We start from the raw sequence: 72,089 nt of genomic DNA, 5'->3' as shown, positions 1-72,089 counted from the left end.
ATCCCACTTCACCTCAAAATCAACTAAATATTCTTTTCTGGGCTCCATTGATTTTGACATTATTTTATATTACTTGTCCCTTTTGTCTCCTAGAATGCCCTAGATAGAATTTTTTAGGGGCCAGAGGAGAATATTTTAAATATTTTTCCTTCTAATTGGTTGGGGAAATATCTATAATTACTAAGTTTATGTATGCGGTATATAGAGTACTCACAACATAAGGCTGACCCCCTCAGAAATCTCAGATGAAAGATTCAAAGATAATTTACTATTCTGAGCAGGGCAAGATAGACAGTTATAAAAAATTACAGTAATATTACTAATTAGGAGAAATGTGGTCTTGGATCCATACCAGAACAAACACTCTAACCATTATAGATTGCTTACTATTAATCTCCCTGGTTTCCGTCTATGTGTGGCTAGCCTATTAGAGTACCTGTATTCAGCAAATGTACTCGTGCATAAAGTAACTGGATATGGGACCTACCACTTCCCCACATCCTGTCACTTAATCTAACTGACATATGTACAATTCCTTTTGATCTATGTTAACCATCTTTATCTCAATGCACATCTCAGCTTCCTATCTGTTATTTTACAAAATGCTTTAATCAGAGGGTAGCAACAAGTTGGGTTGAATTACAAGGTTTGGGTTTAGGATTTTTTTTTCCATTCTGTTAAAAACAAAGCAACATCAAACTTGGGCTCCTTCTTCCCAACCACGTAGTCATTGCTATTGTGATGAGCTATTTTGAGTTTATTTCTTGAAAAAAGAACAGAAAGAAAGAAGAGAAAAAGGACCTAAGGGACTAAGTGGTATACGGGTAGATGAAGAATAATTCTAATATTAATTGAATTGCCAAAGCTAGACATATCCAAATGTTTTCTTCCTTTTTCTCCTTTTTCTTTTATTTTTAATTTGTGGTCCAGTGGTAAACAGAAGTTCATGTGCATTTGTCTACTACTTAAGTAAAGGATGCATTTAATCGTCTAGGATTTGGGACTCTGAGCTGCCTAGATGTGTGCGTTCCAGAAAAACTACCAGAAAGAGCAGTACAGAGCACTGAGTGGAATGCATTTTGCCCTCGGGAAGAAGTCGTTTTAGTATTATGCATTTTGACTAAGGACAGGTCATAGGATCTAAATTGTATGTGGCTAGGTTTTTCAATCCACAAAATGGTGATGGCAATGTTTAAAGCTTACTTTATAATAAACTGTATACATGAATATTAACTTTGTGGGCTACCTATTGTTCTGTTGCAGAAAAAACAAAACACCTATGTTCTTTAGAGAATTTTAGCTAGACCTTGAAAGAAAATCAAATGAGACAAATGGGGTGTTTGTTCTCTTTTCTAAATACAGAATACTTTTTCTCTAAACAAATGTTACTGTACCTATTTTTATAATATATCCTGGTCAATTGTCCAGTTAATTTTCTTTCTTTTCAAGATTATATATATTTTTTTATGATAGACTTCCAAGTGAAAAGAAAGCAGCTTTTTAGAAAGTATATTGAAATGAAGCATGATATTCTATTGATGGGGCTAGTTAATCCAGCCATTGACTCAACAGGTTTGGGTTTATAACCGGTGAAGATATTTTTAGTTCTTAGGTAGAAATGAAATGATCAGGTCTTTCAAGCAACCACTTGCAGGACTTAGACACTAAAGCTTGAAGAGATGGGAACTCTGAAGAACCACTGAGAAAAACAGAACATATTCCTGAGGGTCCCTTGGAGACAAGTTGCAAGAGTGGTACCAAGATGGATTTATCATCTTGTTTTGTGAATATCAGAGAAGGAAAGAGGACATTTGCAAAGCATTTCCATGCTTCTCACCACACACGGTGAAAGAACGGTGGGTTCTTTGTGTAGTTATCAAGCTTTAAGGACTAATGACTTTGAGACAGGGAAGTAGAAGTACTGTGGAGTCATTGCTTCTAATTATGCTTCTTAAACATCTTATTTTTGCTGTTTCAAACATCTATTTTATGTTTTGCTTTTAGTACTGACACTTCAACATTGTCCCCTTCTAGAGGGGTGGAGAATATAGGGCAAAGTCAAGAAGTCTTTTCTACTGTGAATGTCCCCTCCTGTTCCTTGAAGAAGGGTGAGGAATCCGGAACAGAGTGTGATGCCAGGGTTAAGACAGAGCAACAATTACACATGACAGGTAAGGAAAAGTTTCAAGTCCAAATACTTATTAAGTAGTGAACACAATTATTTAAGATCACAAGAACTTCACACTATTTTTTTCTCCTTAAAAATGACATTTTGATTTGATTATGTAGCTATTAATTTTAAAAAGGAGCCGATACTGGAAACATTAACCTGGAACTATATTTTTCTGTTGCTTTATATTAAAAAAAAAAAGACTATAGTGAATCTCTGTGTGAACTTCAGCCATGAGATCTGAACCAATGATGCTCTAGAGAGCAAAGAAAAGTGGGAAAATGTTCACATAAATGTTGACTGAAATAGTAGAGATGGGATCCTTTGTGAAGAAATAAGACACTCTAGCATTTCTTCAAGTGTGTTTGTTTGGTCCGAATCAGTTATAAGGGTGGTTGTGGAGGTGCTTTAAAAATGACCCTGCTCCTCAGTGGTCTTGAGAAGAATCAAGGCCACAGACTGCAGTGAAAGATTTTCCAGGTAACATTGGAACATGTTTGGAAATACAGCTTTAGAATTCCTTCAGCCTCAGAGGACTGGCTCAGGGCAAAATCTCCAAACAAAACAAATTACTAAACATCCACAATGGAATAAGAAATGCTCCCTTAAGGTGTGTTTAATTGAGCCATTAATGCACAGTGAGGAGCGGCCCAAAGCACTTGCATTTCAACCTCCTGGCTCACTCACTTGGGCATACTAGGCATGTCAGCACAGCCTCGTAAAACACAACCAATTGTCTCTTATTCCGTAATTAACATCTTGTAAAGTTGACAATATGATTATGATTGAATTGAGCCAGAAATGAATTGGTACTTTTATCTGCATATAACATAGCTTCCTCTTGGGAACTAAAGGGATAGTGTGGATAGGAAGGGAGCTGCCCACTGTGTGAAGAAAAGCAAAAATAGTGTTATCAGAAGCTCTGTAAAACCTTTAAAGAATAACAAAGTAAGTGGATCTTTTTTTTTTTTAATTTTTTTTTTTCAACGTTTATTTATTTTTGGGACAGAGAGAGAGCATGAACGGGGGAGGGGCAGAGAGAGAGGGAGACACAGAATCAGAAGCAGGCTCCAGGCTCTGAGCCATCAGCCCAGAGCCTGACGCGGGGCTCGAACTCACGGACCGTGAGATCGTGACCTGGCTGAAGTCGGACGCTTAACCGACTGCGCCACCCAGGCGCCCCACGGACGCTTAACCGACTGCGCCACCCAGGCGCCCCACAAGGTAAGTGGATCTTAAAGGCTCTATAATACTTAATCAGCTTCCTCCTCTTTAGCATAAGACTGGCTGTGTATATAGCACTAAGGCAGAGTAGGAAGAACCAAGTGCCAGGTGCAATTTTACCTTCTTTTTATAGATTATCTCATCTAATCCTGCAAACCAATTATGAGGATGTTACAATTATCATCTCCTTTTACAGGTGAGGGAACTAAAGCACAGAGAGGAAAAGTAACTTGTAGAAGTTCACACAGCCAGAAGTTCTGTGCTAAGGTTACCACCTGGAATTCTAACTTTATAGTTGTGCTTTGTACCGTTATACCACACTGAGTTTTGTCTACTTTTTTTTTTTTTTAACTAAGCTTTATGCCCAATATGGGGCTTGAACTCATGACCCTGAGATCAAGAGTTGCATGCTCTACGGACTAAGCCCCCCTACCCCCCCACCCCCCCACCCCCCCCTCCCCCCCTCCCCCACTAAACTCGTAAAGCAATGTGTCTCAAGTTGGGGTCCAAAGACAAATTTTCCTGGACTCAAATTCTGTGAGAATTAGCATTTTTAATGGTCTAATCTTTTGTGACAATCTGAAAAAAATTAACATAAGCATGTTTGGGGAACCACGTTATAATTGGGTATGGGCCTGTGTTGTGACTTCTTTTTGCCTATGTAAATTCCTGCCTCCTGTGAAGCCACAGACTGTGGGAGAGAGGGATTTAGTCATTAAGGTCACATGCTTCTGACAGTCATGACATCATGCTCCATGGAAGAAAATCTCTAAATACAGTTTGTATTCCTTGTTTATTTCTCTGTTGGGAACTTTTCCTTTTTTCATTGTTTGCCAATTCTCATTGGCTATTTTGTTTCCTTAATTTTTTAATGTACTTACAGTGTAGGAAAAGTGGAGATACAGGGTTCCCTGCCTTCCCAACATTAATTATCTGTGTTCTTACAGTTATGAGGCTGAATATTTTATTTAAAATAAATAAACAAACAAACTTGTAAAATTAGTCTTCCCTCAAACATCTCTCACTCCCCACTTACTCTAGAGTCTATCACCTTCCAAATGCCCAGTGTGGGAAAAGCAGGTTGACTGCAAAGTGCAATCACAAATATTGCAAAGGATGCTATATTTTAGTTGAGCAAAGTGATGGAAAAAATGGAAAGTCATGGACAAATGAGGACTGGCAGAGTTAGACTAGTTATCATTAAAGAGGAGAGAATCTACAAGGATTATGATAGGATAGGTGCTTTAAAAGAGAAAGATTTGTCTCAAGGGACTAAGAGAGGCCCTTGGGAAAATTGGTACAGTCTTCACATATTTCTGCACAAATGAATCTCTTTGTGGTTATGTCATGCCATCCAACAATTTTGAAGTACATTTTTAATTTTGGAATATGTTAGATTTATAGAACAATTGCAACTATAATACAGAGGTCTTGTCTCTACCTCTTACCAGTTTCCCCTAATGTCAGTTCTTAACTTACCAAGATACATTCGTCAAAACTAAGAAATTGACACTTACACATTACTTTTAACTAAACTCCAGCTTTTCAGATTTCACCAATTTTTCCAATTTTTTTTCTGTTCCAGGATCCAATTCAGGATACCACATTGTATTTAGCATCTCATAATTTTGTTGGAAATATTTTAAACAAAAATCCCAACCAATATTTGAATCTGTCCTTCTTCATTCTAAGAATTAGTGTGTTGCAGTTATAAGCAGAATTTTACTAATATATAATAAAGTAAGTTTTTAATAATATTTTTTCTTCCAATTTTCAAACTGTAGTACAAATCAAGACATTTCTTACACAATTTACCACCAAATTTTATTTTAACTATGTTACTTTAACTGATTTTATCATCCTACTATGTTTAGATGACTACCATAGTTGGCTACAGGGGCTTCTTTAAAGTATGCAAAATAGGTTATTAGGATCTGTGGAATAAGGAATAAGTAAGTTTGCTGTCTGTATAATCAGTAGAACTGTGTACAATGCACATATTCATTATTTGAGATAAAAATTAATTAATAAATTAATGAAACAAAAATAGTTTTGATGCATTACAGAATGCTCACATGAATACCTGGACAGTAATGCATTGTCAGATGGTAATTACTCTCTGCCTTCCTCATGACACACAGATGTATACCTTCAAACAGACACGCAGCATTATGATAAAAAAATAAAGTTTTCATCTATTTCAGCAGTATTATATTTCACCACTATTACTTTTATAATATTATGAAATAAGTCCCACTGAATATGTAGTTTATATATTGGGGGTAAGTTACCTTTACAGTTTTTTTTTTTTCACCTTTACATTTTTTGGTTTAATAAATAACTCTTAATGTCTAGGAGAATTAACACTTTCCAAGAAGCCAAACTTACTCCTCTTCCGTTTCACATATTTTTAAGAACTGTGGCCATTAGCTAGTGCCAAAATTGTGTGATTGGGGCATACAACTCTATATATTTATTTCTCTGGTGTTTGAATTCAGCTAAATTGGCCTACTTCTGATCCTGACTGGGCTCACTTGTGTGTCTGGGCATGAGCTGTAAGACAGCTAGTTTGGCTGGGCTTAATGAGATGACTGGGTTTTGCTCCATGTGACGCTCACCTTCCTCCTACGACAATGGGCTAGCTGGACCTATCTTTCTCATTGTGATGGCAGAAGCATAACAAAGCAAGCCCAGATTTTCAAGCTTCCTCTTGCATCATATCCATTAGTATTCCATTGGCCCAAAAAAGCAAATGGCCAAACTCATAATCATGGGGTGGGAAAATAAACTCTAAATCCTGATGGGAGGAATAGCAAAGTCATCTGGAAAACGGCACAGACACAGAGGGCTGAAAATGCATTGACCTGTTTCTTTCAACAGTTTGCCTTCTCATAACAGAGACCCATCTTACAATGTTGAAAATGAGGTAGGGCCTGGCCTTGTAAGGAATACATATAGAAACATTTTCAAAGCCTTAAATTGCAAACTATAGCACCTAATTTCTGTCATAAAATTTAGGAAAGGCAATTAGTAGTTTGGAAATTATGATTTTGCAGATTTTATAGACTAGGTACAGAGTGCTTAACTGAATCACACATGTCCACACCATTGATGAGGACTGATTTCTGAGTCATGGATCATCTAAAAATGCCCTTTCCCTTTACATCCTTGATTGTCATTCCTTGATCACTATTCTTCATGTGGGAATGGCAGGAGCCACAAAGCTACATGCAATTCATAGAATTGATTCATTCTGAGTAATAAATATATTTATTTTCATTATGCCTATAAACATTGATTATTTTTTTTTGGGAGGACGTTATTATGTGGCAAGGTTTCAGGGTATTTTTAAGGAGTATGACAGGAATCAATTTTTTAAATAAGCACTGAATTAGCAGTTATTTGTTCAATTGGCTAATTCTAGGAAGGTTTTAAAATCCTGTATTTATTCCATTTTTTAAAGAAGTTTTTAATGTTTATTTATTTTTTGAGAGAGAGAGAGAGAGCATGAGCAGGACAGGGGCAGAGAGAGAGGGAGACACAGAATCTGAAGTAGGCTCCAGGTTCCGAGTTGTCAGCACAGAGCCTGATGTGGGGCTCAAACTCACAAACTGTGAGATTATGACCTGAGCCAAAGTTGGATACTTAACCGACTGAGCCACCCAGGTGCCCCTATTCCATTTTTTGATGTAAATAACTTAGGAAAATAAAGCACTGTGAAGTGAAGATGAGTGTTATGGTCTGAATGCTTGTGTCTGCCCCAAAATCATATGCTGAAATCCTAATGCCCAAGGTGATGATACTAGAAGCTGGGCCCTTGGTGGGGTGATTAGGTCATGAAGGAGGAGTCCTTATGATGGGATTAATGCCCTTTTTAACAAGGTCTGAAAGAACTCCCTTCTGCCTTCCCTAAGTGAGGACACAAGAAGTTGACAGCCTAACACTGGAAGACAGCCTTCACCCAACCTTACTGGCACCCTGATCTCAGACTTTCAGACTCCGTAATTGTGGGAAGTAGCTTTCTATTGTTTATAAGGCACCCAGTCTGTGGCATTTTGTTATAGCAGTGTGAAGGGACTAGGACAATAAGGGAAGAAGTGTAACTTTTTTGTGTATTTAGAATGACTTATGAGCTGACAACCTAGCTTAAATTTTCCCATTCCACCAGATGTTTCAAATGAATCAAATATTCTTTGACACCCAGAAAACAAAACCAAACAACAACAACAACAAAAAAAAAAAAAAAAAAAAGGAAAGGAAGGAAAAAGCACAAACAGAAAGAAGAGGAAGTGGTTTATTTATTTAGGTTATTTAGATAAACAGTAGAGATGGCGATAGCATCAATTGCTTATTCCCTAGAATCTCTTACCCTTGGCTTCAAGATAGAATATTCTTAACATCTGGGTATTCTTCCAGGGTGTCATGAAATACTAATGACCTCCCCTGTGCTAAGCCTAATTTGCTCCTAAATTCTTATTGTCTGGAATATTTCTGTTTCTTTTTTTTTTTTTAATTTTTTTTTTCAACGTTTATTTATTTTTTGGGGACAGAGAGAGACAGAGCATGAACAGGGGAGGGGCAGAGAGAGAGGGAGACACAGAATCAGAAACAGGCTCCAGGCTCTGAGCCATCAGCCCAGAGCCTGACGCGGGGCTCGAACTCACGGACCGCGAGATCGTGACCTGGCTGAAGTCGGACGCTTAACCGACTGCGCCACCCAGGCGCCCCGGAATATTTCTGTTTCTTATAGCAGGAGTCAAATCAGGTGGAGTTAGATTGCAGATTGTCTTCTGAGCTAGCAAGTCAGGGCCCCAAGTGGAGCCGGGCATACATGCAGGGATTTCCATCCTTTAGTACCTACCTGTCTGAGCAAAGCTTACTCTCCATCAGTCCCTCTCCTGCAAGGCTGGAAGATGAGTGGAGTGTGGGGAGGCTCAGTGGCAGAGCAGCCTCACCTGCTTATTTATTCTCACTATCTAGCCTGAGAAGAAGGGAGAGAGTGATTTGGCTACTTTTGGCTCAATGATTAAAAAATGAGATTAATGAATGAGAATATGCTTCCAAATGCTGGTGTGGACAAGTTCAGTTATTTTTTAATTCATGATATATGAAACAAAGATAGAAACAAAGCTTACTACTGTAATTGTTAAAAATTGAGGGAGGGCATTGGGGTGGCAACAGGCAATATTCTGCAAAGTAATATTTCGCAGAACATAGACCATAACCTGTGGTAATTTTTTCATCCCAGGTCCTTAAAACTCACAAACAAGATGGGAATTTTGTAAACAACCCACCCACAGAGCAAAACTGCTACATTTCAGAGAAGGCTCTTCCTCTCTGGTCTCCCATCCATCTTCCTTCCTCCTGTCCTTCCTCCCTCCCTTTCTTTTCCTCTTTCTTTTCTTTTCTTTTCTTTCTTTCTTTCTTTCTTTCTTTCTTTCTTTCTTTCTTTCTTTCTTTCTTTTCTTCCTTTCTTTGTATTTTACATTTAGCAACTTGTAAGAATAATACAATACACTCTCTCATACCATTCACCTAGATTCACCAATTATAAACCACTTTGCACATTTGATATCGCTCTTCAATATAATTACTATTATTGTTACTATTAGTATTTTTCAAAATCATTTGAGAGTAAATTGAAGACAACATGGCCCTTTACCCCTAATCTAAATATTTTAGCATGCATCTCTTGGGAGCAAGAACATTTTTCTAACATAATCATAGTGCAATTTTCAAACACAAAACATTTAACATATATTTAATTTTATATTCAATATAAAATCTATATTCAATTTCACCAATGGCCCCAATGATATTCTTTATAGAGTTTTTCTTCTTCACTGATTTGGGATTCAATCCAGGATCATGCATTGCCTTCTGCTGCTGTGTCTCTCTAGTTTCTCAATCTAGGACAGTTTCTCTTTTTTTCCTTTCATGACATTAACACTTCTGAAATAGAATTTTTTTAAAGAATGTCCCTCACTTTGGGTGTGTTTAATATTTTCTGAGGATCAGATTCAAATAATGCCCTTTTGGCAGGAATAATACATTAAATGATGGTGCAGTATTTCTTAGTGCATCATGAAAGGAGGCATGTGATGTCAGTTTGTCTCATTAGTGGTACTAAAATAGAACAACTGGTTCTATATCTAACAGATTTTGCTATTGTAAGATTACCATTTTTACTTTCGTAATTCAAAAATAGTCTGTGATGAAGTGTTTTAAGGTGGTGTAAATGTCCACCTCTAAATCAAACTTTCACCTAATAGTTTTAGCATCTACTGATGAATCTCACCTGAGATTATTATTATGCTGGCTGTAACAGTGATCTTCGTATGTTATCATTCAGAAGTTAGAAAAAAATTATAATATTTTACTCTGATATTAATTGGGAGCCTGATTTTGTGATACATAGCTTGAATACTAAGATCTAAGAAACTCCCTAAATTCAACATCAGAATTTTCTTTTTTGATCAACACTGGAATTTTCTCACTTCCTTCTTTTTTAGAGATAATATTGTATAGTGATAATTACTGTTACTAATAATTAATGTTTATTAAATGCTTACTCTGTGCTGAGCACTGTGGAAAGCACTTTTGGTGTCTCATTTGACACATAGTTATTATTAGACTCTATTTTCCCCCGATGAGAATATTAAGGATCAGAGGCTAGTAACTTGCCTAGGGTCACATAGCTAGTTTGTCCCAGCTACTTTTGCATACCCTGCCATTATTTCTACTGTGAAGTAATAAAATGGGAATTGATCTACTCTGGGAATGTTGTCAGTGCCTTTATCTTCCAGTTCCAAGGCCAGCTATATTGTTATATATCAAGTCTCTTTTCTTGCAGCCAAGAGCTGGAGTATTCACTAGTACTGAGGTGAATTCAGCCTCTTGATGTGAAATGGAATAAAAGAAACTGTGAGGTAGCATAAGGCAGTGGTTTTCAAATGCTATCCGGAGGCATTCCCCCCCCCCCACTCCTGTGACGGGGGATTTTGGATAACTTTTTTTTTCTTCTCCTCCCCATTCCCCTACTCCCGCCAGTTTTATTGAGATATAGTTGACTTATAAAACTGTATCAGTTTAAGGCATACAATATAATGACTTCATATATCTATGTCTATATCTATCTATATCTAAAAAAGTTAGGAATATAAAAATGATGCTGTTAATCACTTACAGTAGTCCCGACCTCATCTTTAGAGAATATGGTCCAAGACCCAGCAGCACCACCCCCCCAACAGCTCCATGCCTGAAACTGCAGACAGTACTGAACCCTATATATACTATTTTTTCCTACACACACATACTTGTGATAAAGTTTAATTTGTAAATTAGGCACACTAAGAGATTAACAACACTAGTAATAAAATAGAACAATTATAACAATATACTGTAATAAAAGCCATGTGAATGTGGTCTCTCAAAATACCTTATACTCACCCTTCCCGTGATGGTGTGAGATGGCAAAATGCCCAGGTGATGAGATAAAGTGACATGAATGATGCAGGCATTGTAATATGGTGTAAGGCTACTATTGACCTTCCAATAATTCTTCAGAAGGAGGGTCATCTGCTTCCAGACTGAGGTTAACCTCAGGTAACTGAAACCAAGGAAAGTGAAACCACGGTAAGGACTACTACTACATTTTCAATTAACAGTTTTTCCTCTCATATACTGGCTGTATTTATTAAAATATAGTTTTATTCATTGAAACTAATAATGAAAAATCTGGACTCGTATTTTGCCTTTTCCCCATTTTTCAAGAAATTCATTTTTTGCTGTATTTTACGAAGACATTTTTAGCGATGAATTGTAAAAATAAAGAACCTGTGCTTTCGCCACAGATAACTTGGGAGTCCGCTCTAGAAGGTTAATTTTGAGGTGGGCGAAGGGAGTGTAGTAAGAACCAGGGTCCCGGAACCAGCTTAAACAATAAAAACCTGACCAAAGCTTTAGCAACTAACATCGTTTTCTGGTTCAATACGCTCAACTTGTATTACGGCGGGTGTCCGCCGGTACAAACCTAGTAAAAAGTAACCGCTTCCCGCCGCAACTCCTTGCACAGCTTTGGGCTGAGGCTCTTGAGAGTTTAGGCTAGGGAAAAGGAGCCAGCGGGGCGGGGCGGGCAGCGTGAGGTTATCAAAGAGCGCCGCTGGCGCCCGGGATAGAGCCGGCGCCTCATTGACGTCACCACTGCCCGACTGCTTTTCCCGGAGACCGGAGTAGAAGGCCAGCGAGGTATTATTCGAAGCTGGGGGTTGAGTTTGTCTCGTGTTTCTGCAAAAGTTCGCTTCTTCTGGGAGTCCCCCTTTCTTCCCCTGGCTGACTGTGAGGAGCGGGTCGAGCTGCGTAGCCTTCGTGAATGCGTTCCCTCACACCCGAGCGTTGGGGGCAGCATTGCTTCAGGCCCTCCACTTGGGCTTGCCCTGCGGCTGCTTGCTGGCTTTGGCTAACCTTGGACCCTTACTTCTCCCTCTTGATCTGGCCTTTACTTTTTTCTTCTCAGCTCCTCCTATCAAATATTGGAAGGCGAAGGAGAAATTAAATAACTTAACAATTTTCAGCTGCCGTCAAATCTTGTTTAGGGAGGAAGGCCAAAGTGGGAAGTGTAGAGGAGTAACTTTACTGTGTTATCCACATTTTTCATTCACATATATGATCACCAACTGCCTGCCGCTGCAGTATTAGCCCACTTGAATCGGTAGGCTAATCTCGATTTAAAGGTGAAATCCAGAGTGGGTACTCAAGAAAGTTTTCCTTTATGCCTCAGAAAGAAGGTTGGGTGCGATTCAAACTTCTGCTTAAAATTATCTTTAATGTCTTCCTGTGTGTTGACCGCAGTTCAGTTTTTGCTTAACGAAGATGTATGTGTCCCGCTTATTAACCTCTTTGGACTGTCTGATAATATACTGAAGTGAGAAGTAATTGTATGTTGACGTTGGTTCCAAAAATGTTGGATCCGAAATAAAAATCCGACAACTATTGAAATTGAGAGAACTGTTTGTGATGGGTGGAAATGCCAGAACTCATTGTTTTGTTGAAAGATAAAATAATGACAGTGTGAACAGTGGTTTTCCAAAATGCTATAGGATGTTATAGCTCCCTCCAATAGCTATGTTGTATGTATCACAGTACAGAGGTGATACAGTTTTTCATAACTGCTTTTAGTTTTTAGATGGTTCTTTATATGCGTTATCTCAGCTACTGTTTCCAAACAGTTGACCCTTCAAGTTTGGCTTTGAATAGTCCACATTGGATTAGGGTATTTGATCATTTTCACTTTAGTAAAATAATAACTACTACTACTAGCTACTAGTGATAACTGAACCATGCACTGTTCTAATAGTTTTACCAATATTATTCATTTAACTTTCACAATAGCCCTATATACTGTTACTCTTTTAGAGATGGTAATATTGTAATAAGCAAATTCCGTGGTTTTGGAAGGTAGTTTTGCTGCTTCATATCTATAAATTTGAAAATATTTTGAGTTAAACATTAACATTAAATAATCGAAGTAAATTCATTACAATCTGATGTAATTATTCATCTCAATCTTGAGCAACCTTTTGTAATTTCTATCTTTTTCTGTTATCGGGCTTTGGGATAAGTTTTTTTTAAGTTATTTATTTTGAGAGAGAGATCGAGAGCAAGCTGGGGAGGGGTAGAGAGAGAGAGGGAGACTGAGTAACAAGCAGGCTCCATGCACTGTCAGCGCAGAGCCTGATGCGTGGCTCAAACTCAGGAACCATGCATGAGATCATCACCTGAGCTGAAATCAAGAGTCTGACGCTTAACCAACTGAGCCACTCAAGCGCCCCTAAATTTGTTTTTTAGAGGTTAACACCTTTAAAAAGAAAAAAGTTAATCTTTTCCCAGGGATTTTACTGTAAGTTTGAAGGAAAATTATAGGTGGTACTAACATGGGTTGTCTGCCAAAGGAGTGATATTATTGACGGATTGTTCTATATATGTTTCACCGTTATTTTCTAAGAAAATGCAGTGCAAAAAGGTCATTATGGTAATAGAATTCTGGTGTGACATCTGCAGATGTCCTCTAGTTCCAAAAAAATTATAAATTGGATTTTTTTCTGGCTTAGTTCATAATTGTATGTAACTCTGCTTAGCATAGGAATGGAAATAGTCCTAGAATGTACATTATGGTACATTTTTCTTTTGGATTCATGTGGTGACTTCCTAATATCTTTAAGTATAAATTCTAATCTGATATTACGATTTTCCAAAATTTGTCTCCAGTTTACTTTCATTGGTTTTAGACAGTTAACAGATAGTTACGAAGTACCTAATATGTGTCAAGACATTGTTAGTCACATGCAGATGCAAATGTCATGCAACATGAATCCCACCTTGAAGGAATAGCACAGAGGATACATAACCAGTGGAATGTTTTGAGCAGAGGACTGACATGATCTGATTTAGGTTTTTAACAGGATCACTCTGGCTGCTGTGTTAAGAACAGATTGTTGAAGAATGGCATAGGCAAAAGCCAGGAGACTAATTAGGAAGGTGTTGTAATAATTCACATGAGATTATAGCAGCTTCATAATCTCATAGGGTGGAAAGAAATGAATATGGTGAGTAGCAGTTCAATTTTGAACGTATTTTGTAGGTAAAGCGAACAGATTTGTTTATGGATTAAATGTGGGTTGTAAGAGTAAGATAATTGTCAGGCTATGGGACTTGAACAACTAGAAGGGTGGAATAGCCATTAACTAAGAAGTGAAAAACTATGGGAGGAGCAGGCTTGTGGGGGAAGATTAGGAGTTCAGTTATGACATACTATGTTTGAGATGTCTATTAGTCATCCAAGTTGAGATGTTGAGTCTACCAAGTCTGGAGTTCAGTGGGAGTAGATCATTGCTAGAAAAGAACATTTGGGAGTTGTCAGCGAACAGATGGTATTTAAAATTGGGAGACTGGAGATAATCACCAAAGGAGTGAATATAAACAGAAAAGAACGTAGTACAAGACCTGAGTCCTTAGGCATTTTAGCCTTTTTAGGTTTGGGGAGATGAAGAACTAGCAAAGGAGACAAAATGAATAGCTACTGAGGAGCAGGGACAGTTTTGAGAATCTAGTGTTGTGGGATTCAGGGCCGAGTAGTGTGTTCATTTTTGTCAAATGTAATGAATGGATGGGTCATTTGAATCTTGATCTTTGAATTTATCAAGATACATGAAAATGTGTATGATTGATGGATATATGATAACTAAGTCTGGAGAACCATGAGAGTAAAGAAGAAGGAGAAAAGAAGGAGACGAAATTACTCCTTTATAGAGGAGAGGGCATTTGATGTTGGTTTAAAGAATTAATGTTTCACTGGGCTCAGAATACAGGGGATGGAGTATAAGGACAGGTATTCAGCAGAGGGAAAGGCTTTACTTCTTTCCCTTCAAGGCCATACTTCCCAGGCTGCTGTTTTAAAGATACTTTTGCAAGTCCTTTCCTTTGTGTCCATTAGCCAATTCCTGCATTCTTGGTAATTGTTCTTGCTCTAGGCCTACTGAACGCTGCTAAAGAAATTCACAAAACCCCAACCAGGTCTTCTCTCAGTTGACTGACAATTCCTTTATTTATCCTTATCTTAGCACGGAATCTACGATGCCATGTAAATGAGTAATATTCACTGAACATTTACTACATGCCAGGCACTAAGGATTGATTCTGAGTAAAGACTTGCCCTGTATGAAGCTTACAGTCTAGTGTGGATGATGGACATTAATCAAATAATTGCAGAAATATGAAATTACAACAATGATAAGGAGAAAGAAGGATGCTGTGAGACTGTACCTAGTGGATATGAGGGGTGAGGGAGCAGAGTTAAGCAGGAAAAAAATCATGGTGGCTGGGAGTCCTCGCAATTCTAGGAGTTCTAGGGATAGCACACATCCAGAAAGGTTTTTGTAATGTGAGAAGAGGGAGAAAATGGCCTCATGGTGGCTAGAAAATTTATGTGTACAGAAGGGAATCTATTCATATGGTTCTTTGAATATAATAGAGCTAAAGAATGTAGGTTTGATTTTAGCTGCTAAGTTGGGGAAATGACATTTTTATCTGGTATATTTCTGGATGAAGTAAATTTCAAAGAATTGAAAAACTTATATGTAAATACAGATAATTATTATAATATGTTATGTATATTATTGTTTGAAAATAATAATTCTGAGAGTATAACATAAAATGTGCTCCCTACCTTCCTGCTTTTTGGTTTCCCAGGAGTAGCCACAGTTAACAGCTTCTTTTTTAAGAAATTTACATGGATATACAAGTATGCTTCCATACTCATGTATCTTTTTTCTTAAAAACAAATGAGTGTATTATATGTGCTGTTCAGTTTTTGTTGACTTAATATATCTTAGGAATCCGAGCTCTACTTTATACCTTTTCATGGCATCAGAGTATTTTATTGAATGAATAGATCATAATTTATTTAACCAGTTCTTGTTAATGGGCATGTAGATTGTTCCCTGCTTTAAAGTTTCAGTATTTTAGAGTGTTGCAGTAGATGTCCTTGAACATTATTTTTGGGAAAATGTACTCTTTGGGAAGTAAAACTGCTGGGTCAAAGAATTTGTACATACACAATTTTGAAGCACATTGCCAAATTCCTGCCACCCCCATGCTCAATTTACACTCCAGTTAATAGTGAATGAGAGGCTGTTTCTCCTCACCTTTGCCCATATTAGATACTATCAATCTTCTTAATTTTTGCTTGTTTGACAGATGAAAAGTGGCATTTTGTTTTAGCGATTTATGTTTCTTTAATTATAAGATTAAGTAGCTTTCTTTATGTTTATTGGTCATCTGGGTTCCTTTATATGTGAACTGCTGATTTTCTTTGTTCATTTTTCATTTGGATTACAAGTATTCTTTTTGTTGTTAAGTTGATTTGTAGAGGTTCCTTTTTATCTGTCTTTGTTGCAAATATTTTCCCTAGTTTTATATATGACTTTAGACTTGATTTGATGGTTTATTTATTCATTTTTGCATGCATTCATTTTTAGGAGAGACAGGTAAAGTATACAGCATCAGGATTTTTTTTAGAAGGAAATTTGTGACATTATTGAAATAATTAGACACTCTGGAATGTCAGCCTTTGTTGGAAATGTCAGTAATAAACACCTCATTTGAGGCAACAGGGTCTGTTTTGTTTTTATAAGCTTTGTTCAACAACTATCACAGATCTGGTGAGCACACCCAGTGACCTAGCTTCCCATTACCCCCAATTACATTTGGAATTGAAATGAGATATAGTAGAGCTGCTTAAGTATTCTAGACCGTACTTTCTATTTAGGTGTTTTTAAATTTATGAACTGAGTTATGTTCTAAATGTTAATTTGTGAGTTAGCTATCTAATTTCACTATAGAAATAATGTACATAGGTTCTTATCTTGACTCTCAAAGTATAATTAACTCATGAAGGCTAGCTTTTTTTAAAATGCAAATTCAAGATGTCTTGTAATTTTACCCCTATGTACTTAAGTATGCACCCTTAAATAAGGATATTGTCTAATATAACTATAATGCCATTTGCATAGCTGAGTTCTTTTTTTGTGTATTTGTTTATTTTGAGAGAGAGGAAGAAAGAGAGAGAGAGGGAGAGAATCCCAAGCAGGCTCTGTGCCGCGAGTGAAGAGCCCAGTGCGGGGCTCGATCCCACAAACTGTGAGATCATGACCTGAGCTGAAATCAAGAGTCGGAGGCTTAACCGACTGAGCCACCCAGGCTGAATTCACCTCATAGCTGATTTCTAATTTCATAGCAAAATTATCAATGATCTGTTAGTGTCATCTAACACCTGATCCATGTTCAGATTTCTTTGTCTCAAAAATAATCTTTTTACACATGATTTGAATCAAGATCCAAACAAGGTCTACATATTCCATTTGGTTGTTAGCTCTCCCAGATCTCTTTAATCTCTTCTTCCTCTACCTCCTCTCCCTTTTCTTAGTTTTTCTTCATCCCATTTATTTGTTACAGAAACCAGGTCAATTGTCCAGTAGAGTATTTCTTATTCTAGATTTGTCTGTTTGCTTTCTTGTGATGTTGTTAACTTGTTTCTCTATCCTCTGTATTTCCTGTAAAATGGAAGTTAGCTTTAAGGGCTCAATTAGGTTCAGATTCAACTTTGTTTGGGGATGTTGGTCATGCTACAGAGATGGTGCTGTGTACATCACATTGCTTAACATCAGGAGATTCATAATTTGTGTCCTACTTTCAGTGATGTGAAGATTGATCCCTGGGTTTAAGTAGTGACAGTCTCGGGGCCTGTGGGTGGCTCAGTTGGTTAAGCGTCCAACTTCGGGTCAGGTCATGATCTCACGGTTTGTGAGTTTGAGCCCTGCGTTGGGCTCTGTACTGACAGATCAGAGCCTGGAGCCTGCTTCAGATTCTATGTCTCCCTCTCTTCTCTCTCTGCCTCTCCCCTGCTTGCACTCTGTTTCTCTCTGTCTCAAAAATAAATAAACGTTAAAAAAGAAATTAGTGACAGTCTCACCTCTCCATTGTAAACTTGCCCTTCACCCCTTTATCTGTCAGTGATTGTTGCTTGTATCTATAATTTCAATAGGGGTTGCAAAATGGTGATATATTTTTTTGTAATTTGTCATTCCTTCACATTTGTTAGCTGGAATTTGAAGTCTAGTTTTATTACTTGGGAATCTACAGTCAGGAATAACAAGACTTGTGGGGAAATTCTGTCAGAACAACAGCTTGTAATGCTAAGAATGTACCTTTTCTGCTATAGTTCTGGAGGCTGGAAGGAGTGTGATGGTCTTTTTGATGTGACAGCTTAGTGAGACTGCAGCCCCCAGATATTCAGTCCAATACCAACCTAGATGTTGCTGTAAAGGTATTTGTAGATGTGATTAAAATCCATAAATCAGTTGACTTTAAGTTAGAATATTCTAAATAAGCTGAGTGGGTTTGATTCAATAAGTTAAAAGGCTTTAGGAGCAGAGCTAAGGATTCCCTGACAAAACAGAAGTTCCACCTGTGGACAGCAGCTTCCTCTTGTAGCCAGGAGTTCCAGTATGCCCTTCCTTGAAGGCCTGCCCTGCAGAGTTTGGATTTAGTTAGCCAGCTCCCACAGTTGCACAAACCTGTTACTTGCAATAAATCTCTTTATATATATCTCCTGTTGGTTCTACTGCTCTGGGTGAGCTCTGGCTGGTACCAGGAGCAACTCCCCTGATTCCTGTTCTCTAAGAAAATGGGGTGGGGAGTGGTGGTAAGGGTCAGAGAACCTACTTTTTTTAGGGTGACCATATGACTTATTGTTCAAACTGGCACTTGTGGAAGAGAAATGGAGAGCTGGGCAGATGGCAGACTGAAACAACAGGTATAAACTGGGATTGTACTGGGCAGATCATGACATAGTCATTCTGTGTGTCAGCCACTGGTGATACAACAGCAGTATGACACAGCCCCTTCAAGGAGCTTGTAGTCAAAGGGAAGTCAAGTACATCAACAGACATCACCAAATAGTGTTTTAGGTGACATGACAGCTTGTAGTTGTGTTTCTCCAGAGAGAATGGGAGGGTGGCACTCAGAGAAATCTTCACTGGCTGAAGTAAAACCTGATCTTACCTCCAAAAATAAGCAAGGTTTGAACAAAGTTAAGTGCCAAGAACGGTTAATGTACAGAGAACCATACAGGTGAAAGGTTAGAGTGAATGAGCATGGCACATCTGGAAAACTGCCATTGTGGCTGCAGCTATAGGATTGGAAGAGGAGGGTGATGAAAGATGAGGTTAGACAAACAAGGGCCATGTAATAATAGGCCTGGCATCCATACTGAGGGGATCGGGAACTTTTGCAGGATTTTAAGCAGGGGTGTACAATGATCAGAGTATCCATAGAAAAATCATATTTTGTAACATCTCAAAATTGAGAGTGGAAAATATTGACAGTAGGGAGATTACTCAAAGGCTCTTGAAATGATCTAGCCAGTGAAAGTGGAGGAAAGCTTGTGGTGTAAGGACATTAAGGAGGCCAAACTGATGGGATCTGGGGCCTGAGGAAGGGGTAAGGGGTGATTCCTATGTTCCTGGCTGGACTGACCTCCCGGAAGTAAGAGAATCAAGGGTAGCAGATAGGGGGATGGCTTCTGTTCTATGTGTGATGCTGTGCACCCCTCTTTTCTCTTGCCTGTACTGTGGTTTCCCTTACCACTGAGAGGAAGAAGTGACAGTAACATCCTATAGGAGTTACTAGGGGAGGGTTCCCCCCTCTCTCTGTGCTTTAGTCCCAACCAGACCTTAGAGATGGAAAGAGGCAAATTTTCTCATGTCCTCTACCACTTCCACCTTTGCCGTTGGTACTTTAGAAGGAGGAGGTGAGGTGGAAGGGTGAGAAATACCTTTAGAACTTGGGAAGGAGTAAGGAGCAGAGGAGGGTGAGTTGTTTTCTTCTTTCTCTTCTTTGGGCATTTTACCATGTACAACTTTGGGCAAGTTATTGAATCTGAAGTAAGTGAGTATACTTAGAAGTGTCTGGCTCATAGGCAGTGATTTTCAAATGTTTGCTATTGCTGCTAATACCATACATGCATGGCGTCATCCTGGGATCTGAGTTAACAAAGGGAACAGAGGGAAGTTTCTGCAGTTCTCTCCTTGTAACTTTTCCTGTGGAAAGAACAAATATTCAGGAACTGTCTGTGTAAAATGTTAGAAGAAATCATGAATTGGAGGGAATTTCTGATCATAGAAGAACCATTATTTTGTAGTCGGCGTTGCCTTTATTTTTTAGTTAGGAAAAAGGCAAGTGGTTCAGTTCATATTTAATGAGGGTAATTATTCTTACTGCCTTGCTTTCAGTGTTCACCCTCACCCATTTTAACAATAAATAACTACTTGTTTATTGGGGCTTAGGGACCAGGAATAATTGCAGGAAAAATCCCCATCATGATTCTAGGGAGGGAAATTATTCACTAATAGAAAAATTGGATGAAAACATTCACATTTAAATAAAGGCCTTTTTGTGTTTTTTATACTTGCAGTATTTGTTAAGAGCCAAAACACTTTGTTAAAATATGCCTTTATTTAAATGTAATGATTATTTTTATTACGATTTTAATACATGCTTTTTGAAATAACAAAATTTAAACAATGAAGAATGAAGAGTTAGAAAAATGAGTCAGCTTTGATCCTGTTCCCTAATCTCTGACCCTTTTCAGAGAGAATGTCTCTTTTTTGTATATCTCCTTCCAGACCTTTTTCTTTTTTTTCTTTTTTTTTTAATTTTATTTTTTCCTTTTTTAAATTTACATCCAAATTAGTTAGCATATAGTGCAACAATGATTTCAGGAGTAGATTCCTTAGTGCCCCTTACCCATTTAGCCCATCCCCCCTTCCCACAACCCCTCCTGTAACCCTCAGTTTGTTCTCCATATTTATGAGTCTCTTCTGTTTTGTCCCCCTCCCTGTTTTTATATTATTTTTGTTTCCCTTGCCTTATGTTCATCTGTTTTGTCTCTTAAAGTCCACATAAAAGTGAAGTCCTATGATTTTTGTCTTTCTCTGACTAATTTCGCTTAGCATAATACCCTCCAGTTTCATCCACGTAGTTGCAAATGGCAAGATTTCACTCTTTTTGATTGCTGAGTAATGCTCCATTATATATATACACCGCAACTTCTTTATCCATTCATCCGTCGATGGACATTTGGGCTCTTTCCATACTTTTGCTATTGTTGATAGTGCTGCTATAAACATGGGGGTGCATGTGTCCCTTCGAAACAGCAAGATAAATGCCTAGTAGTGCAATTGCTGGGTCGTAGAGTAGTTCTATTTTTCATTTTTTGAGGAACCTCCATACTGTTTTCCAGAGTGGCTGCACCAGCTTGCATTCCCACTTCCAGACCTTTTTCTACATATCTTTATATATACCGGTTTTTAGAAACAAATGGCATATGTTAGATACATATTGTTTTGTATACAATGTTCTATGAATTTTTTCACCATTTCTCATTTGTGTTACTACATAAAGATTTACTTCTTTGTTTTTAATATTCTCTTGGATGGATGTGCTGTAATTCATTTAACTGTTTCCTTATTGATGAATATTTAGATTATTATTTCCAGTATTTTGTTAGAGATTTTTCATTCAACAAATGTTTATTGACTGTCGGGCAGTGCTAGTGAAAAAAACACAAAAATTTCTGCTCTCATGTAGTTCCCTTCTTTTGGAGGTGGCCAGGCGGTAAATGAATAAATAAGTCAGATGCTACTGAGGACTCTGAGGCAGAGGAGATCGGGAGTGCTGGGAGTGGGGTGTGTGCCTGTTAACATAGGTAGTCAGGAAAGGATTACCTGCAGGTGACCTTTGAGTAGAGATCTGATGAAGGTGAAGTATTGTGCTCTGAAGCTCCTGGTGGGGGAGAGGCATTCTAGGGAGGGAAGAAGAAGCACAAAGGCCCTGAGGTAGGGGCATACCTGACGTGAAAGAGCAATGAGGCTGTTATGGCCTGAGTGGAATGAGGAGATGAGGTCACAGAGGAGGTAGCAGAGAGGGCTTTTTAGGCCACTGTAAGTAAAGAGTTTGTCTTTTATTATTTTTTAAAATTTTTACTTAAAATTTTGTTTCGGGGCGCCTGGGTGGCGCAGTCGGTTAAGCGTCCGACTTCAGCCAGGTCACGATCTCGCGGTCCGTGAGTTCGAGCCCCGCGTCAGGCTCTGGGCTGATGGCTCGGAGCCTGGAGCCTGTTTCCGATTCTGTGTCTCCCTCTCTCTCTGCACCTCCCCCGTTCATGCTCTGTCTCTCTCTGTCCCAAAATAAATAAAAAACGTTGAAAAAAAATTAAAAAAAAATAAATAAAATAAAATTTTGTTTCTTTTTTATTTTAGAGAGAGCCCGCACATGAGCAGGGGAGAGGGGCAGAGGGAGAGAGAATTTTAAGCAGGTTCCACGCTCAGTGCAGAGTCCGATGTGGGGCTCAATCTCATGACCCTGGGATCATGACCTGAGCTGAAATCGAGTTGGACCCTCAACTGACTGCCACCCAGGTGCCCCAGATTTTGTTTTTTATTGAATGAGGTGTGGTGAACCTTTGAATGGAAATTTCCTAAACTATCAGAATGGAAACAAGGAGGTCATTTAGGAGGCTACTGCAACAATCTGGGCAAGATACAGTGATGGCTTGAATTTACTTGGATCAGGGTGGTCTCAATAGAAATGGTAGGATGTGGTTGGATTCTAAATATGTCTTAAAGCTAGGGTGAAAGAGAAGAGTCAAGGACCACTCTGTAATTTTAGGTCTGAACAATTGGGAAGGTGGAGTTGGAAACACTACAGTAGGCAAGATTTGGCTTTGGGCACATTACGTTTGAGAATCTATTAACATCAACCAGAGGTATTGAGTAAGCAGTTGGAAATATGATTTGGAGTTCAGTGGGGAGGTCAGGGTTGGAGATAAAGACCTGGGAGTCATCAGTATATTAATGCAATTTAAAGCCCTGAGCTCACCTAGTGAGTAAATTAGAGAGGAAAAGAGAATCAAGGACGCCTGTGGGCATTTCAAGGATAAGAGGCTGAGGATATGAGAAGGATGCTGCAAAGGAGACCAAGAAAGCAGCCATGAGGTAGGAGGGAAATCAAGAAAATGTGATGCCAAGGAAATGAAGAGAGTGAACAGTGTCAAGTGATGAGAACTGGGAATTGACCGTTGAATTTAACAATGTGGCTGTGTGGATGACCTTGACGAGAGCAATTTGAATGAGAAGGAGGGGGCCCGATTGTGGCCGAATCAAGAAAGAATGGAAGGAGAGGAATTGGGACTGTTAGTGTAAGCACCTGTTTTGAGGGTTTGTTCTAAAAGCAATTGGAACTGTTATAAGCACTTCTTTCAAGGATTGGAAAATGAGGCTTTTGCTGGAGGGGGATATGAAATCAAGATATTTCTTTTGTTGTCAAAGATGGAGAAATAAAATGTTGTAAGCTTATGGATAATGATGGAGCAGAGGGAAAAATTGATGCAAGAGAAAGTGGGAGAGATTGAGAGAAGAGTTCAAGGAGTGCATTTTAATAAATTTGTGTGTATGTATACAGAAATTTCTCTAAGCTAGATTCTTAAGAGGATTTCCTGATTCAAAGGGTATGTATGTTTAAAATATCTGTACCAGTTTATATTCCACCTTCATTGTATACCCTTGCCAACATTGAACTTTGCTAATCTTTAAAATTATTGCCAGTCCAATGGGTGATACTTTTTTAATTTGTAGGAATTCTTTATAAAATTGAACTAATCCTTTTTTATATTCTGGGAAATATTTTCTCCCATGCGCTTTCTTGCCTTTTAACTTTGCTTACGGTATACTTTTACCATGTGGATTTTTTTTTCTTCCAGTTTTTATGTAGTTAAGTCTGTCATTCATTTCCTTTCATAGCATTTGTGTTTCATTTGGATTATGTAAATATTTTATATAATCTTTTAATAAGTTTATACGTTTGCCTTTTTAATTCATCTGGAGTTTATTTTTGTGTGTGTTATGAAATAGGTATCTAAGTTTTTCATCTTTTTTTGTGTTCTTAAACAGTTAAATACTGTAAGAAGTAACTGTTGCTTAAAGGTTTAAAAGAAAATACCTAGATCTTCTAGGCTTGGAGCCTTTTTGAAGGGTAGATCTTTGACTTAAACATTTTCTTAATAATCTATTTGGTTTATGTACTTCCTTTTAGGTTAATTTCGGTAACTGATTTTGTTTTCCCTCAGCACCACATTCTTTTCAGCCAGATTTTCAAATTCATTGGCTTAAAATTCTACATAAAGAGAAGAAATATAAGTCTTCTTTATATTTGCAATATATCCTTTGTACTTACACCTGTATTTGGGCAGCAGATGCTGGAGCCTTTCACAGATCTAGAGATTGGTTTAGCTGTTTTCAGCCCTCATGGCCCAGCTCTTATCTTATTGTCCTTCATCTTAGGGTTATTCTTACATTGTCCTTCTCTCTCTCTCTCTCTCTCTCTGTAGGGGATTTCTGGCTTCTTGGATTGCTTTCCTATCACTCTGGTCCCATTTGCTCTTTAGCTTACAAAAATTTGTACTGTTGAAGTCTGCTCATGGATACATGCCCTTCTTGGTTTCCAATATTACTATGGACTTATTTTTATATTTCTTCTGGCATTTTGGAGAGTTTTGGGGAGGGATCAGAGGCAAATGTAAATTTTCAGTTAGCTTTTTGAAATAGGAAGTCACAATTCCTTCCTGTGGGGTTTTCTTTTATCAGAGTTCTTTGTTTAATTGCTGGTTGCACAGTAGTTAGAGTGTAATTTTACAGCACAAGTAGTGATCATCAGATGGATTTCACCTTCTTTTTTTTAAGTGAAACCAGATGTCTCAGCAGAATATACTTGTTGAATAGAAATGTTGATATATTGTCACTAAATATTCCAATAGTACTTTTTAAAGTTGTGACATAGGCATCATAACATTTAGAACTATAAGGGACTTTACAGATCATTAGACCAACTGTCTTATTTTATGGATGAAGTAGTTGAGGCCCAGAGACTTTTCAGTGATTTATCTAAGGTGACAAAGTCAGTAATCAAGCAAGACAGAAAGCCCAAGTCTCTTTACTTCAATTCTGCTATGTTTTGCTCTTTCACACATTCTTGGTGGTTCTACTTAGCTTTGTAATATGAAAGAGGTATTTTCAGCTAATAAACTTTTTTTAAACCTAAAGATGATACGTATGGCTTGGGATTGCTTCTGAAATTTGGTCTTAGATACCATATTAAATGCCTTGATGTGGATTTTGTTTTTTCTCACATAGATATTATATATTAAGATATAAATGTGAATTTTAAAAGAATGGGCTGTCAAGGTATACTCTGACCTAAATGAAAACCATATAGTTTATTCCTCTGAAGTTTCCTCTTTTCTGCTGTGATTAATGGACTCTTTGAATTTGTTATTAATATTTTAAAGAGGCTTAAAGAATATATGTATAGGCTTCAAAATGATTTTAGTGATAGTCATAAGATAATTCAGACCAAGGTTTTCTAATTTTTTAGTTTAACATACCATGCTGCTAGATCAACATCTAAATTTATGGTGCGCCTGAGTGGCTCCGTCGGTTGAGCGTCCGGAGAGTGTAGGACTTCAGCTCAGGTTATGATCTCGTGGTTCGTGGGTTTGAGCCCCCCGTGTCAGGCTCTGTGCTGACGGCTCAGGGCCTGGAGCCTGCTTTGAATTCTGTGTTTGCCTCTCTCTCTGCCTCTGGGCTGTTCACTCTCTCTCTCTCTGTCTGTCTCTCTCAAAAATAAACATTAAAAAAATTTTTTTTTAATTTAAAAGGGCTAAAATATATGTTTTTGCTTTACTTGTGATTTTTCAGCAACCATAGAGATAGGATATACTCATCATACTTTCATTGCTTTGCTTGGTTTTTAACTTCAACAGAAAGTTTTTTAAATGTAGGACTTTGATTAATGATAATCCATGTTTGGTGGTCATGTCTTTTATTCTTGACAAACATTGAGGCTCTAATATGTACAGCATTAGTGGACTTGGGTGGGTTCTCTTCTCCCCTTGCCCACCTCAAACAATTTGAGGAGGGGAAGTTTGAAGGTAGTTGCTCTAGAATTATATTCTAAGATTTGTTTACTTATCTTCAGGTTTTACCTCTTGTAGCACTTTTTAAACACGTGATACGACGTATTGATTTTGTTTTTGTAAACTAAAGAGCAGTCTGTCTCCCATGAATTCTAAGAATTTAATTTTTTTACAGTTGGTCATAATGGCAGGTGAAGAAATTAATGAAGACTACCCAGTAGAAATTCATGAGTATTTATCAACATTTGAAAATTCCATTGGTGCTGTGGATGAGATGCTGAAGACCATGATGTCTGTTTCTAGAAATGAGTTGTTGCAGAAGGTATTTTAAAAATGTAATTTAGAAAACACAGTGCTGTGTTATGAAAACATACAGAAGACATAGATTAGCGATGTGCTCCTTTTCCCCTTTATTTCAAGTGTTTGGGTATTTTTAAGGGGAAAAAACAAACCAGAACTTCAACTTTAGGAAATACTTCCTAACTATATTTTTATTTTGACGTGGTTTTGAGAAAAAAAGGAGCACTCAAAACGTTCTTTTTGACAGACTCTGTCTTTGACCTTTTAAGTATTACAATGATGTTATCAGAGTTTCTGGAAACCCTATAGGACAAAAAGAGTAAATTGACTTTGACAGTCTAAAACAAATCTCATTATGTTTCTTCTGTCTTTGGTATTGCCTAAGCATTTTAGCCTGCCTCTTATACATAAATGCATCATGTACAGTGTTTACATTGATAAATTACTTTTGACATACAAAGCCCAGATCATAACTCCTGAAATTAAAATAATTGAAAATAATTTTTCTTGGATTATACATATTCTTTGTCTAACTAAAGATGATACCTCAAAGTGAAAATTTGTGGGCAAAAATCTCTGGTTAACAATTTTTTTTTTTTGCAAATTATTTCAAGATCATTTGGTTATTGGATTATAGGAAGTGAAAGAAACATCTCTTTGATACATTGTATTTGGTGAAAGTTTAAAATATGTGATGTGTTCATTGTATGTACTTCTTTTCTCTCTCTCTTTTTTTATTAAATAGTTGGACCCCCTTGAACAAGCAAAAGTGGATTTAGTTTCTGCTTACACGTTAAATTCAATGTTTTGGGGTATGTATATTAATTTGGAGTTAATTATGAAGCAAATTATTATGTTAAAGGTGATTTCTTTTTTAAATGCTAGCAATTTATATATTGTTGTACTTCATGGCAATTTTTATAGTCAGATATTTATTTCTTTTAAATCAGAATATCAGATGTCCATGAGCCGCATAAAATTTAATATTACATAGAGGTTAAATAAGATTTAATTTATCATTTTTTTGTGATATTTCTTTTTTGTGAGTAACTAGAGTTTCTTTAATGCTCGCAATTAATATATATGCCATTTTGTTCCATGAAATCTTTGTCTTGTAGTTTATTTGGCAACTCAGGGAGTTAATCCTAAGGAACATCCAGTAAAGCAGGAATTGGTAAGATTGCAGTGGATTTCTTTTTATTTGACTGTTTGTTGTGGTATTCCTGAAGTCAGAGTCATAGTACTTTATCACACTAGTTGTGGAGAACAAAATTATTTAGAGTCCTAATTATGAAAGTGAGCCAGATTTCATCATGTCTTTAGTTTTTCTTTTCTTTGCCTTTGTCAGAGAATTTGTGTTCCATATATTATATAAATCTCTGGATGGGAGAACGTTACGATTCAAGTAATTATTTATAACTTCCATATTATTTATTCTATAAATTCTTGAAATCCTGTTCATCTCTACAACTGCCCCCCCCCCTTTTTTCTAAACTCTTACACAATTCTTAAAAGTATATTCTAGTTGATTTACTAGCAAAGACGGGAAAGTTTCTCCCCCACCTTTTCAATTCTTCCATTAATTCATTTTCTCAGCAGTAAAGAATCCAGTTCAGCAACAAAGCTAAAAGCTTTTTTGGCACCAGTTGTATGTGTACTGTCCAGTAATTCTGCATTAGTGACATATTTACAACCTGTAATAAATCTTCTAGGTTTGTCTTTGTATTCCATTTAGATGTATAAGTACAGTATATAAGGTCTAGTATCTTGAAGTTTTTGCTGACTTCAAAAATTAAATCATTCAATATGAAAGAAAAAATTAGAAATCAAACTTATGGTTACCTTCTTGACTTGGCTTTATGAATAAGAATATTAATACATTTATTCTTTGTGTTTATAAAATACAAGATAAATATGTGAAATACACTTGACACTGTATTATTATTTTTAAGTCTTAAGGTGTTGATATGTATGTTATTTACAACTTGCTAGAGTACTTGGTCATTTACAAAAAAAAATGAGTAAACCAGAGCTCTTGTCTTAATTTTATAAAATAGAGTGTAAGACACGTTCTTCTTTTAAAGTTCTTGGGGGGAAAAACATTTATTTTTAATGTAGAAATTGTGAAAAATACTTACAGCAAAAATGTAAAACTATATGAGGCACAGATCTTGATTTGACCAGTGGTACTGGCTTTAAAATCCTGGGGCGCCTGGGTGGCGCAGTCGGTTAAGCGTCCGACTTCAGCCAGGTCACGATCTCGCGGTCCGGGAGTTCGAGCCCCGCGTCAGGCTCTGGGCTGATGGCTCAGAGCCTGGAGCCTGTTTCCCTCTGTGTCTCCCTCTCTCTCTCTGCCCCTCCCCCGTTCATGCTCTGTCTCTCTCTGTCCCAAAAATAAATAAACGTTGAAAAAAAAAAAATTAAAAAAAAAAAAATCTTAAGGAGGGTGCACTGTATGTATCATCTGTTTTCAATTTTCTGATATGGACTTTACATTTGTAAAGTTCCTCATTTTTCCTTAACACAAAGTTATTTGTAGTATTTTAATACTTGATTCTTTCATTGGAAAAGGATAAAATTATTATCTTTTTTCTCCATCAGAACCCACTTTATGGAGGAGTACATTCATATTCTGGACGAGAGTTGGCACATAAAAAAGCATACATAAACCTATTCCCCTTTTCTGACCTTGTGACAGACATCACTAATTGATCACAGAGTCAGCGTGTGAGAGGAAATCTATTTGTCATGTATATCATGAATGGGGAAGGGCATTGCAAATAGTCAGTTTATTTATTCAACAAATAATTGAGTGCTTACTGGAAGCCAGGCATTATATCCAAGTAAGATGATTCCTCTGTAAATAAAGCTGATAAATACCACTGCCCTTGCAGCAGATGCCAGTCTATCTAGTGGAGGGAGACAAGCATTTAACATAATAAGCAAATAATAAATGTATGTGGTATGTAGTATGTTAGAAAGTCATAGCTTATGGGGAAAAAAAAATAGCGTAGGGTAAGGGGGATTGGAGTGCTTGAGTAGGATTCCATTTTAAATGGTAAAGGCAGTGCCTGTTAACGAGATTAACGTTTGAACCAACTGGAAGGGAGAGAGGGAGTGGTTATGTAGATATTTGAGGAAGATAACTCCAGGCAAGGCTGGAGTGGGTCTGTGTTGGGAAGACTTGGGCTTTTACTCTGAGAGAAATAGAAAACCATAAGAGGATTTTGAGCAGAGTGGTCAGCCTTTCACAATTAAAAAATTCTAGGGGTCTGCATTTTTCTGTGTAAATTTCTGTAACTATTTTGATTATTTTAATGAAACTTGCTTTTCATCAGTGATCACTCATTTACTATGCTATTTTATGGCTCTCATCCCCTTTATTTAAATTTTCTAGTCAGGGGCGCCTGGGTGGCGTAGTCGGTTAAGCGTCCGACTTCAGCCAGGTCACGATCTCACGGTCCGTGAGTTCGAGCCCCGCGTCAGGCTCTGGGCTGATGGCTCAGAGCCTGGAGCCTGTTTCCGATTCTGTGTCTCCCTCTCTCTCTGCCCCTCCCCTGCTCATGCTCTGCCTCTCTCTGTCCCAAAAATAAATAAACGTTGAAAAAAAAAATTATTAAATTTTCCAGTCAAAGTATAGAATAGCCCTTTATTCTGATTAATGGTCTCAGAAGATTCGAAGTGATATGGCACAACCTATTCTGTTTTTCACCTTGTAAAGTCAGATTAGAACTATAGTTTTCATCAGAAAGTATTGTGTGCTTATTGATCAAAAACTATGAAATTGAACAAAAGATTTTGTATTTTCATTTTGCTTATTTTAATTGTGATACTAGAAAGTAAAATAAAAAAATAGTTAAGTACTACTTCATCCATTTCCTGTTTAGAAAAATTTCCAGTTTAATTTGTATGCTGCAAGTATATGAGAGCTCTATTTTAGATTATAGACTTCAGATACGTAAGAGTTATTATGTGCATTTAGGTTAATGCTAAGTTAAATATATAACCACACATAAACAATTCAATGTTTATCTCTGTAGTGATGTCTTAGTCTAGTTCTCCCTCTTTTGAAACATCAAAACACTTCTGAAATGACTTTTTAGTGTCTATTCCCCCCCAGACTATGAACTCCAGGAGAGCATGGAGCATGTTTATCCTATTCACTTGCACTTACTATCACCACTCAATAGGCAATAAATACATATCTGTTGAATTTAACTGAGGTATAGTATAATAAAACTTAGTGGTGGTGAACAGCTTAGTAAATCTATTGGTTTCTTTTCTTCTTTTTTTTTAATCTTTAAGGAAAGAATCAGAGTATACATGAACAGAGTCAAGGAAATAACAGACAAGAAAAAGGCCGGCAAGCTGGACAGAGGTGCAGCTTCAAGATTTGTGAAAAATGCCCTTTGGGAACCAAAACCTAAAAATGCATCCAAAGTTGCCAATAAAGGAAAAAGTAAAAATTAGCCTTTTAGTTTTGATGTACACCTATTGAAAAAGTACATCATTTTTATTGTTTTCCACAAAATAGATGATTATGTGGCAATACAAGGTTTAAATGTATTCCTTATTGAATTCATATATAAAATTTACATTTTAAATTTGTAATGCTAAATATTTTTTCCCCAGAAAGATTGTTATCTTTATTGATTTTCCTATAGACCACTATGAGATTTTTAACACTGTGGTATATTTTACATTTATAGTTTATCATCTTTCTTGACAAGACTCTTATTTCCCTATACAGGTCAATCTTTCAAGTGCCATTTTATAAGCAACTATGAAATTTAAGTTAAATGTTTTTTGTAAACATTTGTCTATTTTAAATGAATAATGACTTTATGAAGTATGCTATCTGAAGGCTGAAGTTATAAATACATCTGTTTTCACTAATATTAAGAGAATGAAATGACTTAAATGTCCATTTTTTTCTATGTTGTTACTTCATGTTTTCATGATTTTGGGAATTACTATTTTCTTTTGATATTTGAAGTGTGAAATTAAGACTTTAAGGTTATATTTTTATTCTTGGCAATTTGCCTCTATGTCCCATTTAAGGTAAAATATATTCTCATTAACTTCAGATGGGAAATGAGGTTGTATATTGATGGCTGAATTTTGGCATAATAGCTATATCCTATCAATAAAGGCTGTAAAGTTTGTATAGCTGACTGTTTATTTTTCTCTTCTGTATAAATTTGCCCTTGAAATTAGGAAGATAGGTTTTAGAAATCATTAGGAATAAATTCATGAGTTTTTGTTCCTTCTGCATTATGGCCATAGTTCTCTTGATCTCACTTTTTCAGATTTTTGGATTACATGTTTTTGAGGTGATATCAAGTACATACAAGTATTTTGAAACAACTTCCTATGTTATATAATGCCACTTAAGGGGAAGAGAAATCCAGAAGAGATTATATTGTGTTTATATCCTGATTTATTTTTCTGGAATATTTGTCACAGAGAATTATATGTATTAAATTTTTTTTAATGTCTAAGTCCTTGAACTTTAATTATATGCTCTTAATGCTTTCAGTCTTTGAGTCCACATCATTATGTATAGGAATGCCAAGTACAGTAAAGTACTTTAATTTTTGAAAAAGAAGTTGTTAAAATTTTCTGTGTGATTAATTCTCCATAAGTAACCTTGAATAAATGGATTTCTTGATTTATGGTATAAGATATTGGAAACGGTCTTAAAATGTAATGGATTTTGTAAAGCATGTTGAACTCTTTCTATGACACATGAAGAGGAAGTCACTGATAGATGCAGAGTCTTTTGGCTCAGTTGTCAGACAGTTTTTGAAGTGGAAGAACATTTATAGTTATTTCATTCCTTCTTTCACCTTCATCCTCTCAAATTTTGAGCTTTTTTGAAAAGTAACTTCTTCATGACAGAAATAAATGTTCTTATGATCACGTGTAATATATATGTGTTGTTTATTACAAAGGAACTTATAACTTGAATTTTTGTATATTTTCTAATTTCATAAAGAAAAAAGTTAAATGAAAAATGTCATACAGTTACAGAAAATCATTAACCAAGTTATTGGTTTGTGAAAATCCAACTTTTAAATTCTGTTAAGTTGGAGTTTCTTAGTGAATAATTCTTTCAGTGTTTTATTTAGTAGAAATAAACAGTTTGAGCATATTCCATTTTAGTATGTAGAATTTGAAATACTTATTACCTGGCACATAATAAGGAGCTGAATGGTAGTAGTGCAGTGGGTTTTATTTTCATTTGTTGTTTATTCATTTCACAAATATTTAATGACATTTATTTACATTGCTAAATACGATGCTAGGTTCCACGGAAGACAACTCAAGCCTTTATTCTACTTTTATAAAGTGTTATGAAAGAAGTAGTCTTTTTGTTCACTTTTTCAGAGTTACTAGAAAATTTATGACAAATTGTGCTCATTAACCTTAGTCAGAACCATAAAGGGTGATGGGTTGATCTATTTGACTATGGTACAGTTATTGTTAACATAGTTTTTTCCAAATGACAGTCTGCTCTAAGTTTAGATGTTAATCACATCTTTTATTACTCTCTTTGGGAATTAACAAGTTGGAGAGGTTATAGCTATAGATATTTTTAAGATTAGAATTATAGACTATTAATCTAATACTAAATAATGAGATTTCGTTTTTTAATATTATTTTAAGTACAATTTTCTTGTTTCATAGTTGCAGGATGGGAATTCATTTTAGTAAAGTAGAATATGTTAAGAGGAAAATTGAAGGATGAATTATGGTTTACATTCCTGGAATTAGGAGGTTATGTCAAGTTGATTGGTTTTTAAGATACCCTGCAGATTAAAAAATTGTTCTACTTAGCTATTAGAAATGGATTGGTATTATTTCTAAATAAGGCTTTTAAAATTGACTAGAAATGTAGGAAATGTTTCAAAAATGGACATTGTATTGAATATAGATACTTATTTCTTAAGTAGGTCATTCGAGGAAAAGATGCTCTAGGAATCACTCAGTTTATGATATAGTTAAACTATGATTTTACGCAATAAATTATCAGAAATTTCGGCTTTACAAAGTGACATTAACTGAGAAAGATTTTGAACAGTGATTCTGACCCTCATGTAATAGCTAAGTTTGGTATATAAATGGAAGAAAAGGAAGCACTGGCATCTCATTTTCTTCCCTCATAGCATAGTTCATAAACTTGCCTGGATCAATTCAGTGGCTCTTTTACCAAATGACCTTGGTAGCAACCTATTTTATATAAATGTGATTTGAAGGTACTTTACTAATAAAAACATTTCCTTTTCTCTGTATCCTGGTCTAAAACTCTTTGGTTTTGGAAATACAAACCACATTTTGTGTATTTTATATATTAGCATTTTATAGTTGTCATTAACAATTATGTTAGGGGAAAAAGTATACAGGACTTTATAATAGAATTTTGTAGACTTGTTGTACTTGGTTAATTTGCTGTTGCTTGTGAGCAGGATTTCAACAAAATGCTTTGAATGGTTTTGGTTTGCAGAAATGTTTTCCTATCAGTGAGCTGCCATAGACTACTCTTCGGAGCAGCCACCCTCTGACGTGATGTGCCTTTTTAAAGTGTTTTTTTATGGCATAATTTTTAATATAGCTAGGAAGGATTAGTAAAGTTATCTAGAAAAGGGGATAGCTATAGTGATATGTGTTGGCAATTGAGGTTTAATTTTAATTCTGCACCCCGCCCCCCACCCAGGCCAAAAACCAAAACCAACTTAGCTCTGTATTATTCTTCTGTTCATAAAAGGTTGAGAAAAGATGCTACCTCCCTCCCCTCCCCCCATAAGCCTGGAAGTTAAGCAAATGTATCCTGGCAGAATAACTGCATGCAAGATGTCAATTTTGTCAAGTGATATATTTCAGACAGTGTACAAAATTTGATGGTGGGAAAAATAAGCTTTTATAAATGAAACATTTAAGAGACTTTTTTATTATTTGCTTTCAGTTTAGTGTTGCCTTTTAGGTGCACCATTTCAGTTTGGCAGCTACAATAAATGACTGAAGGAAATTGAAGATGATAATTCAACATTTCAAGATGCTTCTGCTGAAATGAATGTAGACCTATCCAGAATTTATGGTAATACAGTTTTTTAAAGCCAAGGACCCAGGAAATGCTATGATTTGAATGAGGTGATTAGAAGAAATATAAAATATCTTCAATCCCTTGTTATGTAGGCATTATCTATTGAGAGCCTATGTTGAAAATGTTAGTGTAAGAAGAATAGAGGCTTGTTGTGTACAATTTACTGTAGTGTGTACAATTCATCTTGGGCCTTGTCCAAAGAGGTTTAGTTATTAAAATAGCAGAAGAGTTCTCCTAACAAGGAATCACCTGATTTAGTGATCCATTTAGCAATGGCTTATCATAAACCATACTGTAATGTATCTGGCTGATACTGTTTCATTTAGTGACCTTTGCTCTCTCTAATAATAACACATTCCATGACTTATTTAAATCAAAATCATTTACTACCTTGTTTCTGATACTTTTCTAGTATCTCTCCCTTAAGAAAGAAATCATCAATAAAAATATGTATATTTGCTGGGTTTTATGAGTTTTGACATTTTTGAGCTTTAACATTTGTGATTTTGACTACGAGTGACCTTAGAGGTTCATGGGATATGCGGTATTTTGCAATTTTGCCAAAGCATAATTCTAATTACTGCTAAACACCATGCAGAATAGCATTACTCAGCTAATGATGTAGGCTAACCTCTCAGCAGCCACGGTTTCTTTCCTTACAGTCTTATGCATTTATTCACTTATTCGTTCCACAAATATTTATTGGGCCCCTTCCGTGTGTCAGGTTCTATTATAGGCATGCGAAATTCAGCAGTTATCCAGACAGTATGTAGTGATTGGAAGATGTCAAACTTTATTATGTGCAAATGGCTGCTATGGGTTGAATTGTGTTCCCGCCAGAGACATATGTTGAAGTCCTAACTCTCAGTACCTTGTAACTCAGAAATAGGGTCATTGTAGATGTAGATAGTGAAGGTAAAGTCATTAGAGTAGGTCCTATTCCAATATGACAGATTTCCTTATAAAAGGGAAATTTGAACATAGACATGCATAGGGAGAACATCAGATGGAGATGAAGGCAGAGATCAAGGTGACGATTGTAGAAGTCCAGGAACGCCAAAGATTGCCTGCAGACAACCAGAAGCTAAGTGAGAGGCCCAGAGCAGATTCTCTCTCACAGCCTTCAGAAGGAACAAACCTTGCCTGGGTTTGCAGTCTCCAGAGCGGAGACCATACATTTCCATTGTATAAGCCACCCAGTTTGTGGTATGTGTTATGGCAGCCCTAGCAAACAAATGCAATGGCTGTTCGATGTGAGGAATTAAAAATATTAATAATTTGGATGCGTAAGTATGTGTGAAAAAACTTTATGACCTAAGATGAAAGTGTAATTCTGAAGAAAACCAGGAACCTGTATAAATTTATTCAGGAATATTTTTGAATTTGGGCAAAGATCTCAGGACTTAGACTTGAAATGTCAAGGGTCTGTTATACTCATTCTGCAGCCAAAATGTTCAGACTTTCTAGCAGACATTGTCAATTATGATTGAATGTACCATCCTTTAAACTTGGTTTGAAGAAACTCATTTCCCTGAAGGAAGGAAAATTGTCAGGTTTCCATGGAGAGAATATTTTCACCAAGCCTATTATATGCTGTGTGGTCTTTTCCCAATATAATGCAGCAGTCAGGTTTAAGTAATGAAAATAAATACTTAAAACATCTTACCCAAGTGTGCTTATCCAAGAGCACAAACCACTTAAGAAATCTCATTGAATTCAGCTTGATAGAGGTTTTTTTTTTTTTTTAAGCTCTTATTCCCACTCTCCCTGCCCCCCCCCCCCCCCCCCCCCCCGCCAAAGTCGAAACTGTATAATGTGCTATTCAGTTTTCTTTCTTTTAAAGTTAGGTATTAGAGAACTCAGAAGTGGGTTTTATTCTTAGTGATTTGGGCCCAGTTTAATATTTTTTAGCAATTTAAATGCTGCTTATTCATTTACAGCTTTTAGAGTCAGCCAATAGATTAAACATGGAAGACAAGCATGTAAACAAAACCAACATTGACAATGTAAAAGTAAAAGCATATAGAAGGGCATTTGAAATGAGAATAGAGCATTCTTATATGGGGAGAAATCCAGATGCTGTACAACATTGATGGATGAATATGGTTTTAAGTTTATTTCAGTTTTAAAGCCCTATTATTTTTTAATTCTTACACTGAAAACTGGAAGGAGTAAGGGGGACCAGGATAAGTTAAATCCTTATTTTTAGGATGGGGAGTCCAATAAAGTCCAATGAAAATTAGCAGTGTAGATATACATTATGAAGATAATCATCAGAATTAAAGACAAATGATTTGAAAGTGCTAATACCTCATTGGAACAGAGGTAAAGTGGGAGCACAGCTTTTTTTTTTTTTTTTTTTTTGTACATGGCTTGGTAAAAAGTGAAAAAATTGTACTGATGAGCAAAAAAGTGAGAAAGTTGTACTGATGAGCAAAACATTTGTTCAAAGAAGCAGCATGACAATTAGATAACCCAGTAAATCCTAGTTATTTTGTTTTTGAAAAAGTTTTTAGTTTTTGAAATGCTAGGCAATAAATACTTAAGTGAAGTACGAATGCTTAAGTGTGTGTGCTTATATTTGTCTTAAACCCTCAAACACCTGTGTATAAATATGTCTGTAGGTATTAAATAATTTTCCTACATTTGAGCTCAGCTTAATTTTCATTTTAGGCAAGTTGCATTCCAGATATAGCTAGAAAGTAAGTATTTTTATTATTTTTTTTAATTTTATTTTTTATTTTTAAAAATTTACATCCAAATTAGCATATAGTGAAACAATGATTTCAGGAGTAGATTCCTTAATGCTCCTTAGGTGTCTCTCTTTCTTGTCTGCCTTCCATGTTCTTTCGGAACTTCTATTTTTTAAGTTTATTTTGAGCGAGAGAAGGGGGAGGGGGTGGAGAGAAAATCCCAAGCAGGCTCCACATTGTCAGCGCAGAGCCTGAAGTGGGGCTTGATCTCATCAACCATGAGATCATGACCTGAGCTGAAACCAAGAGTTGGGCGCCCAACCGACTGAGCCACCCAGGTGCCCCTCTTTCAGAACTACTTTTTTTTTTTTTAATTTTTAATTAAAAAACATTTTTTTTTTAACATTTATTTTTTAAAGACAGAGCATGAGTGGGGAAGGGGCAGAGAGGAGGGACACAGAACCCAAAGCAGGCTCCAGGCTCTGAGCAGTCAGCACAGAGCCTGACGTGGGGTTCGAACCCACAAACTGTGAGATCATGACCTGAGCTGAAGTGGGACACCTAACCGACTGAGTCACCCAGGCGCCCCTCTTTCGGAACTTCTAAATGTTATTCAAGATAAAGTTAGATGCCACAACAACAGGGTTATATGTAAGTGATAGTGTGATCTTTGCTTGAATGTTTTTTAATAATGCTGAATTGGAAGAGTGACTTTCTTGTATCTAATTTTCACACAAAAAGTTCATAAGAAATGCCCTTACACTTTTTTTCATTATCTTTTTTCACACTGTAGTCTAACTAGAAATAGGGAAATTGGTTGTTCAGTAACCGAAGTTCTACATTTTTTTTTTAAATTTTTTTTTTCAACGTTTATTTTTTATTTTTGGGACAGAGAGAGACAGAGCATGAACGGGCGAGGGGCAGAGAGAGAGGGAGACACAGAATCGGAAACAGGCTCCAGGCTCTGAGCCATCAGCCCAGAGCCCGATGCGGGGCTCGAACTCACGGACCGCGAGATCGTGACCTGGCTGAAGTCGGACGCTTAACCGACTGCGCCACCCAGGCGCCCCCGAAGTTCTACATTTCAGAAATATAGCAAAATGTAAAATCTTTTTAGGATTTGTCCTAACAACGGTTAAAATTAGGGTTTAAGGAATTGGAATTGCTAGATTTTATCTACCAGTTTTAAAATTTGTAAGAAACAAAGACTAACTTAATAGAGGTTTTCTTAATGATTGATGCTATTTAAAATTTGCCTTAACACAAGTTACCTAGTTATATTGCCAAAATACATGACAGTGGAAATAACCTGTAATTAAATTTCATTCTCTCACTTATCTAGGCATTTAAGATAACCTTAAATAATTTAAATATATAACACTGAAAAGAAATGTTAAAAACAGCTTTTGGAAATAGTGTTAATGTGTATTTTAATCCTCTTAAGGGAAGTCTACAGCTTAGTTCATTTGTCCTTAGACTATAACTTGTTAAGCTTAATTCTTATGTACTGCCTTGAAATTTATAGAAACACTGAAATAGTCATCTTAAGGTATAATTGTTTATGATGTATTGTTGCCTCTACTCCTCCTCTTCCCCCTTTATATGTAATCTTAAGGAAATTAAGTAGTGAACTTTATTTTCTAGGACAGTTTTAGGTTCACAATGGGAAGTACAGAGAGTTCCCACATACTCCCTGTCCCCCAACATCCATAACTCCAACACTGATGACATCCCCCAGTAGAATGGTACATTTGTTACAATGATGAACCTACACAGACACATTATTATCACCCAGAGTCCCTAGTTTACATTATGGTTCACTCTGGGTGTTGCACATTCTATAGGTTTAGGCAAATGTGTAGTGACCTGTATCTATCATTACAGCATCATACAGAATAGTTTCATTGCCTTAAAAATCCTCTGTGTTCCACCTAGTCATTCCTCCCTACTTAGAATCCCTGGCAACCACTGATCATTTTCCTGTCACCATAGTTTTGTCTTTTCCAGAATGTCATAGTTGGAATTATGCAGTATGTAGCCTTTTCAGATCGGCTTCTTGCAACAGTAGTATACATTAAGTTTCCTCCATGGCTTCATGGCTTAATAGCTCATTTGTTTTTAGTGCTGAATAATATTTCATTATCTGGATGTACCACAGTTTATTTATCCATTCACCTGTTGAAGGACATCATGAATGCTTCCAAGTTTTAACAATTATGAATAAACATCCATGTGTGGATTTTTTTTTTTTTTTTTTTTTTTTTTTTTTTTTGGACAGAGAGAGACAGAGCATGAACGGGCGAGGGGCAGAGAGAGAGGGAGACACAGAATCAGAAACAGGCTCCAGGCTCTGAGCCATCAGCCCAGAGCCCGACGCGGGGCTCGAACTCACACCGCGAGATCGTGACCTGGCTGAAGTCGGACGCTTAACCGACTGCGCCACCCAGGCGCCCCCCATGTGTGGATTTTTTTTGTGGACATATGTTTTCAATTCCGTTGGTTTAGTAAAGACCAATTATATGCAATTGCTAGGTCATATGATAAAACGCATTAGTTTTGTGAGAAATTGCCAACTATTTTCCAAAGTAGCTGTACCACTTTGCATTTCTACCGTCAATGAATACGAATTCCTGTTGTTCCACATCCTCACCAGCAGTTGTAATTTATTGGGGGTGTTGGCAGTGTTGTAATTTATTTTTAAAGCTTTTATTTGTAGATTCTGCCATACATTTTTGTATTGGTTCAAAGAGAATTAAGTGATCAAAGGAGATACAGAAAATCTTAAAAGTTCTTTTTTAAATTTTTTTTTTTTTTTTTTTTTTTTACCGTTTATTTATTTTTGAGACAGAGAGAGACAGAGCATGAACGGGGGAGGGTCAGAGAGAGAGGGAGACACAGAATCTGAAGCAGGCTCCAGGCTCCTAGCTGTCAGCACAGAGCCCGACGCGGGGCTCGAACTCACGGATCGTGAGATCATGACCTGAGCCGAAGTCGGATGCTTAACCAACTTAGCCACCCAGGCGCCCCAAAAGATCTTAATGATGACATTGGAATGGAGCTAGAATCTGCATCGTGAAAAGCTGCCAACTAGAATATTTCATTCAGGATGAGACTTGGGCTTTATTTTATTTTGTTTTTAGTTTCTTTCTTGCCCCCCCCCTTTTTTTTTGAGAGAGAGAGAGAGAGAGCATGCACACAAGTGCAGAAGGAGAGAGAGGAGAGGGAGAGAATCCCAAGCAGGCTCCACACCCAGCCCAGAGCCAGCCAGAGCCAGAGTAGAGCCCAGTGCAGATCAAAAGTCAGTTGCTTAACTGAGCCCCCTAGGTCCCCTTGGTCTTTAATTAAAAATCCATCTTAAAATTCTTTAAATTTCCTGATTCATTGGAGAACATTTTCATTATATTCAAATTTTTATAAGCCAAAGTATTGGAATCCTCTTCTAAAAATATATATATTTTTGTCAGAGGTAAATAAATGCTTGTTAACATGTTGGGAAGTACAATTGAAGTTATTAGGGCTTTTTTTTTTTTTAAGTTTATTTTTTTGAGAGAGGTGGGAGGGGCAGAAAGAGAGGGGGAGAGGATCTGAAACAGGCTCTGTGCTGATAGCAGAGAGCCCCATGAGGGGCTGGAACTCATGAACTGTGAGATCATAAGCCACTGAGCCACCCAGATAGCCCCCCCTCCCCGCTTTAATGTTTATTTAAGGGCTTTGTTTTTAATGCTATATTTACCAATTGTTTTAAATATTATTACACTTATCAAGATAAACTGAATACTGGGTTGTCATTTTCATGGCTGGAACTCAGGCTCAGTGTTTACCATATTTTTGTACTAGTATCTGTAATTAAAGCACTGGTTATTCAATTTAAAAAATGACTACATGGGGCATCTGAGTGTCTCAGTCGATTAGGCATCTGACTCTTGATTTCCGCTCAGGTCATTATCTGTGGGTTTGTGAGCTCAAGCTCCATCTCCAGCTCTGCACTGATAATGTGGAGCCTGGTCAGGATTCTCTTTCTCCCTCTCTCTGCCCCTCCCCCACTCATGGGCGCGTGCACGCGAGCTTTCTCAAAATAAATAAAAAATAATAAATGACTACAAATGAATAAAAAGATCCTCCAATCATTCCTTTCTGAATAGTGATTGTTCTGTGTGTGCGGATAATTGTCATGCACTGTCTCTGTGTGAAAGTCTGTGCATTTATGGCAGCTAACACCAAGTCCTTGCCACGAATAATCCAGGCTTTTTGTTACTGCATTTGGGATCCATGCAAGCCAATCGAGGTGCATATTTACTATGTTTTTGTTTACAATGTTACTGAGGCTCAGAGAGGTTAGGTCTTGCCCAAGGTTACACAATTATAGTCGTCCCCGCTTACCTGGGATTTCGCTTTTGCCCTTTTAGTTACTTACCCAGGGTAACTAGAAGGGAAAGCAGATGGATCTCCTTCTGACCAATCACAGAAGGTCAATAGTAGACTCACGCTGCGTCAGAATGCCATTTTGTTTCAGTGCACGTGGACATCTTATTCTCTCCTGGCGGGAGAGGTGAGTATTGTATTTTGAGAGACAGAGATTCCATGTTCATGTAACTTTTATTATAGTACACTGTTAAAATTGTTCTATCATCAGTGTTGTCAATCTCTTACCCTGCCTAGTTTATGCACGGAACTTTATCAGGGGTATGTATAATTGTCGTTTCTCTCCGCGGTTTGGACATCCACCGGCGGTCTGGAACGTAACCCCACTGCAGACCCCGCTGGCGGTCTGGAACGTAACTATTGTAGGGAGGCTAGGATAGGGGTCCACTGGGAGACTGCACCTTCACTGCTGTGTTCGCCCGTAGCTTTATTACCGGTTGAGGAACCTCATGCAGAAGAGGCTTGGGGGAGAGGACCTGGCTCAGTCATGGATGCTGTTGGCTGATTGGCCAGACTTGCAGCGAATTTTCAAACACCGTGTAGCTGGTTTTAGTTTCGGTTTTATGTAGTAGCTGTTAAATTTGCACAAGTTTTAAGCATGATTTGGAGCTGTAACACATTTCTGACAGTGCACTCTGTTGCTAATGTCAGTGATGGGAAAATCATCCTGAAATTTTTTTTAACTTTTTTTTTTTTTTTAATGTATGCTCCACGCTTGAGACCCCAAGATAAAGAGTCGAATGTGCTTCTGACTGAGCCAGCCAGGTGCCCCAATCACCCTGAATTTTTGACCAGGTCTGACAATTTGTCCTACAGCTCAGACCATCATAAAGCTAGTCAAGAAGCCTACTATTGATACACCTGGCATATTCCTCAAAGATAGTTCTTTCCTTAAATTAATAGATTTAATTTATTGATTCCCCCTCCTGGCCATGTAAAACATGCTCTTTATAGAAATTAAAGAGAAGTCTCTCCCCTCCCCTACCAGGAAATAATTGACTAATATTTAAATATTTTCTTTCAGCCTATTATTTACATTCACATTTGCAATCAGCTGCATTGTGTTTTTGCATCGTGTTTTTATCACTTTATTATAAGAATTTTAATGAAACAGTTTAAATACGTAGTTGGTTAAAAAAGAAAAGATGTAATTGGTTGAGGTAAACAGGTGTTTACTGAGTGCCTACTATATGCTGATGCTGAGCCAGCCTGACACTATGAAGAGTAAAGGCAGTATCCCCCACTGTTGCTTGATTTTACAACCTAGGTGAGGTTTTTCCTCAATATTTATGCAGCAAAGGAACCCTTTACTGATTAATTTTTAATTTTTATTAATTTTTAATTTTTTAAAGTTTATTTGAGAGAGAGAGTGAGCAGGGGAGGGGGAGAGGGCGGCGAGAGGGAGAGGGAGAGAATCCCAAGAATACTCCACGCTGTCCGTACAGAGCCTGATGCAAGTTTGAACCCGCAAACAGATCATAGCCTGAAGCAAAACCAAGAGTGGGACGCTTAATGCCACCCAGGCACCCTAAGGAACCCTTTATCATGTAACTACTCACTTCAAAATTTATCGCTTTTAATAATTTGGATTTTCACGCTTTGGGTAAAGATGTGCTTATGTCTCTTCCGTGTTAGATTTGTCATCATTGCGTTTACCGATCAGAACCACTGGGTGGCAGCAAAAGAACACAGAAGATTTTTTATTTTTCTTTTGTGTACACAAAAATGAAGTGAAAGCTATTTGGATTTCACGGGTGATAGGGAGAAAAATACAGTGATTAAAACTTGACATGTAACTACAGCAGATGAGACCCAACACATCTCATCACTAAATACATGTTACTTACTGCAGGTAAAAAATTCAATTTATGTTTTATTGTTACCAAAGCCATATTGTAAAATTCTCCTTTCAGTTTTCTTTTAGTCACAAGAATATCTTTCAAGATTCCTATGCGGTTACTTTTCTATTTATAAAGGTGAAGAGAAAAACCCAAGCCAGATACTAAGAAAAACTTGTTTAGTAAGAAACTTGTGAACAGAGATTTTGAATGTCAAGCAACAGTGGAAAGGAGTAATTTTCTTGACAGTCTGTTTTAAAGAGCATTCTTGGAAAAAAAACTAATTGAGTTTGGAGTTCTTGTTCATAGACAAGAGTTTGTTTTAACTTTTTAAAAATCGCTTAGCAAGCAGATTTTAAGTAATGTGAGTCTCTTTGAAGATTTTGTCCATACCTATAAAGTTACAAATGGCTTAGCTCCAAGCTGAGTATACCTTACATATGATAGACAGCTCCAACTAAAAATGTGAAGTGGTTATGAAGCAGTGACAAGGTAACAAACACTTGTTTTATTTTTTGTACAACTATTTGCAATCTGTTTAGGTAAAAATATAGCTTCCCCTTTCTTTCCAGCGTTTTAAAACGTAATACTTTAAAAGAATCTTGTCTTTTAAATTTTAGACAAAAATATATTTAGCTTATATGAAAGCTTCTAAATGAGCTATATAAAATATTAAGTGCAGAATGAAAAGTTTTCTTTTTCCAGAGAGCTGAGTATTGAGCAAGCCAGGGTACCATTCTGGAGCTTATTGTCAGAGGGTTATGGAAGAACAGTGTTTATGTTTCTTCCTGTTCAGCTTGGGACCTTCCAGTTGTGCTTGGAGCCTGAACCCTTCTTGATTTTATTTCTTGTTGGCAACATTACCATTGCCTTTTGATGTATGTATGATACAGATCAGTGAACCTTATGTTACTTGACCCTTAGTGGAAATTAAATTTAGGAAAAATGGAAAAGTTTTTTTTCCCCCACCTGTAATGAGTATATGGCCACCAGAGTCTCAATGGTCACTTTTCTTTAGCAGTACTCAAATGAGATGTTCCAGCAGTATTTATCGGTACTGAAACCCCAATTTGAAACTATAGGTGGTAACTCTCCTGGGCTTGGACTCTGGCCATCAGTGTCTGCTGTAAATCCAGAACAAGGACAGAGAAATAATTATTTTCACTATTTCCTCCTCTTGAAGCAATTTTTTTGGAAGGGGGTGGGATGGAGAAGGGAAAGCATTTGTTATTATCCCAATGCAAGATAGATTTATGTGAGATGTATTTAGTTTCTTTAGAAACTATGTAGAGTCACTCTGGTGAGAGAGTCATTTGCTATTTCTAGTAGTCCACAGTATTTGAGGGCCAGAAGGTTGTAAATCCTCTTGGGAAATTTCTGGGAAAGAAAATTCTACACACTTCCTCAGTAATAACACTTGTAGGGGCGCCTGGGTGGCGCAGTCGGTTAAGCGTCCGACTTCAGCCAGGTCACGATCTCGCGGTCCGTGAGTTCGAGCCCCGCGTCGGGCTCTGGGCTGATGGCTCAGAGCCTGGAGCCTGTTTCCGATTCTGTGTCTTCCTCTCTCTCTGCCCCTCCCCCGTTCATGCTCTGTCTCTCTCTGTCCCAAAAATAAATAAACGTTGAAAAAAAAAATTAAAAAAAAATAACACTTGTAAATTTTTTCTTATGTCTATTGTCTGGTCACTTGATTTTCATTTATTTGTATTGGGTGTCAGTACATTAAAAGCAATTATGAACATAATGAAACAAAGTTTGTTTTTTTTTTTTTAATTTTTTTTTCAACGTTTTTTATTTATTTTTGGGACAGAGCGAAACAGAGCATGAACGGGGGAGGGGCAGAGAGAGAGGGAGACACAGAATCGGAAACAGGCTCCAGGCTCTGGGCCATCAGCCCAGAGCCCGATGCGGGGCTCGAACCCACGGACCGTGAGATCATGACCTGGCTGAAGTCGGACGCTTAACTGACTGCGCCACCCAGGCGCCCCAAAACAAAGTTTGTTTTGAAAGTAAATGGTAAAACTAAAGGCTGAAACTAAATATAATTTGTAGTTGTCTTTACAGACTAGAGAGACCTGTATTTCCGGTTTCAGGATAAGTTTTGTTTCAGACTTACTATTTGTATGGCTATTTTAAATTTTGTGGAATTTGGTGATCCAGTGTTCTTAAAATATATCTTGAGGTAAATACCTCAATAGGATATTTTTAGTATGAGTTGTAGAACATCATAAAGAATATTGTAACACAGCTTCAATTTCTTGATTCTGTCAGTGACAATTGACTTTGAATGAATCACTGAAATTATGCATATGCTTCTCCATCTATAAAGTGGGTACAATCATATCTATTTTTTCTTATCAGCTATACAAATTCAAATTCAAATGAAAAGGATTCATGTTTTTGGAGGAAAGTGCTATTAAAATGTTAAATTTGTAGTAGTAAAATTAATGATGATGTTTTACAACAAAACTGGACAGATTTGATGGAAAGTTTCTCTTCTAGTTCTCTATTTTCTTTTTCCCAAATAAGGTTTATAAATTAATAGTTGAAGAGGTCATTTTGGGAAGTTAGGGCTCTCAAACTTTGCACTTGCAAGGTTCTTTGCATGAAACCTGACCCTGGAGTCTTATGTGCTCTGGAGATGTAAGGTTTTGCTAGGCTGCTTGAGAATATGGCCCAATCCTTGAAGGAGTCAGGCAGTAAAAAATTTCTAACAAAGGAAAGGGCATTATGTTTTATGAGAAAGTGTCAGTCCTTTTCTAATTCATTTGAAGAAAGAAGGTCACACCACAAGGTGTAGGTTCTCTCTGTATTTGTTACAAATGAAAATTGTTCCTCTTTACTTCAGAGCAGTGTCTGGAGCAGGGACTCTCAGCTCTGGCTTTGCATTGCCATCATTCTTGAAGGTTTAAAAAAAATTCCGCATGCTCAGGTCCCACCCTAGACTAACAAATCAGACTTTCTGGTCGTGGGGCCCAGGCATTAGTATTGTTTGAAGCTCCTCAAGATGTACCATGCAAGGTTCAGAAGCATTGGTCTAGAGACTGTAGTGGAGAGTAGCAACTTTGCAAAAGTCTTAAACAGGAGGGCAGTCTTCAACATTCATTACTTTGTGTTTGCTTCTCTTTTAATGTATTATTTATTAGAGAGTGTGAGCGCATAAAGGGGGAGTGGGGAGTGGGGAGAGAGAATCCTAAGCAGCACAGAGTCTGACACGGGGCTCTATCTCATGAACCATAAGATCATGACCTGAGCTGAAATCAAGGGTCAGATGCGTACCTGACTGAACCACCCAGACGCCCCTGTTCTTGCTTTTATTATCTTACTTTCCCAAAGCAAACCTATAATCTGAAGACAAAAAACAAAAAAACAAAACAACAAAAAAAGCAAAACCAAAAAAAAACAAACCAAAACCCATATAATAAAGATGTGCTCCAAAGTCAGCAAATCTTGTCAGTTAACCATGGTCCTTTCTGGAACACTTCTAACTTGGCTGTGCCACCATGAAGGATGGGGTGATTCTTTCCATCCTATCTGTTCACTGTGCCATTAAAAGGAGCTTAAAAATGAACATAAAATTAATCTGAACCCTCTCAGATACTGCTGAAGTCCTTAGATATTGACACAAAATGAAGGAAATGTTTTACTCAACTTGACATGAACCCACTGAATAATTGCCACAGGATTTAATAAATTGGTGGTTTTTCTATTCTGAGATGATTAAAAAGAGAAAGAAAGGAAAATAAACTCACAACTTGAAACAGTCAAATAATGATGTTAAATCATTTGTACATACATACAAGCAAAAACACGTTCAGAAGGTATTTGTTATAGAATCATTACGTGGACCTGGATAGACAGAGATTCTGGACTTGAGTTGGCCCTGGATAGCTGGGACCTTAAACATTTCTTTTATCCTCACTTAACTTCAGTTTCCTTATTTATAAAAGGTGGCTGCATCTATGGTTCTGGCAAGCCAGAGATCTTATTTGCTACTTCTATAATCCTTATCCACTTCTCAAATCAACTCTGCTGTAGAGAATCAGAGTTCCAATTAGCTATAGACTTGCTTTAGAAAAATTCCAACTACAGGTGATAATTTTTCCTGGGTGAGTAGAAAAGAATGTTGATGTCATTTACTACCAATTGCATTGTCCCTTTTTATGAGGAAGATAATGCAGACATTGGATTAAATTTCAAGGCTGTCTTAGAAAGACACATTACACAAAGAACTGGGAAATATTCTTTTTCAGTGATTATGTTACAGACACTAATGTTTAATATGACCCATAAATCAGTAAAGTACATGAGCAAGAGTCTGACATACTTTAAAAAAGAACCCAGCAATTTACTTATATATTTGATATATAGTTGGTACTCAACAAATGTTTGTTAAATGGTGAGTGAATTTGAAAGGTTGAAAGGCAATTTCTCAGTCTCAAATGCTAATTTGAAGAGGTCCTAAAAAAAAAAATCAGTGTGTTTTGGTTATAAAATATGTTTTTGATTTGAATTTTCTTAAATGGTTAAAATTTGAGTATAGTAAAATAGGGCAAACATGATGGGGAAGAGGTGGCATTTATTTTTAAAAATTTTAAATGTTTATTTCTGAGGGAGGGAGAGAGAGAGAGAGAGTGTGAGTGAGCATGACCGGCGGAGGGGGGGGGGGGCAGAGAGAGAGGGAGACACACAGTCTGAACCAGACCACAGAATCTCACAAACCGTGAGATCATGACCTGATCCAAAGTCAGGTGCTTAACCAACTGAGCCATCCAGGCGCCCCAAGAAGTGGCATGTTCTAATCAGTGTTTGGGGTTATAACTTATAAAATCATTTTGAAAAGTTTACAAAGGTTACAGCGAGCTTTGGAGCATCTTTAACCCATTTCATTAAAACTGTAATCTCAATGAACAACTCCAAGGTTGTTTTTCCTATGGGGTGTACATCTAGTTATTTCTGTGGTGATATCAACTATGATAAACTGGTGGCTATGAGGCACAGTTTTAATAAGATTTTAAAGACAGTGGAAGTCATATTAATATTCTAATATAACCATTTGTTTGCTAATACTTTTAAAAGACATTATTTTGGTCAAGTGAGTATTTGGTTATTTTATTTTTTTTTATTTTTAAAAAAAATTTTTTTTTTCAACGTTTATTTTTTTTGGGACAGAGAGAGACAGAGCATGAACGGGGGAAGGGCAGAGAGAGAGGGAGACACAGAATCGGAAACAGGCTCCAGGCCCTGAGCCATCAGCCCAGAGCCTGACGTGGGGCTCGAACTCACGGACCGCGAGATCGTGACCTGGCTGAAGTCGGACGCTTAACCGACTGCGCCACCCAGGCGCCCTGGTTATTTTAGATTAAATAATTATAAATTGAGGAAACACTTGGGAATAGGAGGAGTTAGAAAAATTTTGTTTTCTTAGCTCCTCCTATTTAAGATCAGAAAGAAGAGGAAATTTGTGTTTAAGTGTCTTCTGTTTTAGTAATGGTGGGCAGTCATTTGGACTGACCTGCTGAGTCCAACTTGAAAAGCTGGACCAAACCCAGCAAACAAACAGACAAAAACTGCATAAGGATCCCAGAAAGTGAACAAAATAAATAGCAAAGAATTCCAAAGCCAGGATCTAGAGATAGGGCAAGACTCAGAGGGTGGTCTTAGAACTGAGTCTGCTTTTCTTGCATTTCTTGGAGACAGGAGGCTGAGAGGTCAAGTGGTCATGCAATAGTTTTGATGTGCTCTGAGCTAATGCAGCAGCAATAAGAGAGTTCTAGTGCCTCCTTGCCCCACTTTGATTTGGGATTCCAAAGGATTGCATTCTAGGGGCAGAGAAAAGTGAATGGGAAGTTGATCCAGGGTGCTAGTGTTCCTAGGCACCCAGTGAAGAAAATATAAGTCCCTCCTGGAGAAACAACGTCATTATCCAATGCCTCAAATTACTTCTACAAGGAATTTTGCAAAAACAATATTTAGGGCATAATAAACAATAGACAGACAGGAGACATGAATGAAAGCCAACAGAAACAACACTGTGGAAATAGACTCACAACGGTGCCAGATGTTAGAATTTTCAGATACAGAATTCAAAATAAACATACCTACTTTGGTGAAGGTGGTAAAGGACAAGATGGAGAAATTTGGCAGATGTGGATACTATAAGAAAAAAGACCAAATAGAAAATATGGAGCAGAAAATTTAATGATGAAAATTGGAAGATCTCAGTAGTTGAGTGTGACAGCAGATTGACACAGCTGATGAGAGAATTAGTGAGCTGCCTATGGATTAAAGACAATCTCCAGAGTGAAATTTGTAGAAATGAAAAGAATGGAAAATGAGAATAGAGGACAGAAGATATGGAAGATGAAGTGAAAAGCTCTAACTTATGTGTGATTATAGTTCCATAAAGAGAGAAGAAAGAGAATGGAGTAGAAGCAAATCTGAGTAAACTAGATGTAAGAATTTTCCATAGCTGATGAAATTCATCAACCCATAAAGAATTGCTTATAAATCTGAAACAAGGTAATATAAAGAAAGGCACATTCTAATAATATTACTGAAACAAAGGTGAAAAAAAAAAAAGAAAGCAAACAAGCCGGATTTAAAAAAGATAGACTGCCTTCAAAGAAGCAATTGAACTGACAACTGATAGAAAATGATGGAAATCAGAAGACAATAGAATCATATTTTAAAGTGCTGAAAAAAGACCATTGCCAATCTAGAAATCTAGGCCTGTTGAAAAGATAATCCAAGAATAAAGACAAAGAAATTTTAGGCAAGAACTAAATTTAGAGAATTTGTCAGCAGATTCACACAAAAATAAATTCTAAAAGGTTTTCTTTAGACAGAAGAAAATTCAGATGAAAGTTTGGGAAGAATGAAGACCTTCCCTCCCAAAAGAAAGTATATTGGTAATTCTAAAGCAATTATTAATTGCACAAGACAGTTATAAAATGTCTTGTGGGGTTTTAAGTAAATAAATAAATAAAACCATGTAAAATACATGACAAAATGGCACATACCTTGTTAAGGGGAGATACATGGTATTTTGTCCATCAAAGGGTAAAAGCAGTAATTAGTATCAGATTTTTGTTAAGTCAAAGGATGCAGCTTGCTATGTAGAGTCACTGGTAAAGACTATATAACTTCTGAACTAATGGGCAAAAAGTTGGAATAATAAAAAATATTTAGAAAAATCAAATCTAAAAGATAGGAAAGAAGAAAAAAAGAACCACAGAATGAGTAGGAGAAGTCAAGAGTACTTAGTAAGATAGTAGACTTAATCTAAAAGAATTAGTCATTACATCAAATATAAATGGAATAAAATTATCAATTGTATAAAAATTTCAGGAGATCTAAAACATAAGGATACAGAAAAGTTAAAAGGATGATAAAGTTTTGATGTACCAGAAAGCTATAACAATTCTTGTTTTGTATGTAATAACATAGTATCAAATATATCAAATATATAAAGCACTGATAGAAACTAAAAGTAGTAGAGAAACTGACTCTCTTAGTTATTGATGTTAACATGCCATTAACATAGAATAAACAGAAAAATTATAAAGGTGTGGGAATTTTGAGTAACAGTTAATAAACCTGACCTAATTGACATATAGAATACTTCACTGAATATCTATAGAATTCTTTTCAAACCCACATGCAACATTCTTTTTTAAATTGACTATAGACCATTAAGCAAATTACAGTAAATTCTCTGGTCACAACATAAACTTGAAAGGGGTAACTAGATAATTAACTAGAGAAAGATTACTAGAAATTTCCCATATATTTGAAAATTAAGAATTATACTTCTAAATAATCTGTGGGCCAAAGAAAAAATCATAATAAAGATCAGAAAATATTCTGAATTGAATGAAGATGTGATATAATGTATGAAATGCAGCTAACATAATACATAGAAGGAAACATATCCTTAACATGTTTATATTAAAAAAGAAGAAAATCTGAGCCCATAATCTAAACTTTTACCTCAAGAAGCTGGAAAAAGGAGCAAATTATATCCAGAGATGAAGGGGAAAAAAAGAGGTAGTGAAGAGTAGAAATCTATGAAATAGGAAACAAAGGTACAGTAGAGAAAGTCAATGAAGGCAAAAATTAATACAATTAATGAAATCTCTAGCAATAAAGACTAAGGAAACAATAGGTAAGGTACAGATAACCAGTGCTAGGAATGGAAAGGGGGACATTATCATAGATCATCTCAATAGATGCAAAATAAGCATTTGATGAAATTCAGCATTCATTCATGATAAAATCTGTGGGTAAACTAGGGATAGATGGGAACATCCTCATTCTGAAAAGGGTAATTACTAAAATCCTGCTGCAAACATTACACTTTCCCGTTGATTTTGGGGAAAAAGGTAAGAAAAAAGTAAAAGGTATAAGGACTGAAAAATAAAACTGCCTTTATCTGAAGATAAGTAAAATTAGAAAATTTAAAAGAGTCTACAAGTAAATTATTCTACTTCATAAATCACTTAAATTTTGTTATTTTTGGGAACAAATGCAAAAAGCTTGGTGCAAGACCTTTTATGGACTGAATGTTTGTGACCTCTCCCTCCTCCCCCGCCATTCATATTGAAATCCTAGCATCTATCCCTCCCTTCTCCCTCTCCTTGTGATTGTATTTGGAGATAGGACCTCTAAGGAAATAAAGTTAAATCAAGTCATATGGGTGGGGCCCTGATCCAATAGGATTAGTGTCCTTACAAGAAGAGACACCAGAGAGCTCTCTTGCTGCTTGCTGTCCCTGCTCTTTCTCAGAGTAGAGGCTATGTGAGGACAGTGTTTGTCTGCAAGCCAGAAGAGAGTCTTACCAAGAACCGAGTTGACTACACCTTGATCTTGGACTTCTAACCTCCAGAACTGTGAAAACATAAATTTCTGTTAAGCCAGCCAGTCTGTGGTATTTCTTTATGGCAGCCCCAGCTGCATAGTACAGCTTCTCTTCAGGAAACTATAAAAAAATCACTGAGAGCCATTAGGGTAGACTTAAAAAAATGGAGAAGTATAGCAGTTCATGGATTGGAAGAGAATAATTCTCTTCAAAGTGATCTACAAAAGTGCTTCTCAAACTTTACTGTGCACACAAATTATCAAGGGACATTGTTCAATGAGGTTTCTGATTGAGGAGGTCTGGCATGTGGCTGAGATTCAGCATTTCTAACAAGGTGGCAGGTGATGCTGATGCTGAACCACACTGACCATCAAAGAAATCCCATTCAGTGTCCAAGCGGTCTCCCCACTTCCTTCTCCATGCTATCAGCTAGTGAAATAACTTCTGCAATTCTCAGCATATGGTCTGCTTTATTTCCTCTATTACCCCCTCTTTCTCCTGCGATGGATTCTCTTGAAGTAAAATTAGACATGGTATCCTATCATCTGTAAATACCTAGTGTAAGTCTTTTTTAAGGCATAACCATCTTACAGTTATCATAGGTAAAAAAAAAATGGATGCTGCTTCTCAAAATCATCAAATATATAGAAAGTTTTCAAATATCTCTTCTTGGTTTCTTAGAATTTATCAAGAAATTGATGTACAGTTTCTCTTTTCCTCCATGATGTGGTTTAATATGTTCCTCTGTAAAATAGTAATAGATCTAGACGGGGCTTGATGAGATTGGGCTTTGACTTTATTTTTCATAAGAACACTTAATAGATGGTGGTGTATGTATTTCCTATGGCACCCTGGAGAAGACACATGATATCTGTTTCTATTTTCATGATATTAAGATTGATCACTTGTTCACCTACTGGTTTTAGCAGCCATTGTTGGTAACTTCCCACATACATGATTTCATTAGGGGTTACAAATGGTGATATTCTAATTTTATTATTTCTTATTTATTAGGTGGAACTCCTTTCCTAAAGAGGAATTTTCTTATCAACTATTGTTACCCTGATGTATAGTTTGTACAGGAAAGGCAGAAGAAATGCTTGATTCCTTTCCTTAGTTTTTCAGCCTTTAGAATAATGAATTGATTCTCTAGAATTTTCTTTTTTTATGTTTATTTTTATTATTATTTTTAAATATAATTTATTGTCAAATTGGCTAACATGCAGTTGTGTAAAGTGTGCCCTTGGTTTTTGGGGTAGATTCCCATGGTTCATCACTTACATACAACACCCAGTGCTCATCCCAACAAGTGCCCTCCTCAATGCCCATCACACATTCACTCCCTGCCCCCCGTCAACCCTCAGATTGTTCTCTGTATTTAAGAGTCTCATGGTTTGACCCCCTCCCTCTCTGTTTGTAACTATTTTTTACCCCTTCCCTTCCCCCATGGTCTTCTATTAAGTTTCTCAAGATCCACGTATGAGTGAAAACATATGATATCTGTCTTTCTCTGACTTATTTCACTCAGCATAATACTTTCCCGTTCCATCCATGTTGCTGCAAGTGGCATGATTTCATTCTTTCTCATTGCCAAGTAGTATTCCATTATATATATAAACCACATCTTCTTTATCCATTCATCAGTTGATGGACATTTAGGCTCTTTGCACAATTTGGCTAACATTGAAAGGGCTGCTATAAACATTGGGGTACATGTGTCCCTATGAATCAGCACTCCTGTATCCTTCAGATAAATTCCTAGTAGTGCAGTTGCTGGGTTGCAGGGTAGTTCTATTTTAAATTTTTTGAGGAACCTCCACACTTTTCCAGGGCGACTGTACCAGTTTGCATTCCCACCAACAGTGCAAGAGGGTTCTTGTTTTTCCACATCCTCACCAGCATCTGTAGTTGCTTGAGTTGTTAGTTTTAGCCACTCTGACTGGTGTGAGGTGGTATCTCGGTGTGGTTTTGATTTGTATTTCCCTGATGATGAGTGACGTTGAGCATCTTTTCATTTGTCTATTGGCCATCTGGATGTCTTCTTTGGAAAAGTGTCTATTCATATCTTCTGCCCATTTCTTCACTGGATTATTTGTTTTTGGGTGTTGAGTTTAGTAAGTTCTTTATAGATTTTGGATCTATAAAGATTTTGGATACTAACCCTTTATCCGATATGTCACTTGCAAATATCTTTTCCCATTCCGTTGGTTGCCTTTTAGTTTTGTTGATTGTTTCCTTTGCAGTGCAGAAGATTTTTATCTCAATGAGGTTCCAATAGTTCATTTTTGCTTTTAATTCCCTTGCCTTTGGAGATGTGTTGAGCAAGAAATTACTGCGGCTGAGGTCAAAGAGGTTGTTGGCTTGCTTTGTCCCCTAGGGTTTTGATGGTTTCCTGTCTCACATTTAGGTCTTTCATCATTTGGAGTTTATTTTTGTGTATGGTGTAAGAAAGTGGTATAGTTTCATTCTGCATGTTGCTGTCCAGTTCTTCCAGCACCATTTGCTAAAAAGACTGTCTTTTTTCCATTGGATACTCTTACCTGTTTTGTCAAAGATTAGTTGGCCATACATAGTGGGTCTGATTCTGGGTTCTCTATTTTATTCCATTGTTCTGTGTGTCTGTTTTTTGTGCCAATACCATACTGTCTTCATGATTACGGCTTTGTAGTAGAGGCTAAAGTCTGGGATTGTGATGCCTCCCACTTTGGTTTTCTTCTTCAATATTACTTTGGCTATTCGGGTCTTTTGAGGTTCCATACAAATTTTAGAATTGTTTGTTCTGGCTTTGAGAAGAATTCTGGTGCTGTTTTGATTGGTATTGCATTGAATGTGTAGATTGCTTTGGGTAGTATTGACATTTTAACAATATTTATACTTCTAATCCATGAGCATGGAATGTTTTTTCATTTCTTTGTGTGTTCTTCAACTTCCTTCATAATTTTTCTGTGGTTTTCAACATACAGATATTTTATATCGTTGGTTAGGTTAATTCCTAGGTATTTTATGGTTCTTGGTGCCATTGTAAATGGGATCAATTTCTTGATTTCTTTTTCTATTGCTTCATTATTGGTGTATAGAAATGCAGTTGATTTCTGTACATTGATTTTGTACCTTGAAACTTTGCTGAATTCATATATCAGTTCTAGCAGCCTTTTGGTGGAGTTTTCCGGGTTTTCCATGTAGAGTATCATGTCATCTGTGAAAAGTGAACATTTGACTTCTTTGACAATTTGGATGACTTTTATTTCATTTATTGTCTGATTGCTGGTGCTAGGACTTCCAATACTATGTTAAACAACAGTGGTGAGAGTAGACATCCCTGTCATGTTCCTGATCTTAGGGGGAAAGCTCTGTTTTTCCCCATTGAGGATGATATTACCTGTGGCCTTTTCATATGGCTTTTATGATGTTTAGGTATGTTCTTTCTATCCTGACTTTCTTGAGGGTTTTTATTAAGAAAGGATTCTGTATTTTGTCAAATGCTTTTTCTCCATCTATTGACAGGATCATATGGTTCTTATCCTTTATTTTATTAATGTGATGTATCACATTGATTGATTTGCAAATATTGAACCAGTCCTGCAGCCCAGAAATGAATCCCACTTGATCATGGTGAATAATTCTTTTTATATGCTGTTGAATTTGATTTGCTAGTATCTTGTTGAGAATTTTTGCATCAATTTTCATCAGGGATATTGGTCTGCAGTTCTCCTTTTTTGTGAGGTCCCTGGTTTGGGAATCAAGGTAATGCTGGCTTCATAGAATGAGTCTGGAAGTTTCCTTCTGTTTCTATTTTTTGAAACAGCTTGAGAAGGATAGGTATTAACTCTGCTTTAAATGTCTGATAGAATTCCCCTGGGAAGCCATCTGGCCCAGAACTCTTATTTGTTGGGAAATTTTTGATAACTGATTCAATTTCTTCACTAGTTATGGGTCTGTTCAAATTTTCTATTTCTTCCTGTTTGAGTTTTGGTAGTGTGTGGGTGTCTAGGAATTTGTCCAATTCTTCCAGGTTGTCCCATTTGTTGGCACATAATTTTTCATAGTATTCTCTGGTAATTGTTTGTATTTCTAGGGATTGGTTGTGATAAATCCATTTTCATTCATGATTTTATCTATTTGGGTCTTTTTGTTTTGAGAAGTCTGGCTAGGGATTTACAATTTTGTTTATTTTTTCAAAAAACCAGCTCTTAGTTTCATCGATCTGTTCTCCTGTTTGGTTTTTTTTGGATTCTATATTGTTTATTTTTGCTCTGAACTTTATTATTTCTCTTCTTCTGCTGGCCCTGGGGTTTCTTTGTTGTTCTGTTTCTAGTTCCTTTAGGTGTGCTGTTAGATTTTGTATTTGGGATTTTTCTTGTTTCTTGAGATAGGCCTGGATTGCAATGTATTTTCCTTTCATGACTGCCTTTGCTGCATCCCAAAGGGTTTGGACTGTTGTGTTTTCATTTTAATTTGTTTCCATATATTTTTAAATTTCTTCTTTTTTTTTTTTTTTTTTAATTTTTTTTTTTCAACGTTTATTTTTATTTTTGGGACAGAGAGAGACAGAGCATGAACAGGGGAGGGGCAGAGAGAGAGGGAGACACAGAATCGGAAACAGGCTCCAGGCTCCGAGCCATCAGCCCAGAGCCTGACGCGGGGCTCGAACTCACGGACCGCGAGATCGTGACCTGGCTGAAGTCGGACGCTTAACCGACTGCGCCACCCAGGCGCCCCCTTAAATTTCTTCTTTAATTGTCTGGTTGACCCATTCATTCTTTAGTAGGATGTTCTTTAACCTCCATGCATTTGCAGGTTTTCCAAATTTTTCCTGTGGTTGATTTCAGGTTTCATAATGTTGTGATCTGAAAATGTGCATGGTTTGATATTAATTCTTTTATATTTATTGAGGGCTGTTTTGCAACCCAGTATGTGATCTATCTTGGAGAATGTTCTGTGTGCACTCGAGAAGAATGTGTATTCTGTTGCTTTAGGTTGAAAAGTTCTGAATATATCAGTCAAGTCCTTCTGGTCCAGTGTATCATTCAGGGTCATTGTTTCTTTATTGATTTTCTGTCTGGATGATCTGTCCATTGTGGTAAGTGGAGTATTAAAGCCCCCTGAGATTACCACATTCTTACCAATAAGATTGCTTATGTTTGTGATTAATTGTTTTGTATGTTTTGGTGCTTTCAAATTTGGTGTATAAACATTTGTAATTGTTAGCTCTTCTTGATGGATAGACTCCATAATTATGATATAATCTCTTGTTGCAGCCTTTAGTTTAAAATCTGGTTTGTCTGATATAAGAATGGCTACTCCAGCTTTCTTTTGACTTCCAGTAGCATGATAGTTGGTTCTCCTTCCCCTCACTTCCAATCTGAAGGTGTACTCAGGTCTAAAATGGGTTTCTTGTAGACAGCAAATAGATAGGTCTTGTTTTTTTATCCACTCTGATACCCTGTGTCTTTTGACTAGAGCATTTAGTCTATTTACATTCAGTGTTATTGTTGAAAGATATGGGTTTAGAGTCATTGTGTTATCTGTAGATTTCATGCTTGTGATGTCTCTGGTCCTTTGTGGTCCTTGCAACATTTCACTCACAGAGTCCGCCTTAGGATCTCTTGTAGGGCTGGTTTAGTGGTGATGAATTCCTTCAGTTTTTGTTTGTTTGGGAAAACCTTTATTTCTCCTCCTATTCTGAATGACAGGCTTACTGGATAAAAGATTCTTGGCTGCATATTTTTCCTATTCAGCACATTGAAAATATCCTGCCACTCCTTTCTGGCCTGCCAAGTTTCAGTAGATAGGTCTGCTGCTACCTTTATGTGTCTACCCTTGTAGGTTAAGGCCTGTTGGTCCCTAGCTGCTTTCAGAATTCTCTCTTTATCTTTGTATTTTGCCAGTTTCACTATGATATGTCATGTAGGAGATTGATTGATTCAAGTTACATCTCAAGGGAGTTCTTTGTGCCTCCTGGATTTCAATATCTGTTTCCTTCCCAAGATTGGGGAAGTTCTCAGCTATGATTTGTTCAAGTACACCTTCTGCCCCTTTCTCTCTCTTCTTCTGGAACTCCTGTGATACGGATATTATTCCGTTTCATTGAATCACTTAGTTCTCTAATTCTCCCCTCATGGTCCAGAATTTTTTTGTCTTTCTTTTTCTCAGCTTCATCTTTTTCTATAATTTTATCTTCTATTTCACCTGTTATTCCCTCTGTCTCTTCAGTCCTCACTGTCACGGCCTCTAATTTATTTTGCCCCTCATTTACAGCATTTTAAATTCATCATGACTATTTTTTAGTTCCTTGATCTCTGCAGCAATAGATCCTCTGCTGTCTTCTACGCTTTTTTCAAGCCCAGTGATTAATCTTATGATTATTATTCTAAATTCTTGTCCAGTTATATTATTTATATCTGTTTTGATCAATTCTTTAGCTGTCATTTCTTCTAGAATTTCTTTTGAGGAGAATTCTTCGTTTTGTTATTTGGCTAGTTTTCTGTCCCTATGTGTTTTAAAAGCTTGTTATGTGCCCTGCACCTGTGAACACTACTATACTGAAGAGGGGTCATACACTGTCCAGGGCCTGGCCCTTCAGGAGGTGTTTTTTGGAGTGTGCTACTTGCTCTTTGTTGTTGTGACTTTGGTTACTTTATCTCCCTACTTGTAGTAATGTTTTGGACCCTCCACCAGGTGGGCTTTGATTTGTTTGTTGAAGTAGGCCTGGAAAGGAAAACAAAAAATAAAAACAAACACACAAAAAAAGCCCCCAAAACAAAAAAACCAGAAACACCAGATACAAGTAGCCAACAGGGTGGAGGCGGTGCTGATGGAAGAGGCCTTATCCCATACAAAGAGAGAAATGACAAGGGCAGGGGTAAAAGAAAAGAGAATAAAAATGACCAAAGAAACTATATGACTTAATCCAGAGAGAGAGTAAGGAAAATAAAGAAGGAGGCGGGGGAAAAGGAAAAGAAAATAAAATTGACCAGACAGAAACTATATGGCTTAATTCAGAGAGAGAAAGGAAAATAAAGAAGGAGGTGTACATCATGTATAAAGAGAATAGATTAAATATTTCTGCTTAAACAAACCAACAACCAGAGTAACCAGACTAGAGGAGGGAGGAGATAAGGAGAAAAGGAAGATTATATATGTATATACATATGTTATATATATATGTGTGTGTGTGTGTTATATACGTATATATATGTGTTATATATGTATATAAGTATACATACATATGCGTGTGTATATTCTTCCATATATACATATGTTCTTTCTATATATATTATATATATAATTCTATATTCTAGGTTATATATATAGAATATGTATAATAAGAATTATCCAAGAATTAAACCAGGCAGTGCAACAGCCCTGGTCTGGAGGAGGGGCTGTCTGGTTTGTCAGCATCAATACTGCTCCAGTAGATATGCAGTTACCAGGTGCAGAGGGGCGTGGTTCGGTGTAGGCTGTTCTGCCTCCTGTGTGGGCCTGCTGTCCATTCCCTGAAGCCCCACCTTGTTGGTGATGGGGAGATAGATGGCGACCCCCCAGTCTCTTCTCCATGGATCAGGTGCCCCAAACCACTCTGTTCAAGCCATCCTCACCGTGGTAGGGGCACAAATGAGGTGGTTTGTCCTGCTCCACTGACTCCCGTGCCTCCCTAGTGCTTGGCTGGGATTTAAACCCCGATGTCTTAAAGAGTCCCACTCCGTGCACCCTGATTCCGGGGAAGAGCCACCCCGTGCCACTGCACAGTGCCTCCCGTGGTTTGTCCCACTCTGTGAATCCTTTGTCTCCCTGGAGCTAGCTGGGACTTAAACCCCGATGTCTGTAAGGTTCCCACTCTTTGCCACCCAATATATGTTCTCTGGCTGGTGGGCACAGGCAGGGTCTTTGTCCTTTGAATGGCCATATACTTTCTTCCCACAGCACTCCAGGGAGGGGATTACTTTCTCTCACTGCAGACTGCGCCTCTGAACTAGTTACTGAGCCTGGGACCGGCTCCCCTCCTCCCCAGGTGTGTGAACAGGGCAGCTGGCCCCAGTGCAGAGAAAGCCCCACAGTTAGAGATTGGGTATTTCTTCGTCCCAGTCTGTGGTTTTTCTCTTGTCCAGATACAGTCCTACACTTCCCCATCCTCTCTTTCTCTTCCCTTTGTCTTCCTGCAGAAGGGGATCCCTCCCCTCCGTTCCTCTGCTGCCCATTTTATCTCTCCCAGTTCGCAATCACGCACCTATGGCCCATCACATTGTCCCGGTAGGTCCCTGGGGGTGTCTCTGTCACTTTGCCACCCGGACTCTTGGAGTTCAAAGTCCTTTGGCCTCAACACTGCTGTGTTTGAGAGACAAGGGAACTTTGGATCCCCTACTTCTCCGCCATGTTAGCCCCCTTCTTTTAATGTTTATTTTTGAGAGAGCTCAAGTCGGGGAGGGGCAGAGAGAGGGAGACAGAGGATCTGAAGTGGGCTCTGTGATGACAGGCTGACAGTGACCCCAATGTGGGACTTAAACGTTGAAGCCAGACGCTCAACTGACTGAGCCACCCAAGTGTCCTGATTCTCTAGAATTTTCAAGAGGCAACTAATTTTTAAAAAAATATCATTATTGGAGCACCTGGGTGGCTCAGTCGGTTAAGCTTCCAACTCTTGATTTTGGCTCAGGTCATGATCTCATGGATCTTGGGTTTGAGCCCCACATTGGTCTTTGTGCTGACAGCATGGGGCCTGCTTGGGATTGTCTCTCTCTTCCTCTGTCTCTGTTCCTTCCCTGCTTGCATGCTCTCTGTCTCTCTCAAAATAAATAAATTAAAAAAAAAAGGTATCATTATCAACTCTGGAGTTTTCAGTTTTACTGGGTTTCAGTTTTTTGTAGGTATTATTCTTCTTGATGTTGCAGTTGTTCCAGCTTTGGCCAGTGGGAGCCTTTGCAGGTGGTCTGCTACATACTTTTGACATGACCCCAATAAGTCTGCAGCTTCAGCCCCGTTCATTGTTTAGCATTTATATTCTTTTCTGGTCCACAGAGATTTTTTTCTGGCTTTTCAGCCCAAGTTCATACTTTTGTTTTTCTGTCTTTACACTTTATCATTGCTTTCTTTATGGAGTAGGGTGGTGAATGAAAATATCACTTCCCTGCACCACCTTGAGTACAGTGTCCAAAAGAAGTTTTGAAATGATCACCCATTTGTAAGATGTCTTCAACAAATAAACAGAAATTTCAGTGCAGCAATGACATAGGAGAAAAATGTCATGATCATGAGACACACCTAAGGAGATGACGGGTCCAGAAAGCGTCAGGCTGAAGACTTGAGGTCTTGACCACAGTGGTAGGAGGAGGAAGCAGATATCAGAACTGTGCATTTGCTCTGTACATTGCTCTCTGGGTTAGCCACAGAAAAATGTTTGTCCTTCACAGTCTAGAATGTGAGTTTTAGCCACTCTCAAGAAGTTATATCTTGCCTTCTTTAAGTTTTAGCTTAAAGGACTCTTTAAGGGAATGTTTATCCATAGACTCTTGGATGAGTTGACCGACATACCTGGTGTTGGGAATAAGCAAAAGCAGAAGAACTGTCCTCTGAGACTTATTTTTGTTGGAATGTGCTTTTTACTCTGCAGTGACATAGCTGAATTTTAAGTTCTTGAGTTGATACTATAGAAATAATCTATTCATGTTCTACTTTTTAAGAACCTCCTTATTTTTCATTAATTATTGAATAGTATTTCAAAAAGATGGGTGTTTCTAGTTAAAATTATATATATTTTATGCTGAATGAAAATGTCTCAAATATGTCCATTAATTTAAAAAGACAAAAGTGTGTGTGTGCGTTTGTGTATTGTTTTGGGCTTTACTAATATCATCCTTATCTGGCATCATAAAAATCTCCACACTTTATCCTTCCCACAGATTCATGATTGATCTTTTAAATTGGAGCTAAGTAGCAAATAAATGAATATATACATCAATAACAATTATTTTCTGAGGTACTTTTCAAATCTGAAGATTTTGTTTAAACTGTTTTTATTAAGTTTAGAATAACTGATAACTTTCTTTTGATAGGAGAAATGCTACAATTAATCCCAGACTAATATTGTATTTTTCTGAATAGTATTATAATTTAAATTAGTTCATCTTGTATTAGTTAATACAGTTGAAACAAGTTCAGTTTCTTTTATGAGTATTAGTGGAGGTTTAGACTCTTGGGCATTAAAAAATAATGCAAAAAAAGGTGACAAAATATTTGGTGGTTGATAAGGCTTAGAGTTCCTAGTTATGTTGTATATGAATTGATAAAACACCAAACTTTGGAAAGTGAGATCTTGTCAAATGGAATGGGAGCTTTAATTCTCCAACGTTGATTGAAATCAGTTAATTTTCCTGTAACATTCTTGTCTCTGCTTGAGTTACTTTGTTAATAGATTTTTTTTTTAATTGAAACTTGGGGCAATACTTTTTACAAGTTTGAATTTTCAAATTTTATAAACAGGTAATCCAAGCCCGGGCATGAAGTTTAGGAAACCATGACCTCTGCCTTGGCTTCCTCATCCTGTCCAGTCCAGGAGCTTTATGCAATCAGAGCTTTGTGGCATGGCAGCTTTGAGATGGCAGACTACAGTGACGGTGCTACCAACACTGCAAGTTAGATCACCTCTATCTCATGTTGGGTAAAGTATGGTTTTGAAATGCCTTGTTCTTAGTTTTAAATTGGAGAGCTTAACTAGTATCAAAAGCTATGTTTACTCCTATGTTTTAATTATGCTTTTTGCATTTCCGTCTGGTATTGTAGGTTTCAAGTGTTTTCTTCTTGCTACTGGTGTAATAAATGCTCATTGTAAATGCCCAAACATGAGAGAAATACGAGGTATAAAATGAGCACACCCAGCAATCCCACTGTAGAAGATGCATCCTTAACCACTTAGGCCTACCAGTTTCATGCACCAACCAGCCTGACTTTCAACTGTCAGCACCTGAGAATCTTTGAGTGAGGATTTTGCATGAGAGCAAATTGTGTTTGGGCTAGCTACAAGTGCTGAGGAATCAGTTGCCCTTGGGAGCCCTCAACCGTGACTGACAAGATGTGTTAGTAAATGGCGCCACTTCCTTGGCTTTCAGTTGGGATAACTAAAGACAGTGTTCTGGGTCTTCCCAGCATTCTCCGGTAGGATTAAGCTTCTGTTGTCCACACTGGTAACTTGCTTGTGGACAACACCCTCTAATGACTTCCCCCCCTTCCTATCTTACTTCTCTACTCCCCTACTGAGTTTTCCTGGGATTACCTCCTAAATGAACCTCTTGTACCTTTTTTCTTCTGGAGGGACCTAACTTAACATACCCATCTTCCAAGGATGATGCCATAACTTCAAATTCTCATTCTTTTCATGTGAATGTGAAGAATCACTGCTGTTCTAGGGGCTTTCTCTAGGTTGGAAATTTAGCCAGAGATTCTGTCCGTTACCCTCCTGTTCATAGGAACTGAGTCTTTGGGAGCAGGGTTGTCCATTCCCTCTGGGGAGTCACTTATCAGGGTTTCTCCAGTTTGGCAACATTGACATTTGGAGCTGGGCAATACTTTGTTGTGGGGCTGTTTTCAGCTTTGTAGGATGTTTAGTAGCATCCTTGGTTTCTATCCACTAGATGTCAGGAGTATCCTTCACCACAATTGGAACAACCAAAAATGTCTTTGAACATTGCCAAATGTCCCTGGGGGCCACAGTTGCCCCCAGTTGAGAACAACTGAGTTAGATCAAGTGCATATGGGTGGAATATGGCAAGTTTGTTTGGGGTACTTGAAGGCTTTCTGAGCACCCAACAGGAAGGAAAACATAGATTGAAGATGACCTGAAAAAAATCTTCAAAGTTACCCTTTTGTTTTGGAGTTACCTCTGCCCCATAAAATAAGAATAAAAGAAATATATTAGAAGAATTCTTTTATGGTAATGAGGGTTCACTGGTGGTGGTGCTTAGTTTGACAGAAGCTAATGTCTTTAGAGAGGGTGATGGCTAGCTAGTGTCCTGATGGAACGTGGGAAGATGCCACTGAGTTTCTTCAAAAAGAGGGACTCCATGAAGACCTGAGTCCTGGGTTGAAAAATCCAAGTTTTAAACTGAGTAAAAAGCCTTTTATGCTGTATAGTTATGCCTTTGTGTTCAAGTCTGTGGTTTCAAACCTCCCTGGGAAAGGAAGGGAACAAACCACTGTCAAGCATAGCTGTGGCAACAGCCTACTCTCTCATAAAGAACAAGTAAAGATTAAGTGCTTGGGGTGTCTAAGAAATAGCTGAGCATGGCTTGATATACTTCAGAGAAATGTATTGACTAGGAGAGGCCCAATAAACCTGTACCCCAGGGCAAGCCTGGGTGGACAGGCAAAGATCTGGAAATACAGTGAGCAGCAGGAATTCCCTGGGGATTGCCTCCAGTGTTGTGCAGGTGGATAAAAAGCATTTGATGTTTTCACCTGCTGTGCTTCCAGTTTGGTGCAGTGAGAAATTCAAAACCAGAGACAGGAAGCCAAGAATTTTTTGCACAAACAAGAGTCAGTCAAATTATTTCCTACAGCAACATAAGGGTGGGAATTGAACAAGTGTTTGACATACTTTGTTTTCACACCAGGTGTCAGAGATAAGATAAGACTGTCCAAAGTCAGAGAAAATGCTGGGGAAAAAGGGATAGATTATCATCTAGTTGATAGTTAGAATTCCAACCCCTCCTGCCATTCAAATTCTAGTTTTCAAAAGCTTGACAATTCCTCTTATACACCCTGGGAACATATTCTAAACTTGTCTGAGCTTACTTTTTTCTTGCTTAAAATATAACGGCAGATCACTTCTACTTTTCAAAGTGACGCCATCTTTTCTGGTGTTGAAAATCGCAGTGGCTGACTTTATCCTCAATTTGGAATCTTGGGGAGAAGTGTAGGAGTTACTGGAATGTCAGCCTTTTATTAAAATTATTGGACTGTCATGGGAAATAAACTACTGGAGCTTCTGTTTCACAGTCTACATCAGTGATTCTCAAAAGTGTAGTTCCAAAACCAGCAGCATCACCATCGTCTAGAAACTAGTTAGAAATGCAGATTCTCAGGCCCATCCCATACCTGCTGAGTCATAAACTCTGGAGGTGGGACTCAGCAATCTGTGTTTTAACACGTTCTCCAGGGGATTCTGGTTTATACTCAAGTTTGAGAACCACTGGTCCACGTTATGGGGGAAAAGACAAAGTGAGGATGTCTCACCGTCTAGTCACAGGCTCCTGCCTAGATTCTTTTTTCATTTAATTTAATTTAATTTAATTTAATTTAATTCAATTTAATTTTTATTTCATTTCATTTCATTTTTTATTATTTTATTTTATTTTAAATTTTATTTTTAAATTTATATCCAAATTAGTTAGCATATAGTGCAACAATGATTTCAGGAATAGATTCCTTAATGCCTCTTACCCATTTAGCCCATCCTCCCTCCCACACCCCCTCCAGTAACCCTCTGTTTGTTCTCCATATTTAAGAGTCTCTTATGTTTTGTTCCCCTCCCTGTTTTTGTATTATTTTTGTTTCCCTTCCCTTATGTTCATCTGTTCTGTGTCTTAAAGTCCTCATATGAGTGAAGTCATATGGTATTTGTCTTTCTCTGACTAATTTCGCTTAGCATAATACCCTCTAGTTCCATCCACATCTTGCAAATGGCAAGATTTCATTCTTTTTGATTGCTAAGTAATACTCCATTATATATATATGTGTACCACATCTTCTTTATCCATTCATCCATCGATGGACATTTGGGCTCTTTCCATACTTTGGCTATTGTTGATAGTGCTGCTATAAACACTGGGGTGCATGTGTCCCTTCGGAACAGCATACCTGTATCCCTTGGATAAATACCTAGTAGTGTAATTGCTGGGTCGTAGGGTAGTTCTATTTTTCGTTTTTTGAGGAACCTCCATACTGTTTTCCAGAGTGGCTGCACCAGCTTGCATTCCCAGCAGCAATGCAAAAGAGATCCTCCTTCTCTGCATCCCTGCCAACATCTGTTGTTGCCTGAGTTGTTAACGTTAGCCATTCTGACAGGTATAAGGTGGTATCTCATTGTGGTTTTGATTTTATTTCCCTGATGATGAGTGATGTTGAGCATTCTTTCATGTGTCAGTTGGCCATCTGGATGTCTTCTTTGGAGAAGTGTCTGTTCATGTCTTTTGCCCATTTCTTCACTGGATTATTTGTTTTTTGGGTGTTGAGTTTGATAAGTTCTTTATAGATTTTGGATACTAACCCTTTATCTGATACGTTGTTTGCAAATATCTTCTCCCATTCTGTCAGTTGCCTTTTAGTTGCCTAGATTCTTACACTCTGGGACGGTCCTTGTCTTTACCTGGTTGCCAAGGAGGCGCTGATACCAGGCCATGTGGAAGACTGCCTCTCCCAGTAATTCTGACCTCTGTGTAGCACCTGTGACATGGACATGAGGAATGTGGGTTCCTGGGACCAGAGAGCAAGGCCTGGCTACCTTCCAGTAAAAGGCAACAGATTCATTTGTTGAAATGCCATCGCAACTGCCTGTCAAACACAACTCTGGGTGAACGGTGGTGCTGGCTTGTGGAAATATTTCCTCTGCTAACTCCCTAAAACAAATAAGAATAAGAAAAATGGTCATCTTTAATGAGTTCCAGTGATGTGCCGGGCACTGTGCTAAATTAGCCCTATGTGTGTAAACTTCACTGAATCATCACAGCTCTATGGTAGGCATTTGCTGCACACTGAATGTTTGTGTCTCCTCCAAATTTGTATGTTGAGTCTATAACCAGACTCAAGGGGTTTGCTGCTTGGGGTGCATCAAATTGAGCACAACCCAAGGAAATGGTGAAACCAAAGAACTTTTCGTTACTTGTTACAAGTAAAGAGATGGGAAGATAGCTCGTAAAGTGCTGTCTCCCTATGGCGTTAGTACAGGCAGCTTTTGTGCAGTGTATTAGAGGTGGGGGCAGGGAGCTTGCTTAGGCACTTTGGTTCAATTATGCATGCCTAGTGTGTCAGCTTGGTGGTGCATACATCATATGTTCCAAACATGGTGGAAAGCTCTGCCCATAGGAGGAGATCTTAGCATTATAATGAGCTAAAAGTAACTTCGGACAACTGAGGGGAGCTTCTGCATAGGTCTTCAGCTCCAATTCATCTCAAACTGACTCATGTAAAGAGCTGTCAGGTGAGACACACCTAGCAAGGGGTTATTAGGTGAAACACTTACTTGGGTGACTCTTGGCTAGAAGTGTTGCTTCCGCAAAACAAGACACATTCTTTCCCTACTTTTGTCCCTTCCCCTCCTTGCTCCTGCTGATCGCTTTCAGTCCTCTTATTTGAGTAACTTCCTGTTGCATCCTAGCATGACCCACCCCCACGTGATGGTTTTGGATATGGGCCTTTAGGAGGAGGTGATGAGGTTTAAAGGAGAGAGGCCATGAGGTTGGAGCCCCCATAGTCAGATTAGTGTCCTTATAAGATAGGGAAAGACCTGTGTTCACATGCTGTCTCTCCTCCATTTGAGAACACCGTGAAGAAGTGGCCATTTATAAGTCAGGAAGAAGTCCTTCCCCAGAACCTGACCATTCTGGCACCCTGATCCTGAACTCCCCGCTTCCAGAATTGTGAGAAACTACACTTCTGTTTAAGCCACCTTGTCTATGGCATTTGGTTCTGGCAGCCAGAGCTGATAAGGTACTATCATTATCCCATTTTATAAATGAGAAAACGGGTTCAAAAAGGCCAAGTAGTCTGTCCTGGTTAACCCAAAAAAGTGTAGATTAGGCTATTACCTCACAGTAGATTAGTGTTATGGCCTGTGTGATTCTGTCCTCTCAACCTGAAAATCCTAGATTTCCTGGTCAACTGAGGGTGTAAATTCCTGCTTTTGCTGGAACCTTAGTGATGTCTCCTCCTTGTCTCATCAAACATGCTGGACTTTGGACCTTCTTCCTCCATGATCCAGGGCTCAGTTTTCCTGGACACCACATTCTGACTCCACAAAGCTCCCCCTTCACTTAGGGAGGAGCTATATTCCCTTGCTCAAGTTCAAATGCACTTCAGATCTCTTGCACAGGTCTCAGTTCCCTTCTTTCTTGTCCCAGCCCCACAAACACACTGTATCCTCATGACTTGAGGTGCCACACTGCACGCTCTCTGCTCTAAGAAGGCACTTTTCTCTATCTTTAAAGACTGTGCAGACTTGTCTTACTTTTATCCAGTGTAAGCAGACAATTCACTTTGTCTATCCCTTAAGAGGTGGACTGTCATTTCTCTGCATGTGTGTAGTTAGTGTTTGCCTTGCTTCTCTAGTGATCTTGTCCCTTTTAAGAGCAAGGACAATGCTGGAATGCCTGAGTTTTGCCAGTCAGTGAGGTGAAAACAGAATTGTGAAGAGAAGGGCCCAATTGGATAGCTTTGTGACTGAGGAAAGGCAGATGTGTGTGTGTCTGTGTTGATGGGGGTGGGGATGCTCTCTAGTGGCAGAGAGGGAACACTGCTATTCTAGATGTATCTGTTTGTGTTGACATTCCATGTTGCACAACCTCACAGCTTGATATGTTGATCCAATAAAATCATCAAGGGAGTGAACTAAAAATACCCAGAAGATCAGTGGACAGGAGAGCCAACTGTGTGAAAGGCACCAGAAAACTCTTCTTGTCACACAAAGCATTGCTAGAAGGAAAAACAAACAAACAAACAAACAAAAAAAACAGTCAAAGAAAAAAGGTCCAGCAGGCAATAAGGTGATGGCAGGTGCTCTGAGTTTGCCTTGGGTCTCTAATGATAGGCTTTTATCCTATTAGAGCTGACTGACACAGAACTTATTAACAAATTAAGAAGTGTTCATTCCTTGAAATATTTTGGACATTATACCAACTTTTTGGGTTGTTGAAAGGACTCTATTATGTCAGGTTGGCTTGGAACCCAGGAAATGAGTTGGCACTCTTCAAAGTTAATAAAACATCATTTGTCATAAGATTTGCAGGTGTGACTCAGTTCCTGCATTAAAATATACAGTAAAAGCCGAGGGCTGAGGAGCCAGCCTTTTGCCAAGCCTATTGAGTCTTGTATAACTGGCATGCTCCGAGCAGTCAGGGATCTTCTGTATGCTATCTAGGTTTGACGGGTTTTGCTTGTGTGAGGATCAGTACCCTCACCCCCATGTAGTCCCATCTTGCCAGGGGGCCGAGTGCAAGAGAACCCCTTGCTGTTTACTGGTTGCTGGTCGGAGGTTGTCCTGCTGATACACTTTGGCATTGTGTGACTTTTGTCTTTGTGAAGATGAGATTTTATTGATTTTGTTTGTCCATTTGGATAGGCTCATGGCAGTGGCAGTGGCCCCACAGTGGCCAAAAACTGAGTCTTTTTCTAGATGAAGTAGATTCCAGAGGTGACTGGAAATGCCAATGTGGAGTGCAATTGTGTTCAGTCAGAATCTCGCCTTCCCAAGCCTTTTATTGCTTATGGGATCCATCCCCACAGGGAACCAGAACAGGCTGATGACCCCAGGATGAAGCGCTCCCACCCCAACATATCTCCTCTTTCTCTGTGTCTGAAATTCCTTTTGAAGATGATAAAGTGATCATACTTCAGGTAGAACAGCATTTTTCAATCTTTTTGGTTGTGGGGTCCCTTTACACTTATAAATTAGTGAGAACTCGAAAGAGCTTTTAAGTCGGTCGTATCTATTGATATTTATCATAAAATATAGGGGTCAGCAAACTATGGTGCATGGGCCACATCTAGCCCATGACTTTTTTTTTTTAACGTTTATTTATTTTTGAGACAGAGAGAGACAGAGCATGAACGGGGGAGGGTCAGAGAGAGGGAGACACAGAATCCAAAGCAGGCTCCAGGCTCCGAGTTGTCAGCACAGAGCCTGATGTGGGGTTTGAACTCACGGACTGCGAGATCATGACCTGAGCCGAAGTCGGATGCTTAACCGGCTGAGCCACCCAGGTGCCCGTAGCCCATGACTTTTTTTTTTTTCTTTTTGTAAATAAAATGCTATTGGAACAAAGCCAAGCCCATTTATTTATATGTTGTCTATGTGGCTTCAATGCTGTAACAGTAGAGTTGATTAGTTGCAGCAGAGACTGTATGAACCGTGGAGCCCAACATGTTTATTTGTACCTTTACAGAAAAGTTTGCATATCCCTGATACAAAATGTAAATTGAGAAATGTTTAAAATATTTATTAATTCATTACAAAATATCAATAGTAAAACCATTACAAGAAAACATTACTTTTTTATTGAAAAAAAAGTCTATACTTTCCAAAACAAACAAAACAAAACAAAAAAATGCTTGCTAGTGAGACTCAGAATGGCATTGTTTTATACTTTTGCAAATTTCTTTGATGTCTAGCTTAATAGGAGCAGCTGGATTCTCATCTGCCTCTGCATTTAATCTGTTGTGGTATGTTACTTTAGTTGAAGTGGGTAAAGAAAATCCAACTCGTAGAAGTATGTAGCCAGAAAAGGGAGGAGTATTTTAAATAGTCATTTCAGGTATTTATGGATATTTTCTTTGACATTAGAACAAATCTTGACAAGTGGTAATTTCTAGGAAGTTGCATATAGAATCTGAAACCAGAGCAGTGAAAATTTCATACTCTGTTACATTTAAATACACTGGTCTAAATTGCACTTTGAATGGATTTTATACCCATGTAAGATTTTGTAACATCATGCATTAATTATTTTGAAAATATTAGTTCACTGAGTTATTCAGATCTTCCAAATGTTGACATATTTCATTTTGTATCATATCAAAATAGCACATTTGTTAATGTCACCATCAAGCTCATTAAAAGAGTCTTTAAGCTGTCAAACTCATGGTGGTGAATACAAGTTTCCCAAAATTCTAATTTTTGTTTGAAACCTCAAATTTTATAATTGACATCAAATGCTGTCAGTTGTTTTCCTTGTCGAGATATGCTCATTTCATTCATTTCCAAGAAAATGTCTGCCAAATACCCAAATCTGTATAACCATAGTTTGTCTGTCAGTCAAATAGAATGGTGTCCCATTAAAAAAAAAAAAAGACCAATTCAGCTTGCAACTCGAACAGTTGCACAAGAACATTTCCTAGAGGCATCCATTGTACTTAGTATGCAGAAGTGCCTTGCATATATTTCTCATTTATTTACACAATATATTTAATATATGTATATTCCCTGGTTGAGCTTTAGTACAATTAATGCTTTTCTATGTTTATCAAGGACATTCTTAAGTAAAACTTTTTTCTTTCTTGGGAGTATGTGACAGTAAGGGGTACAATGACTAGCACAGTTTGAGGCCACTGCCTTGATATATGCTAAGGCACCATCAGTTTTACCCTCCCCTTCACTGCTTTTGTACCATCAATGTCCATGTCAACACAGTGAAGACAGATACCATCTTGCTGTGATTACAGACATAGTTTTGACTTCATGGATCCTTGAAAGTGTGTCCACGGACCACACTTTGGGAACCTGCTGAGGTAGAAGAGCAATAAATTGAATTAAATTCTGCTAGTTCTAGGAGATGCTTGTGGGTAAAGTGTTTTATGATTAAGTCATGTTAATGATTTAACATGTTGGGAAAATGTGGTATACTGTATCATATTGTTGGAATTTCCCAGTTCTCATTAGGTTGTAAAGGCTCTGAGAAGTCCTCAAGAAAATAAACATCTTTATTTTTTTAAAGATTTTGTTTTAGGGGCGCTTGGGTGGCTCAGTCGGTTAAGCGTTTGACTTTGGCTCAGGTCATGATCTCGCGGTCCGTGAGTTCGAGCCCCACGTCGGGCTCTGTGCTGACAGCTCAGAGCCTGGAGCCTGTTTCGGATTCTGTGTCTCCCTCTCTCTCTGACCCTCCCCCATTCATGCTGTCTCTCCCTGTCTCAAAA

At 37.6% G+C, this 72,089-nt stretch overlaps 1 protein-coding gene across 1 annotated transcript; it reads left to right on the top strand.

Moving 5' to 3' along the window:
• Positions 1 to 11,583: 11,583 nt before the first annotated feature.
• On the top strand, positions 11,584 to 32,208 carry C1D (C1D nuclear receptor corepressor). The gene is made up of 5 exons (XM_047068938.1): positions 11,584 to 11,641; positions 26,155 to 26,301; positions 27,025 to 27,091; positions 27,398 to 27,453; positions 30,585 to 32,208. Exons 2-5 carry the CDS (start codon positions 26,164 to 26,166, stop codon positions 30,747 to 30,749), a joined length of 426 nt encoding a protein of 141 aa, XP_046924894.1. The 5' UTR covers positions 11,584 to 11,641; positions 26,155 to 26,163; the 3' UTR covers positions 30,750 to 32,208.
• Positions 32,209 to 72,089: the final 39,881 nt, after the last annotated feature.

The sequence above is a fragment of the Lynx rufus genome, unplaced genomic scaffold (assembly GCF_022079265.1).
Source record: "Lynx rufus isolate CCGP_SWC_20201006 ecotype Redwood Valley unplaced genomic scaffold, mLynRuf1.p SCAF_8, whole genome shotgun sequence".
NCBI classification, from domain to species: domain Eukaryota; kingdom Metazoa; phylum Chordata; class Mammalia; order Carnivora; family Felidae; genus Lynx; species Lynx rufus.
The sequence above is the reverse complement of the archived record's forward strand: the minus strand, read 5'-3'. Positions and strand labels throughout refer to the sequence as shown.

Bases quoted from the DNA above. Each gene is read 5' to 3' on its own strand.
- C1D (XM_047068938.1), top strand. From the start codon at position 26,164: ATGGCAGGTGAAGAAATTAATGAAGACTACCCAGTAGAAATTCATGAG. The intron at 26,302-27,024 runs GTATTTTAAAAA...TTTATTAAATAG, and splicing joins GAAATGAGTTGTTGCAGAAG to TTGGACCCCCTTGAACAAGC. The intron at 27,454-30,584 runs GTAAGATTGCAG...TTAATCTTTAAG, and splicing joins ATCCAGTAAAGCAGGAATTG to GAAAGAATCAGAGTATACAT.